General features: G+C 31.2%; 2 protein-coding genes and 2 long non-coding RNA genes across 4 annotated transcripts; 1 reads left to right on the top strand and 3 right to left on the bottom strand.

Moving 5' to 3' along the window:
- The first annotated feature begins 5,268 nt into the window (after window positions 1-5,268).
- Window positions 5,269-11,931, top strand: LOC124924231 (F-box/kelch-repeat protein At3g23880-like). Its single transcript, XM_047464294.1, has 3 exons — window positions 5,269-5,770; window positions 5,876-6,212; window positions 11,814-11,931. Exons 1-3 carry the CDS (start codon window positions 5,269-5,271, stop codon window positions 11,929-11,931), a joined length of 957 nt encoding a protein of 318 aa, XP_047320250.1.
- A 24,584-nt stretch (window positions 11,932-36,515) lies between these two features.
- LOC124924230 (serine/threonine-protein phosphatase 2A activator 2-like) lies at window positions 36,516-45,094 on the bottom strand. Its single transcript, XM_047464293.1, is given in 4 exon segments — window positions 36,516-36,807; window positions 41,382-41,647; window positions 44,765-44,908; window positions 44,910-45,094. Coding segments are annotated over 4 exon segments (762 nt in total). The 3' UTR covers window positions 36,516-36,640.
- Window positions 42,249-43,185, bottom strand: LOC124927769. The gene is made up of 3 exons (XR_007098432.1): window positions 42,700-43,185; window positions 42,580-42,632; window positions 42,249-42,300 (listed from the first exon to the last, which is right to left on the bottom strand). It is a non-coding gene; the product is annotated as an uncharacterized LOC124927769 (long non-coding RNA).
- LOC124927770 lies at window positions 43,204-44,218 on the bottom strand. Its single transcript, XR_007098433.1, has 3 exons — window positions 43,867-44,218; window positions 43,648-43,703; window positions 43,204-43,233 (listed from the first exon to the last, which is right to left on the bottom strand). It is a non-coding gene; the product is annotated as an uncharacterized LOC124927770 (long non-coding RNA).
- Window positions 45,095-65,896: the final 20,802 nt, after the last annotated feature.

Raw genomic sequence — 65,896 nt, 5'->3', positions numbered from 1 at the left:
AATATTTTGGTTTCGTTTATCGAAAATCTTTTTGTTTCATACATTTGACATGGTTTCAAGTAACTATAATTTTCTCTTAATTTAACATTGTTTCAATTTTTGGATGCTCAAATTTAACATTTAAGTCTCTTATCACAACTTATTTGTCAAAAATTGAATTTAAAAAAAAAATACAGAGGACGACGATTATATTGTTTAGTTTAATTATTTATTTTTGAGAAAAATCTTATTTAGACGTGTATATACTTATACAAATAACTCAGTTAGACATATAAACTAATAAAACTTTATTTAATTAAATGTGCGTACTATTAAAAATGGTCATCTAGCCTCTTTTAGTAACATTGTTAAATATTTTTAAATGTTTAATATTTATTAATTAAATATTTATTTTTTTTCCTCTTTATTAATTAATTAATTAATTAATTTAGCTCCTTTTATTTATTTTTTCTTTCTCTATTCTAATATTTTATTTTAAAATTTTAAATTTTAAATTAAATATTAAATATAAAAACTATTAATTTCAGTGTTGTTTAAATTAAAGAAAACAAAAATAAAACCCTCTACAAAAATATGTAGAACAAAATTCACAAACAAATATAAACAAAATTTCTATTACAATTTATTTGTGAATTTTGTTCTATTATAATGTTTTTGTAGAGTGTATTTATTTTTTATTATTTTAATATAAACAAAAATAAATATATAGTCTTTCAGTTTAATCTTTAATTTAGAATTTAATTTTTTTAATATAAGTAAATATTACATTAAAAATTGAATTATTTCATATATTTTAATATTTAGAAGAGAAACAATTTTAAAATAATCTATTTTGATAATAAGAAGCCAACTTTTATTAAAAAAAAATAATCAAATATTAATATAAGACATAAGACATAAGAATAGAGAAAGAAAAAAATAGATAAAAGGAGATAAATTCATTAATTATTTGATAAAAAAAAGAAAAAATGAATAATAATAATAAATAAATTTTAAATTAAAAAAAATATATTTAATACTGTTTTAGTAACTAGTTGTACAATAAATACTTCTTATACTCTACTAAACTGAAGTTGCGGAAAAAGTTTGAATATGAAGAAGAAATGTTAATGAAATTGCCTAGGAATCTTCTCTATCTTTGATGGGGAAGTATGTTATCATGTTAATTCTAATTTGACCCAAATTTAATAGTAAAAAAAACTACCTTATCAAATTTAATTAATATAAAATATAAATTTAGTTTTTATTATCTAATTAGAATTAGAGAAAATCAAAATATTTAGACAGATCATTGTTTTGATAATGGAATAAACAGCCTTTAGTTAAATATTTTGAAATTGAACTTAGCTGTGATAATAGTAAAAAAAATATCTTCAAATAGAAGAAAGACCCGGACTAATTAGTAAATTAAAGTTAGAGTAGGCTAAAAAACAATTAAGAAAAAAGATAGAATATGTTTAGAGAAAATGAATAAAAAAATAATTAAAGAGAATAACTACTGAGTAACAAAAAAGAGAATGGAGAAGCAATAATGATGTGGATCACATTATTTGTCTAACAAAAATAAAGGGAGGATAGAGAAGAAAAATAATTGTTAAATTTTCAACCAAATTCTATATGAACAAATAACTATGATGCCTTTTGTTTATTTTCATTTGAAATTATGTTTTTTTCATTTGTCATATCGCCTCAATTATAAGATTTCGTTAATGAGTTGGTTTGTATATTTATTAATAATAAAGTTTTAGTTTTAGTTTTTATTTTTTTAGAATGTTGGGTTCCGTTTCACATTTAGAGTGCGACTATTCTCCGCGGGTTAAGCAAATAGTCCACAAACACACCTAACAATTTCGTCTGACGGGCTCGATCCCAGCCAAGATTTTAAGGAGGCTAGGGATATCTACCTCTTGTTGCTGCTAGGCTAAAAGAAGGTATAAGTTTTAATTTTATGGACCTCGTCTATCTATATATATATATATATATATTTATATATTATATATAATTTATGGGTTAAAGAGTGATTTATGGAAAATGATTGGGCAAATTAATTGGATAATAGGAGATGAAACATACTTAACGCAAAAAAAATAACCACATCGAACAATTGCGGAAACGAAATAAAGCAACTAAAGAACGCAGTCACTATATTTATAGTAGTTTGACCAAAAGAGACCCACATTCACTTTCGAAGTACAAGAGACTCTCAACTTTATTATCAAAAAATTTATACGAGTATTACAATGATTCTCTCTTAATGAAAACTTACACACAACTCATAAGGAAGCGATGTTATCAAAACAAAAACTTGGTTTTCTAAAGTGTCGGACTGTAAATTTAAATAAGTCACAACTAGGTGAATATTGGTATCTTTTTTTGGGAAAAACAGTTTAGCGTTATTTCATTAAAAATCCCAAAAGTGAGAGAGGGTCAAAATCAAATTTAGACAATCTCTATCTTTGATTAAAGGATGACAAACAACGATCCTAGAGTATCTGATTGGAAACAACAAACAAACAAAGATTACAGTAAAAAACAACAAAAACATATAAGACCTACTGTTTTAAAATTCTGATTCTGTTGTGAACTTCCCTTTGGACTACTCTTACTCTGCTTTAGAATCCCAATTTGAATTCCTCAAAACCCAATTTGCAATCCTCGAATTCCAGCGATTATATTTACGTCGCATCCTCACCTGTTTGGCTCTAAAATATTCTTGTCTAGAACTCTCCAAGAGTCTCCAAAATATTCTGACAATATTGTCCTAATTTTATTTCCATAACAAAAGTTCTAATTTCATTTTGTGTTAATCTTATTTCCTAATATCAAAATTATACATCAAAAGATATAGTTTTCTTTTGTTGAATATATACTATTTTTTTGTACCGAGATTGTGTATCATAAATATACCATAATTGTAATATTGTAAATATATTCTCACGCTCCACTTTAATTTACAAGTTATCTCACTCTTGTCTTCCATTATTTACTTTGTCAACAAGCAAAGTCTTCATGTTCCAAAATCCAGGAACTACCATTATATCAATAACATTGCCATATTCTTAATTATAACTTCTCTTTGCTCGATTATGTTCAACTCGATGTACAACCCCACATCGAACTTTAGCATGGAAAATCCCTTCGACAAGAGTAAAAACCACGAAACCCTTAGACTACTTAAATCATCAAATATATCACATATAATGAGTTATACAATATTTTTGCAATTAAGATTTATAATCTAACATATTACATAAACTTGCAAAATCATCATCATCAAAGTTGATACATACATATAAAATATATCTTTACCAGTGGTGGAAATACCTAAACCTAGGTAACTAAGGAGAGAAGCGAAAGTAGTTGAAGAAAAATGAGTTTTTTCCTCCTAACACCAGTCTTCGTCTTGATGCATCTCCCTCTTTTTGTCTTGTTCTTGTCTCTGAAATTTATAATCTGATAAATTACTTAAATCCTCAAAAACAACATCATAATGAAAGATAACATATACATTTATAATCTATCTTTACCAATTATAGAAATACCTAAATCTGGGTATATAGGGAGTGAACAGAAAGTAGTTGAAGAAAACAAGATTTTCTTCCTACACATGCCTTCGTCTTTATTTGTCTCTCTCTGTCTTCTTCCTTTTCAAAATTAGATATTCATTGAAAACCGAAGAAACCCAAAACGAACTTCCATCACATATTTTCTCACAATATGACACTAATCGAAAGTCGAGAAGACCCAATACGAACTTTCCTCGTCTACTTCTTCAAATTCAGATATCTATAAAAAACCGAAGACATCCAAGATGAACATCCATCGTTTACTTCCTCAAAAAATAAGATACCAATCGAAAACCGAGAAGTCCCAAGACGAACTTTCATCGTCTACTTTTTCAAAATCAAATATCTGTCGAAAATCGAGGACACCCAAGACAAACATCCATCGTATACTTCTTAAAAATAAGATATTAATCGAAAGCAAAAAATATTGAGTTAACTCTTAAATTGTTTTACGATTTTTGATTTAAGTAAACTGTTAAATAAATAAACACTTACAGATTTTAAATTTAAGATAATAATATTTTACGAGAGTTTACGAGTTTATAAATAATTTCAAATTTACAATTTAATTTGATTTTACTTTAAATTTTTTTTATTTATAAGTTAAAACAAAATTTTGTTTATTTAAATAAATAAATTAATATAATTAATTTTGTGAATATAATTTTCTTATAGTCTTATTTATTTTTTATTATTATTTAATTAATTTTATATTTAATTATATAAAATTTTAAAATTAAAATACTTAATTATATAATTAAATAATAATAATAATATATAATTAATATTTTTTCAAATTAAACTTTCACGATTTTAAATAATTATAAATATTACTAGTTTACAAATACCAACTATTTTTAAGGTAAATTCTTGAACGAAGAAATTTGATCTTCATTTAATTAAGGAACAATAAAGGAGATCGAGGAGCCGTGGCGTGGCGTGGCTTGGCTGTATGAGCAATTTGGTCTTCATTTGCTTGCCTCCTTTCAGTCTGCTTCATAATTTGCTAAGTTTGGTTTAATTCCAGTTTTTGGCCTAGTTGACCGGGTCATTCACCAAAGTCCCTTTTCTTTTTTCTTTTTCTCACTTTGTTATAGGATTTAATTTAATTTAATAAATTTAAGCCTATTTTAATTAATTTTAGGTTTTAATTAATTTAACTAATTTGAACCATTTATTTTATTTAAGACTTCTTCATAAATAAATCAAACCCCTTCATTCATGTATTTCTTTTTTTATTATTTAAAATGTCAATAATGAATAAGAAATTATCTTTTAAATTTCTTTTTTCTTAATGATTATTTAATTTTAAAAAATACTTAAATAAAAATTCAGATAAAGTACTATAATTTTTAATAAATTTCATTATTAATTAATATTTTTTTTATATAATTATATATTACTTTTAAACATTTAAGTAATATATATGATAAAAAAAAAACTATTATACTATAGGAATATGAGAATAGAAATAAGAATAAGAATAGTAATATATATGATAAAAAAAAACTAATTATACTATAAGAATAAGAATAGAATAAAAATAGGATTAAGAATAACAATTATTTAATTATTATATTTGTACTCCAATATTCTCATAAATATATAATATCTTCTCATATTCTTTTTGGTTAGCCAAGTTCATTCTTTTTTCATATTCTTTTCAGCTACAAAAGTTAAATTCTTTTTCTTAATCATTCTAATGGATTGTGATGATATGGATTGTGATGATATGAATTGTGATGATATGGATTGTGATGCTGTCGACCCTCCCTATTTGCCAATACATATTATTGAAGAGATTATAGTGAGACTTCCCGTCAAATCCCTCCTCCAAATTAGGTGTGTCTGCAAATCATGGCAAGCTTTGATATCTGATCCTATATTCGTCAAAAGACATCTAAGAAGAGCTTCCACTAAAGAAAAAGAAGATGATGATTATGAACAAAAGAGTCTCCTTGTGATGCCCGACTTTGCTCATTTTAATTTGAAGTCGTGCTCTCTGTCGTCGGTATTGTACGAAGAAACTCTTAGTACACGTGTCCTCGATTATCCATTGAAGAATCCACGTCGCTCGATTAGAATAGTTGGTTCTGTTAATGGATTGGTTTGTATCGTTATTGATAATAAAGTTTTAGTTTTATGGAATCCATCAACTGGAAAATCAAGGAGATTACCAAATTGTGGTTTTAAAAAGAGTCCAGGTAAATATATATATGAGTTTGGCTATGATGAAGGTAGTTCCGATTATAGAATTGTTGTTATTAAGTCTGAAATAGTAAGTTTCAAAACTACTTTTAATAATGAAGTGAGAGTTTACGGGTTAAAGAGTGATTCATGGAAGAAAATTGGAGATTTTCCAGGCAGACCAATGCAGAATGTATCGAGCATGTTTGTGAGTGGATCACTACACTGGATTAGTGTAACAGGACTCTTTATGAGAAGTGTTATTTCTCTTGATCTATCAAAAGAAACTTATTCTACAATCGTAGAGCCTTCATATGGAGAAGGATATGGGGAAGGAGATGGAGATGTTATGGTTTCAATTTTAGGGGTTTTAAGTGGAAACTTATGTATGCTATCTTACATGGATGCGGAATACGCTGATTTATGGGTGATGAAGGAGTATGGAAAAGTAGAATCGTGGTATAAATTGTGTTCAATGCCGTATCTACAAAATTCATTAAGTTTTCTAGTTTCTTCACCCTTATATATTTCGAAGAAAAACGAAGTGGTTTTGCTGTTAGGATCGCGTTTAATATCGTTTAATATTGATAGCAAAATCATTAGTTATCCGGATATTCATGATTGTTTTCAAGCAACAACTTATTTAGAGAGTCTAGTCTCACCTTGTCTAGAAGATTGATTCTAAATAATAGATCATCTGTGTATTTATTTATTTTTAGATGTTTGTTTTCTCAATTTTAAAGTTTGTTTAATTTATTTATTGTGGTTACTTTTATTTATTTTAATTAATTTTATTTTTTCTATAAACTTTTCTTAAATTTAAATTTGCAATTGTTGTTATTTAATTTTTTTTGTTTATTGAAAAAAACTTTTATATATATTAATATTAAACTAATTCAAGCAAAAAAGAGATCTAAAGTGCTGAAAATTAAACCAAAAACATGTCGGTTGTTTTGGGTATAGATAAGAATGAATCATTAATTATTTTGATTTTTTGTTTTATAAAAAAAAAACAATATTTGACCGGCTGGTCCAAATTCAATTACGTAAAAAGCTCAAGAGCTTCTTCATTAAACAATGAAGATCAATCCTTAAAGATTATTTCTCCATTAATCATTATTAATTTTAAATGATTAAATCTGTTGATTTTATTTCTTAAAGTGATGTTAAATATATTTTCCTATTTTAATTGACAAAATTGATTCTTAAAATAAAAGGAGGCTTGTTAGGGTGATGCAATTAATTAATTATCAGTTAGTTTTACATGGACTTGATTATATATATAAAAAATATTATATAACTTCTTTTGTTTGCAAAACTAATATTTGGGAAAATCTTTTTGTTAACCATAATTTTCTCTTAATTTAACAATTTCTAGATGCTCAGATTTTAAAATATATTAAGTCATTTTTCTTAATTTATTTGTCAAAATTGATTTTTAAATAAAGAATATAAGGAATAATTGTTATATTCTTTAATCTTAATAATAAATCGAGATAAATTAAAATTACGAAAATATTTGAATCTGAAGGGAAGAACAATTCATGAAAATGAAGACCTTTTCATTTTCTACATGACAAAATAAGGATTATTTTTTGATATAATTATTCACATTCTCTTCTTTTTATAAATAATACAAATCATTTAATTTAAAATTAAATAATATATATTTTATCTATAATAATTATAAGATTTATACCGGATATTTAGTAGCTCTAAATTTATTCCGGCTAAAAATGTTTCTAATTATATTTTAATTTCAAAATATAAATTTATTTGTTACTGAAAAAATGTTTGTGCTTAACTGTTACAAAAAAAAGGCGGATAAAAATCTATTTTGAATTATAATCAAATATAAAATTAGAATAATTGGAGAATATATTTTTTGTTTAGACAAATTATCTACGGAAATAGTTAATCTAAATTAGTATTCCAAATTTAAATTAGTTTGAATTCCGATTAATAGGTTAATGCTTAGCCCTAATCATTTCACACCATCTTTAACTTTGTTCAAGTTAGTACCCTTGTGTATAAAAGCACAATAAATCAATTTAGTATGAATTTTACTATATAATTTAACTTATTTAAGCATTATTTACTCAAACTACTTTATTAATTAATTTATTTACTATTGATATTGATATTTACTCGTTAGAAATAAACTCAATCAAACTAACTTAAAAAAAACATTGATAATCATTGATAAATGCTTAGAAAAGTTTTGACAAATGCTATACACATCCATTCCCTCCAGCTTATATCTTTCTATCACCCTAATAACATAACCATAAATTGTGTAAGAAAAACTCATATAGTATTCATATGTCAAAACTCAAACCTACGTTTTCAAAAAATCAATTTGTTTTTCTTCAAACTCGGTTCGAATGGAGCATTTCAGTGAACACTAAATTCTTCAACTCCAATTTATAAAATTTAAAATTATTTTTGAATAAATGTTCTAATCATACATTCAAAATAAAAGTAAAAATAAAAATATTAGAGATAATGATTGAGTTAATTAATTATAAAATCCCAAATTAAAATCTGAATAAAAATAAAATAAATAATTATTTTGGAGATAACGCCCCCTTGTTAAATTTCAAAATAATTGAAATTTGAGATAAGTTAAATAATAATAATAAAAATAATTAATTATATAACCGATTGGTCCAATCACCAATGTGTTGTTTGATATATAAAATGATCAATGAAAGGAAGAGCCTGCTGTTTGGCTGACAGACAGACGGATATGAACCAAGAGAGAAGAAGATTTCTCCAAATTTTCGACGTGGGTCTTGAACGTCTACTTTAAAAATTTTAAAACATCAATTCATATATAGATAATTTATTTTAATGTTATAAACTTAAAATGTCAAACTTTGAAGAATAATTGTATAATTAAAATTTGAAATTCATTTTTCTAAAAATAGCCAAAATTTTATGAAGTAGAGACCCTTATTTAACTGGCACCAAAGATACACAGTATTATTAAACATTGAACTTTAAAAAATTCCCTTCTTATGTACACTAAGCAAATGTTTTTGTTGATTTTAAATTAAAAATTAAAGGACAACTCTTTAATCAAATAAATAAATTTTTTTTATCAAATTTTAATTTAATTATTTTAAAATTTAAAATTATTTTTATTTAATCTAAGTTAATTATTGTTATAATTAATTTTAAACAACAAAATACATTTTTTTTTTTTGTATAAACCTCTTAAAAAATGTTTTATTAAAAAATAATTAACAAACCAATTGATGTTAAAATTTATGGAATCTTGAGCTTTTACTAAAAAGACAATATAATATATTATATTATATTTATTTAATATATGAATAATATTTTTTTAATAAAATAATATTAGTTTTTTAAACATATATTTATTAAAAAGTATAATTATATTTTTATTATATATAAATATAATCTTCTTAAATTTTTTAAGTATGCAATTATATATATATATATATATAAAAAAAACTATTATATTATATATATTTATTTTTTCATCTTATTTAAGAATATTGTATAAAATTTTCATATACATTTTGTAACTCTCAAGCCCTCATAACTTAACACGTGTTTGGACGACAAATGATAATACGGGGAGATTCGAGGTGACTCGAGATTCGATACGTTTTAACCTTGATTTGCGTGTCAAACATCTTTTTTAAAAGAAAATATTATTTTAAAAGATTTTGAAAATACATTAGAGTTTTAAAAATTAATCATATAAAAATAATTAATTTTATTCAAATTTTAATATTCTTGGGACCAAATAACAATTTAATTAAAACCTGGTTTATATTAATCAAACATAATTAATTTAAAAGATTATTTATTTGAAAAGAGAGTCGCCAAATGATTTTAGAAAAATCAGTAAAAGGTACGTGTATAAATGTACTTTATACTGGAGTTTCTATAAGGGGTTTGTGTTTTGGTTATGCTCGAAAAAGGGCTTTCACGCTTAATGCCCGCCAAATTACGGTTTTATTTCTTAAGTAAAAGTCTGATTGTTGAAAGATTTATTTTTGACATTTATTTCCATTAATTAGTAGTCTAGAGGTCCTAAACAAAAATATGTTTAGATTACGTAAATAATTATACAAAATTATTTAGAAGGGCGTACATGCGATTGCGTTAATATAAGATTAAGTATAATACCTGAATATTAGAAAAGTGTAAGAATTTAAAAATAAATTTCAAATAGGGCCTTAGCCAAAATATTTTTTTAGGAAATATTCCGATAATATTTAAATATCATTTTCTGACATTTTGGGATTATTTGAAAATGGATTGGGGTTCCAAAATTACAAAAATAATTTTAGATTTTTAAAAGTGGAACCAAATAGTCTTTAAGACCGAAGTCATAGGGCTTGGATCCGTTTTGACCGATCTGGGCTCGGTCTAGACCAGGGTGGTCTAGATCAGTGCTCGGGAAGCTCGGTCGAGAGACTAGAAGGCTCGGTCCTGAACTTAGGTTGTTCGTCCTAGGTCTAGGAGACTTGCTCCAAAGTCTAGCTTCTTCGGTCGTGGACCTAGAATCCTTAGTCGGATTCCTCGACCCTTGCTCAAGAACACCGGTCCTAGGTCTCGGTCCTAACTCAAGAACACTGGTTCTTGGTCTTGGTACTAGCTTAATAACACCGGTCATTGGTCTCGGTCCTAGGTCGATTTTCTCGCTCCTTGGTCTCAGCCAAGACCGAGAGTTCTCGGTCCCAGTCTTACAAAACTCGGTCGTCGGGGACCAAGTGTTCTTCATTTGGTATGAAGAATTGTAGGTTTGTATCTTTTGATACAGACCATGAAATCATATCTGTAAGTTTCAATCTACTTAAATGATTGTAATGATCATAATTCATAACCCTAATCACAATCAATCGATCTCTACAAAGATAAATTTCTCAAAACCATTTTAGGGCAAAATTTGGGATCTTTTGAATTAGGTCATCTCATGGCCTAATTCTTGTTACAACAACTTTAAAATGATGATTATAGTCGAGCACAACCAAAACAAGAACATCATTCAAACTTTGTAATAACTTTTAAAACCGAAATTCAAACTTTGCTTTTTAAAATTTCAGTTTGATCAAACATGATCATGATGTTGTTATAATGATATGGAAATCATCCTAACATGTTTGCAAACATGTTTAGCAACTATTTGAATAAAAAAATTCAAGCTTAAAGCTCAAAAACATCAAATTCAAAAAATGAAGATTTTGAAACAAAAATCAACTTTAAATCACAAATTGAATTACAATGGATCTGGAATTTTACCAACAATTGAAAAATACTCAATGATTTGTAGGAAGCTTTCCAAAAGTTTGGATCGAAGCTTTGATTTTCGGAGAAGATTTTACAAAAATCCAGTTTCTTCGGAATTTTTTATTCTTCGAATTAGACTATAATATGTGATTATTGTTTGATGGATTGGAAGAACACTACCTAGAGACTATTTATACCAAGCTAAGTCGATTTTATTAGACGAATTCGACTTCAATTTTGCTAGTGAAGTTTTATCCTTTGAATTTAATTTCGTCTTCAGTAGTCTAGGTAGGATGTAGGATTTTGTAAGCATGAAAATTTGACCTACCCTATTTTCAACATAATATTATGTTTAATAATATTAAAATAGTATTTTAGATTTTTTTATTCAAAATAACTTAAAAAAGGAATTAAAACTTAAAGATTAATTATTGTGATAATTAAACTTTAATTAAGGAAACTTTTTAAAATGCCAAAAATAATTTGAGGATAAAATATTTGTATATATTTTACCCAAATTAGATCAAAGAAGGGGTTAAAAATATTTGATTGTGATTTAATCATGAATCATGTTTAATTTATGACTTAAGACAATTAAATAAAATACCCAAAAATTCCAAAAATAAAATGAAATATGATCATAATTGTTATTATAATTCTAAAAATATTTTTTGTGAAATTTTTGATAAAAAATAGATTTAAAAGGGATTAAAAACCGATTTTTAATAACCTTTTAAATAAAAATATAATTGTATAATTATGTGTAGCTGAAATTATGTTTAATTGCTACAGTAAGATTCTGGACCATCATATTAGCGCACAGATCTCATCCAACAGCTTGGACGCTCCCACACAGCTGGATGTAACGGAGCCACGCGCCAGCATTGGATCAACTAACGGGATGGACTAACCCTGTTAGTCAATACCGCTGACCGCAGACGGAACAACGTCAGGCAAAACAATGTTGTTTCAGCCGTCTTCTTTGATGGAACGTTGCGCTCGCCATAGCTGCGCTCGCCATAATCACGACCTCGCCAACGTCTAATATTCTAGAAGCTCTAGCTTCGGTCACAGGTGATCAAATCTGCTGATTTCATCGCCTACACGTTCCTCTCGTCAACGCCTATGATAACCCTATATCTAGAAGCCTTATCCCGTTGTAGATAAGGCTGCCAGCTGCTAGATATGATTTTAGGGATAAACTCGCTGGAGGTTAATTTCGTCTCAAATTAACCCTCCTCAACCGACCTTCCCCTACTATAAATACTCCTCTACCCTTCCACTACAAAAATCATCAAACAATAGGCATCAATTACACCCTAATTCACTTCGGACGAAGACCTGCAAATTTCGGCCAAGAATAATTTTTTGTCAAAACTTTCTCCGTTGAGGCAAGCTTTGATCTAAGCTTCTGGATCACTTCCAACACCTCCCAAGAGTGTTCTCCAGCTATTGTATGAATTCAGAAGCCTTAAATTTCAATTTGTAATTAAAATTTTTGAATGTTTTGAATTTTTCTTGTTTGATCGGTTTGATCTTGTTATTAACGTTGATTATGAAATTTATTTGTTGAGAATCGTTCTATATATCACATATATGCTTTCTGTTGAAAGAAGTTAGATAAAATCTATATGAATCAAAAATTTCAGAAAATCAAACTTGAAAATTGGATTTTTGAAATCTTATTTCTTGAGTAAAATTCGAATTTTTGGATTTAAGTAGTTGCTATACATGTTTGTATACATGTTTGAATGATTACAAACTACTGTAATCAAGTTTTGATCTGATCAAACTAAAATTTGAGAAAAAAAGTTTGAAAATCTAGAATTTTAAAATTCTGTGTTCTTGCTTTTAATCTGGATTTGTTGATTCAATTAATTGTAATACATGTTTATAAACATGTTTGGATGATTTCTAAGTAACTATAATCACGTTTTGGTCATGTTTGATCAAACTGAAGTTTGAAAATAAAGTTCAAAAATCTGGATTTTAAAATTTCGTGTTCTTGCTTCTAATCTGAATTTGTTGATTCAATTAGTTGTAATATATGTTTGTTAACATGTATGGATGAATCTCAAGTGATTGTTTTGTCAATTTGATCATGTTTTATCAAATTGAGTTTTTGAAAAAAATTGGATTTTGATTCAATCATCAAAAACTGTTTTAATGTTCTTGTTTTGGTTTAGATCAACTATATTCATCATTTCAAAGTTAATGAAATAAAAACTAGACCTTTAAATTGCCTAATTTAAAAGATTCCAAAATATGACCTAGAAATGGTGTTTTGAAATTGATCCTCTTAAGATTTTCAAATTAGTGATTTATGTTAGGGTTTTTGTTCTTCATGATCATATGAACCTACTGTAGCTTACGGATTGTGATTTCGACATCCCAATAAAAAGTTATAGGTGTTAGAATCAGGTACAACAATATTAGGGGATTGAATATTGTTGAACTAATAATCACTTTCAATTCGATTTTAATCCTGTTAGAGATGAAAATTATGTTTCTATTCTTCACAAATCTTTGCAAGCTCTTGAATGGATTCAAGTGCGGAAATGCTTGGTCGATTTGAAGTGGCAGATAAACGATTGGAAGATGCAGAAAATAAATAACACAAGGAATTTTATGGATGTTCGGAGGTAAAATTCTTACGTCACCCCTTCTTCTGTTTCTAGAAAGTTTTTCACTAGAAGACTTTGATTCATATAGCGACTACACAAACCTAGTCAGATACACATGACTTAACAACTGTCTGTTTCTGAACTTTTAGTTATCACTCTATTGAACAGACAATCACTGTTCAACTTATAATATTGAAATTTCACACAGAAAGAATAGTAGGTGAATTATAGAATAGACTTAGAGTAAGAGTAATCACAACACTTAGCAGTTCGTAATTCGTGTGATTGTTCAAGGAAGCGTGAGTCAAGAGAAAACACACAGAGGATTCGCCGTTGTACTTGGATCACCTTTTATATTGAAGATTTGTAATGATCGAATCTTCCTCTTAGATACGTGTCACCTTTCCATTGGACGTACGCCAGGTGTATGGGAACGTACATGAGATATGTTCATTGGATCGTGGCATACCGGATTGTACTATAATATATTCGCTGGAACGTGATGTACTAGAAGGTACAAGACGGATTGAAGGAATATTCGAGTACGTGGTAGTTAAGCGTATGAAGCTGACTAAGCAGACGATTGATAATGAACACTACTGTTCGCTATGCTGATGAGATGAGTAGATAAGCGGACGCTTCTTCAAACGGATGCTGAAGCAAGGCATCTGCTCACACTTCTTCAGACCAGAACGTGTGTTGAAGTGAGACGTCTGCTCGCGCACTTCTTTAGACTACATGTCTGATGAAGTTAGACGTCTTCTTGCGCAATTTTTTAGACTACACGTTTGATGAAGTTAGACGTCTTCTTGCACACTTCTTCAGACTAACACGTCTGTAGAAGTTAGACGTCTGCTCGCGCACTTCTTCAGACTAATACTGTTAGATAAATTCATACCGGTTCGAATAAACCTAACTTAAACAAACTTCCCATGCAGGGACAAGGAACCGGACCGGATAAACAGAAGAGAACCAACTGAAGAAACCGAACTGGTCAAGCTACCAAACCGATCAAGAGTATTCGGTACGTGACCGCACAGAGGAAGGATCGGCCAAAGCTCAAAACCGGAATCATCATACAGCCGATCAATCCACAAGGCAATCATAACCGGAAGAAGTCCGGTTACTTTACTATCAAAAGACATTCGGCCAAGTCAAGTGGCCAACCTAGGCCAAGTCAAGAGGCCGATTAGTACAAGAAGACACTTTGGGTATCTGTTGAAAATGATACCAAAGGAACAGACTGAATACTTCCATATCCATGCAAGTCTGAGGAAAGACTGTAGGCTGCAGAAAACAGTACTACCGGATCCTTCTACTTCGGGATAAGCCAGAAAGGAAATCTTCAAAGTACAGACAACTGTCCAAGCAGACAGTGCCTACATTGAGTAAAAGACAAACCCAGCAGGTTTGCCGTACAGACCGGCAGGTCTGAAACAGGATGCCAGGTCTGAGATTGACCGTCAGGTCTGAGGAGAAGACCGCAGGTCTGAGACACTGAATCACTGCATCTCTGATCAGCCAATCAGATTCAAGGCTTCGAAATATGACCGTTGGCATATTTCACCTATAAAAGGAGGCAGTTGCAGAAGAGTAAATGCAGTTACTAAGTGGGACATTAAGCGAGACAAGTGAAGCGTTGAGAGCATTTACTACAAGTGATAACAGTGTGGTATTCTAAGAAAGCCTAAGTGCTAAATTCTAAGTGTGTGTTACAATTTCGGTGTGAATTGTAAGAGTGTTATCGAGCAGGAAATAAGTCTCGATCGGATTGTATTTGTATTCCTTAGTGAATATCCTTCTCGCGGTTTCGAGAGGAAGGGGTGACGTAGGAGTTTTATCTCCGAACATCCATAAAATCTGTTGTGTTATTTACTTCCTGTTGGCTTCATTACATAACCGACTAACTTAACCATACCGCTCCAAACCAACTCCCTACTGACCATACCGAATATCCAGATAACCGAAACCGACCCACCATTCTTCAAATCTCCATCATCCGAAACCGACTCCGCCTATCATACACGTGTACCGCTTCAACTTGAAAGCAAACCTCTTCCGCGCTTGAACCTAGTTCAAGGGTTTGTGACAGGTTGTGTAGTATTGAAACCCCGGTGTTAATCTCTAACCGGATTAACCACCACCCTACGAGTAAGAACCGCTAACCGGTCCAACCCCCGGTCCACCAGCGGCGACCTAGATCCTAACAATTGGTATCAGAGCAGTTAGTTTCAATACTCAAGCAAACATGTATCAAGATAGGCCTCCAATGCTAGAAGGTGAAGACTTCGCCAACTGGAAGGCACGGATGTATCTACATCTAATCACCTTGGACGATGAGATGGAGTCCATTCTGACCGAAGGACCGATAGTTATCAACAAGGAAAGAAAGGAATGGACGGCTGACGATAGAAGGAGAAACAATCTGGACAACCATGCAAGAAACCGGATCTCTAACAGCGTGGACAGAAACACATATTGCAAGATTAGAGACTGCAAAACCAGAAAGGAGACATGGGACACCGTTATCCAGATCTTTGAAGGAAATGAAAGAACAAAAGAAAACAAGATAATGGTGGCCACCCAGAAGTTTGAAAGTCTGAAAATGAAACCAGGAGAGACAATGAAGGAATACAGTGACCGGTTCACTGGTGTGTTAGATGAGCTTGCAACACTTGGAAAGAAGTACGACAACAAAGAGGTTATCATGAAAGCACTGAGATCTCTTCCAAGTGCGTGGGATATAAAGACAATGGTAATGAGGGAATCAAACTGCCTAAATAAGATGAAGCTGCACGATGTCTTCGAAGATCTAAAGGCATATGAGTTTGAAATGAGGTCCAGAACTGAAGAAGAAGTCTCGGCCTCAACCTCAACCAGAGCATTGATCACACCTATGGAACCGGTTGCTCCTGCTCCTGCACCCATCAGAACAGCCGAACAGTTTGCTGAGGATGCCATGGCCATGCTCGCACAAAAGTTTGGAAGGTTCATGAAAAGGAACCAACCAACGAACTACAACTACGGCGACAAATCCAATGTAAGATGCTATAACTGTAACTGTATGGGACATTTTAAATGGGAATGCAGGAAACCAAAGAGGGACACTCGGAGACCGGATAACCAAGACAGCCGGAACAACTACCAACAAACCAGTGAAGGAAGTGAGGTACCGAAAGCATTAATAGCCGACGATGGAGGAAGTTTGTGGGCTCGCAGTGACAGCGACGATGAGCTCATGTGCCTCATGGCCAATGAGGAACAGGTATTCGACTCTCCCTATGATGAGTTTACTAAAGATGAGCTATATGAAGCGTTAAATGATATGGTCGAAGAATATAAGAATCTACTAACCATGTTACCTAAACACCTCAACATCAAGACCGATCCTATAGTACCGATCCCAATAGAACCAGAGGTATCTGTCATAACCGAACCAGAAGTCATACAACCTGATGATACTCACACCCTAGAAACCAAGTTAGATCCCAAGATCGAACAACCTAGTGAACCGACTAGAGAGCTAACCGAGGAAGAGAATGCCCGATTCCAATATACGATGGCCGCCTATAAGAGATCCAGTGATATAGTAAAGGATATGAATAAACACTATAGGCATCCTCGTTGTAAGCGTGGTCTAGGATACACAGGGAATAGCTCTAAAGACCGAAAATCTATAGAGAAATCAAGACTTACAAAAAGAAACCTCCCATTTATTAAATTCCTTAAGAGCACCTGGACAGCCGAAGAAGAGGAGACCGCATATTATAGGGAAGAAAAGACAAAGTATGATTATGTTGGCCCAACCGACTCATGGCTTGACCTTGAGAAAAGAAAAGCCAAAATCCTTAAATATAAGAAAGACTTCCCTGAACCACGTAGGTCAAACTACAGATCACCGAACCAAAAACGACCACCATTTAGGACATCTGATGGAAAACCGAAATACACCAGACCGAGTGCCAAAAGGACAGTTAAGACCCTAGCAAAGAAAACTGTCCGGTTCATCAAGATTTGGGTACCTAAGGGACTAATCGCATGTGGACCCAAGTAAATGTGGGTACCAAACACTTGTAAATATGTACATTTTGCAGGATCCAAAGAAACGGCTAGGAAACTCCGAATGGTTCTTGGACAGCGGTTGCTCCAGGCACATGACCGGAAATAACAATTTGCTAACCGACATCAGACTTGTAACCGGTGCTCTAATTACCTTCGGTGACAACTCGAAAGGTAAAACCGTGGGCAAGGGTAAGATTGTTCATGGTAACCTAACCATTGATAATGTACTTTTAGTTGAAAACCTAAAGTTCAATCTGCTTAGCATTAGTCAGATGTGTGATGCTGGATATACTGTAGAATTCCTTAAACATGCATGCTTAGTCAAGAACTCTCAAGGCATCACACTACTAACCGGAAATAGGATAGGTAACATATATAAGGTAGACTGGAAAACCAAAGTAGAACATCCTATATGCATGATAGCTAAGACCGATCAAACCTGGTTGTGGCACAAGAGATTAAACCATCTAAACATGAAAACCTTAAACTACATTCGCGGTAAAAAGCTAGTTGAAGGTATTCCTGATATGGTATTTAACCAGGATAAGGTTTGCTCGGCATGTCAAATGGGTAAACAGACTAGATCATCTTTTAAGAGTAAAGGAAATATTCAATTTAGTCGGTGTTTAGATCTTCTTCATATGGACCTATTTGGACCGATTCAGGTCGTCAGCCTAGGAGGCATGTTATATACCATGGTAGTTATAGATGATTATTCCAGATTTACATGGGTAATATTTCTACCATCTAAACGTGAAACCGCATCTAATTTGATCACACTTCTCAAACGTTTGCAAAATGAAAAATCTGTTCGCATTAATAGTATTCGTAGTGATAGAGGTACCGAATTTACTAATAGTACCTTAACTGCTTATCTTGATGAATCCGGCATTAGACACGAGTTGTCTAGTGCTAGGACTCCTCAACAGAATGGCCTGGCCGAGAGAAGAAACCGGACTCTCAAGGAAGCCGCACGGTCCATGATAGCCGACTCCGGCATTGCTCAGAAATTCTGGGCTGAGGCTATCAACACTGCATGCTATACACAAAACCGCTCTTTGATAAACAAATTTCACAACAAAACACCATATGAGGTTTATTTCAACAGAGTCCCTAAACTTAAATACCTCAGGATTTTCGGTTGTAAATGCTACATTCATATAAATGGTAAAACTCAACTCACCGCTTTTGATGCAAAGACCGATACCGGCATCATGCTAGGTTACTCGGCAGTGAGTAAAGCGTATAGAGTGTATAATGACAGAACTGCAACCATGGAGGAAACACTTCACGTTGTTTTCGATGAATCGGTTGAAAGCAATTCTGCCTCGTGCTTTGATCTACACAACAGATTGGAAAATAATAATATCCATTCTGACAGTGAAGATGAGACTCCGGTCTTCAGGCGGTTTGTCCATGACCTAATGGGTAACATTGATACCCAGCCGGATCAAGCTGTTCCACAACAGGAAGCTGACACTTCGGTTCAATCCGAAGAAGTCGGTCGGTCTGACAATCTCGCTCAGCCTACCGACAAGTCTAGCCTTGATCAATCAAACGGCAACCTGGTAGACATCCCTGAGCTGAATCTCAGAAGAAACAGTAAACATCCTCCTGAGCAAATTATAGGTGACCCTTCAGAACCTGTTCGAACTAGGCGTCAACATCTGGAGGAATACTTTAATTCCGCCTTCATATCCCAGATTGAGGCGAAAAGAATAGATGAAGCATTGTCAGATCCGGACTGGATCTTGGGAATGCAAGAAGAGCTAAACCAGTTCGAGAGTAGTAAAGTCTGGTACCTAGTTCCCAGACCGAAAGATAAATCGGTCATAGGAACAAGATGGGTATTTAGAAATAAACTCAATGAGGACGGTCTGGTCACGAGGAACAAAGCCAGATTAGTAGCTCAAGGCTACAAACAGGAAGAAGGCATTGACTTTGAAGAGTCATTTGCTCCTGTAGCCAGAATAGAAGCTATTAGGATCTTTCTAGCTTTTGCGGCTTTCAAAAATTTCAAAGTTTTTCAAATGGATGTTAAAAGTGCATTTCTGAACGGTGATCTACGTGAAGAAGTGTACGTTGAACAACCACCCGGTTTCAAAAATGCTGCATTTCCAAATCATGTATACCGGCTAAACAAAGCTTTATACGGTCTGAAGCAAGCACCTAGAGCCTGGTATGATACATTAACCGCATTCTTATTAGAGCATGACTTTACCATTGGCTCGGTGGACAAAACTTTGTTTAAATTTGAGAAGAAGGAACATATCCTGCTTGTTCAAATTTATGTAGATGATATTATTTTCGGTTCCACCGACCCCAATCTTTGTGACAAATTTTCGAAAATGATGACTGACAAATTTGCAATGAGTATGATGGGAGAATTGAGTTTCTTCCTAGGTCTTCAGGTTAAACAATTCAAGGAAGGAACCTTCATCAGCCAACCGAAATATACCAAGGAGCTGCTAAAGAAATTCGGTATGGACACATGCTCCTCGGCGGCTACTCCAATGAGTTCATCCATTAAACTGGACAGGGACGATGAAGGTCAATCTGTAGATCAGATTGCGTACCGAGGCATGATCGGTTCCCTACTATACCTGACAGCGAGTAGACCGGATATCCTATTTGCAGTTGGTGTGTGTGGGAGATTCCAGGCAAATCCAAAGCAATCCCACTACACGGCCGCAAAGAGGATACTGAAGTATCTGAAGGGCACTCCTGATGTCGGTCTGTGGTACCCAAAGGACTCGTCCTTTAATCTAACTAGTTATTCAGACGCAGATTATGCAGGGTGCAAGATTGATAGGAAAAGCACAAGCGGAACATGTCAGTTCCTAGGTGACCGACTGGTGTCATGGCACAGCAAGAAACAGACATCGGTGGCTACATCAACCGCGGAAGCTGAATACTTGGCGGCCGGAAGCTGCTGCTCTCAACTCCTCTGGATCCAACAGCAGCTGAAGGACTTCGGTATTATAGCCGAAGAATCCCCGATATTCTGTGACAACACAAGTGCCATTGCAATCACCTACAACCCGGTTCTCCACTCCAGAACCAAGCACATCGACATCAGACATCACTTCATTCGAGAGCATGTCACACTGAAGCATATCCGGCTGGAATACGTATCGACCGATCAGCAAGTAGCCGATATCTTTACGAAGCCGCTGTAGGAAACTAAGTTTTCTCAATTTAGACTTACTCTCGGATTAACCGATATTAGCCAAATCCTTCCAAAGGATACTTAAAGGAAAGTCGGTTCAGACAGACAAACCGGTAACTCTTCCTAAGATGTTGAACTTTGAATCTTCGGGGTGTCTGTGGAAGAACCGCCCAGTTTATCAGATAGAGTAAACCGACCGGTTACTTGGTGCATGCACCACGTAACCGCATCGGGATGAACAACTGATAGCCGACCGGTTCGGAAGAAGGCTATCCCAGATTATTTGAAATTCAAACAAAAGAGGAATAATTATCAGAGGTTAAAGGTCTCTGTTCTGCATCATTACCTTTTAGAATAAACCCGGTCGTGCCTAAAAAGACGTGAAGATCTTTTGATATCTTTCACAGTCCAGGCCTATGACCGACACCTAGACCTGCAAAGTTACCTATTTTATGCAAAGACTCTTATCCTGCAGTTAATATACATCACCTCACTTAATGCCCGGACAATAGGCTAGCCCCAAACCAGTATTTAAAGAGAGCACTCTCTCACTCAAACACTCACAAAACAAAAACACCCTCTCTATCACTAAGGCAAAACACCCTTCTTCCTCTAAGGCAAAATGTCTATCTTCACAAACATCCTACAAGTGAACTTCGAATCATGCTCCAGTACAGATCACTATGATCTATACCGAATGATCAAGCAACTGGAGGATACCGGCCTCCAGTACTTCCTGGATGATAATCAACTCATCTATCCTCAGTCCGTCATTGAGTTCTTCAACAATGCCAGGGTGTACCGGGGGACACCCTACTTCAACACCCACATTCAATCAAAAGTTGGGGGTGCCATCTTTGACTTCACCGAGCAAGACTTTGCTCGGTGCTTCAATCTGCCCAAACAAGGGCTCACGGACCTCCATCCTCCAGCCGACACCAAGGCTGAGGTCTCTCTCTCCCTCTCTCGGTCAGATGAGCCCGTCGATGATCATGGCTCCAAATACCCCTTAAGGGCTGAATACCAGCTCCTCAATGACATAATCGGGAGGAGCATCCTCGGAAAAGATGGAACCCACACATATTGCACGGTAACGTTCAATATGATGGCGGCAATCATAACGAGGACGCCAGTCAACTGGTCCAGGGTGCTGTTCGATGCCCTGATCTGGATAATCGGCACCAGGTCGGTGGCGTTCATCCCCCAGATCAGCCGGCTGTTTGAGGAGCTCGGGGTCCCAACCTGTCCAGGCGAAGGTTTGGACCGCAGCCAAGTGTTCACCAAGGAAATCATCGACTCGTTCTACGATCGGGTTGAAGAGAGGAGGAACCGTTAAGTCACTCCTTCTTGCATCCGGTCATTTTGCTTCACGCACCGGATGCATTATTGCTCAACTCAAATTCGATCATATCGGCTTTATCTATTTCGGTTCTATCTGTGTTTTTTTTTTCATGTTTCGGTCTTATCTCCACAACTTTCAGTCTCTATCACTTATGTATAACATGTTTCGGCTTTATCTAATCAATATCAATATCGTTATGTGTTAAACGCAATTAATGAGGATCATTCCAAATTAAATAAGAAAACTCCCAACCACCTGAATATTTAATATCCAACCAAATCAGTTACTTTACAACCAACACTTACCTTGGGTTCTGCGATTTGCTCCTTCCCCATGTATCATTAAAAGGGAAAAGATTCTCTTTCTTAATAAGACAAAACTGAACATCAATGCACAGATTTTCCCTCCAAAACCAATTCTATATAAAGAGCTAATCTCTCCTCATCTTATCACATCCAAAAGTGAAAAACACTTGTATTTATCTTGAACATCTCTTGAATCCCTCTCTCTCTATAACACAATCATGCCGAGTCGCACTCTGGGAAATTTTCTAAGCGTGGATTTCGGTTCATGTCTGGCCGAATGAGACTATGACCATCCAAAGAAACACATGTTTGAAAGTCTCATTGTTACCGGTCTTCAAGCCTTCCTTGACGAATCCGGTCCCATACTGACTGAGGATGTCAAGGAATTTTTCAGAAATGCCATCAACTGGGGAGATCGCATTGTAACCACCGTAAGGAATCATACATTCCGGCTTGATGAAGCCGAATTTGCCACCCTCTTCAGTCTGCCCAAAGAAGGGTTCTCTGATATTCCAGCCATGGAGGGCGCTGATGAATACTACTATGGGCTCCGCTGCTTAGGAACCTTAGATACGGTGGAAACCCATGGGTTGAAAACCCGTCTCGGTCGTAGCACTCAGCTACTTCTTGAGATTGTCACTCGGTCCATTCTGTGCCAATCTCTAAATCAGCGGTATTCAAAGAATACCTACCACATGATGACCCACATCTACAACCACACGCCCATCAATTGGGCGGCGGTTCTCTTTCAAATCTTGAGGAAAATGGTGCGGACCAAGAAGGGTCTCGGCTTTGCACCCCACATCAGCAGGTTGATTCTCAAGTACCGGCCAGATTTTGGACCGGGTACACCGGCATCCCCCTCAAACATCCTCGATAAAGATGCCGTGGTGGAAAAGTATTCCAAAATGGTGCTTACTGTTTAAACATCTTTACTTAAATGTCTGTCTTTCGTACTATCGGTTTCCATTCTAATAAAATATCGTTTCAGCCTTGATGATCGTTTCTCTTTGTTTCTCTCTAACATAACCGGCTTAATATCGTTCGTATCCGGTATCATAAAATCTGCTTAAAACCGTTAAACACCGATCAATCAAAATATCTGAAACACTATTAGAAACCGATCTGTCATTCGGTCTCAAAGAAATGAAAGCGTCATCCATGACATAGGCTAAGTGTTTTGGAGGGAAAATTCCCGCCCAAAACAGCCGCCCACAGTTTTCGGTTTCCCGCCCACAGTCTGGCGTCTTTTCGTTTTGGAGGGAAAATTCCCGCCCATTCATGATGGGACGGTTGGATCCCCAAACCGTGACTATAAAAGGGGGTCTTCGGTCATTTATTTCATTCTCACGCGAATTCACTTTATCTCTCTAACTTCTCTAAATTCTTCGAAGCCGATTTCTATCATTTTCAAATTCCTCAAACATGGGTCGTGATTCGGTATTATTCAAACTATACTCTCAAGTGGACTTTGAAGAAATTCGGCAGAATGGAACAACCGGAGCAAAGGAAGTCATTGATATGCTGTTAAAAACCGGTCTGGAATATTTCCTAGATGGTCCTCACGTAATTTACAAAGACGCGGTCGAAGAGTTCTTCAAAACCGCAACCATCTCCTACGATAGGATCCTCGCAACAGTTTGTGGTTCCCAAGTAGAGATCACCGAAGCAGTGGTGGCCGAAAGTTTGCGTCTCCCAACTACCGGCATGGACGCAATGGCAGAGATGGACGATGATACTTTCAAAACCGCTTGCCGCATCTTATCAGCAACCAAAAAGCCGGTTACCACATCCGGAAAGAAACAGATGCTGAAACCGGAGCTTATCCCGGCGTGTGACGTTTTTGCCAAGGCGATCCTGGCAAGAGGAGGAAACTTCAGCAATCTGACCAGAGACAAAATCAAAATGATCTTTCGTCTAATGGAAGGAACAGAGGTCAACTGGGCAAGAGCAGTCTTCGGCAACCTCATGGATATGGTAAGACCGGATTCAGCCCGGTCATGGGGATATGCCGTGCAACTCGGCAAGATCTTCTTACACTTGAACATCAACGTCGGTCCCGGTGTTGGGATAATCAAACGTAGCATCATCCGATCAAGGCAATTTCTTCCAAGAAAGCAGTCGGCCTCCAGTTCCTCAGGTGGCCAAAAGAAGAAAGCCGCAAAGAAAGATGCCTCTGCAAAAGCAAAGACCGGAGGAAAGAGGAAAGAAAAGGTAATTTTCGAAGACCCACCTCAACAAACAGAGGATGAGGAGTGGGCCGATGAGGAAGCCGACACAGAAGGAACCGAGTATAGAACGGACCATGAAGACGATCTTTCGGCTCGGAGTCCGACCGATGCCGAACAAAGCTTCAATCCTGAGACCACCGAGGGTGAGGACGGGGTTGATGAAGGAGACAATGATGAAAGAGCCGATGATGGAAACTTCAACAGAGAGGAGGCCGACGAAGCGGAGGCCGAAAGACTAGCCCAGAATATCTTTCAGGGCATTATCAGAAGAGACGAGGATGTCATAGACTTATATCTGGAGTGGCATGAGTACCGGTTTAATACAAAGTATAAAGACATCCTATCGGACTACTCGCAAGAACACTGCATCGCCAGATTGGAGGAAGTGGAGGACAATATCCTACGTCTCACCAAATCCAATACCATTCAGGAAATACAATGCCGAACTTGCCTACTGATACCGAGAAGCCATCTTCGACAGATAAGAAGGCGTATCAGAAAGATTAAGGAAGAATATGCCGAAGGGGGATCGGTGTCTACAGTAGCACCGCTAGTATTAGAAAAGCTTGAAAAGGGCAAATTGGAAATACGCCAAGAGATAGCGCGGTTAGAAGCTATATGCAATCAGAAACAAGTTCCGGTGTATACCGCTCCGGTCATCGAAGATTTTCAAACAGACTGGACAACAGAGGACACTGTGACACCAAGGGACATTGAGACACCACTGCCAGAAAATGATGAGGTACCGACTTCAAAGACTGTTGAGGTACAAAGTTTAGAAAATGTCGAGGTACCGATCTCGGAAGTTCCGGTTACGAACTTGGAGGAGGCAGTCACATTAGAAACACCTACTGAGGTTGTTGAAATAACAGACTCCGATGAGAGAGCCGATCCTGATCCAACCAAGCAGTCCCATCCTACTCCACCACCGGCAGCCACCATTTCAGTTCCCCCTAAGGAATGGATTGAAGACCGGCTCCAAGAGTTTGAAGCATCCGTTTCGGGGCGGATTGATGAACAACTCAAGAAATTTGAAGTGTCCACGTCAGGGCAAATGGAAGACCGGCTTCAGAAATTTGAGGCATCAATATCAGAGATGATTGATGACCGGATAGTTGACCACAACGTCTCTAAGCTTCAACCATTCAAGGATAGCGCCGATAAAATATTTGACTCGGCCATAAAGTTCGCCAATGCGACGAAGCTGGTTGTGGATCACACTCAAACACGCCTGGAGCAACTCAGCACCGGACTATGGGAAGAGGCCGGTGAGCGAGAAAACTGTGCTCAGCATATTGTAGCTCTGGAGGGTCTCACTTCAGAATTAAAGAAGGATTTCGAACGGGTCGACCCAACAATTGAACGAGTCTCGGTACTGGAAAAGAAGAACGAAGATCTCGTGGCCGAAGTAAAGGCACTTACTGCACAGATGGCCGAAATCCTGAAAGCTAAGGAAAACGCGGATGCCGCGGCTATAGAGGCCGATGCTCTGGTTGCCAAGAGAATCCAGGAAAGGCTGGACGCCGAAGTCAACAAAGACAAAGAGGCGCCGCGATCGTCTCAGCTGACCGAAGCCGAAGTAGAGGCCGAAAGAATAAGAAGGGCTGAGATCATGTATCCGGGATATGCTGAGAAATTGGCAAGACAGGTTGCAGCGGATGCCGAACGATTAGAAACGGAGCAACGAAGGCTGACGGGTTATGCAACCGAAAATGAGAAAAAGAAGAAGGCGGTCGCCTCCGCCTCAGCACCAAAGAAAAGAAAGAAGCCGGCTCCTAAGAAAGTTCGGATTGCGGAGATGCTCAATATAATTTCTGACCCGGTCGAGACGGGTACTTCGCAGCAAGACGACCAAGTCGAGGATGAACTCGAAGAACAGCTGCGGTACCGATCTAAAAGACCACGACACTCCACGCAACCGCAACCGCAACCGCCACCGCAATCAAAGAGAAAGAAGAGTGCCTACGAATTCACGGACTCAGAATAGGGACTATCCTTCTTTTTCTTAGTATTTTTGCTTAGTCTTTTTCCGGTTATCTATGAATATATAAAGTTATTTTTGAATACCGGCCTTATTTTGCATTTCTACATGATTTTGATAATTTTAAATAAAATAATCAAAAAGGGAGAAATTGTTAGATAAAAGATGGAGATTCTTCCAAAACCCCTCCCCCAAAATTTTTCGAAAAATTCTCTAAGTCTTTTTCAAAATCGGCCAAACAAAACAACCGGGCTACGGTTGCAAACTTACATAATTTTGATAATTTTAAATAAAATAATCAAAAAGGGAGAAATTGTTAGATAAATTCATACCGGTTCGAATAAACCTAACTTAAACAAACTTCCCATGCAGGGACAAGGAACCGGACCGGATAAACAGAAGAGAACCAACTGAAGAAACCGAACTGGTCAAGCTACCAAACCGATCAAGAGTATTCGGTACGTGACCGCACAGAGGAAGGATCGGCCAAAGCTCAAAACCGGAATCATCATACAGCCGATCAATCCACAAGGCAATCATAACCGGAAGAAGTCCGGTTACTTTACTATCAAAAGACATTCGGCCAAGTCAAGTGGCCAACCTAGGCCAAGTCAAGAGGCCGATTAGTACAAGAAGACACTTTGGGTATCTGTTGAAATGATACCAAAGGAACAGACTGAATACTTCCATATCCATGCAAGTCTGAGGAAAGACTGTAGGCTGCAGAAAACAGTACTACCGGATCCTTCTACTTCGGGATAAGCCAGAAAGGAAATCTTCAAAGTACAGACAACTGTCCAAGCAGACAGTGCCTACATTGAGTAAAAGACAAACCCAACAGGTTTGCCGTACAGACCGGCAGGTCTGAAACAGGATGCCAGGTCTGAGATTGACCGTCAGGTCTGAGGAGAAGACCGCAGGTCTGAGACACTGAATCACTGCATCTCTGATCAGCCAATCAGATTCAAGGCTTCGAAATATGACCGTTGGCATATTTCACCTATAAAAGGAGGCAGTTGCAGAAGAGTAAATGCAGTTACTAAGTGGGACATTAAGCGAGACAAGTGAAGCGTTGAGAGCATTTACTACAAGTGATAACAGTGTGGTATTTTAAGAAAGCCTAAGTGCTAAATTCTAAGTGTGTGTTACAATTTCGGTGTGAATTGTAAGAGTGTTATCGAGCAGAAAATAAGTCTCGATCGGATTGTATTTGTATTCCTTAGTGAATATCCTTCTCGCGGTTTCGAGAGGAAGGGGTGACGTAGGAGTTTTATCTCCGAACATCCATAAAATCTGTTGTGTTATTTACTTCCTGTTGGCTTCATTACATAACCGACTAACTTAACCATACCTCTCCAAACCAACTCCCTACTGACCATACCGAATATCCAGATAACCGAAACCGACCCACCATTCTTCAAATCTCCATCATCCGAAACCGACTCCGCCTATCATACACGTGTACCGCTTCAACTTGAAAGCAAACCTCTTCCGCGCTTGAACCTAGTTCAAGGGTTTGTGACAGGTTGTGTAGTATTGAAACCCCGGTGTTAATCTCTAACCGGATTAACCACCACCCTACGAGTAAGAACCGCTAACCGGTCCAACCCCCGGTCCACCAGCGGCGACCTAGATCCTAACAAATACATATGTAGAAGTTAGACGTCTGCTCGCGCACTTCTTCATACTAACACATTTGTAAAAGTTAGACGTCTGCTCGCGCACTTCTTCAAACTAACACGTTTGTAAAAGTTAGACGTCTGCTCGTGCACTTCTTCAAACTAACACGTCTTTTGAAGGGAGACGTCTTTAGGCGTAACTATGCAAAGACAATTTACACAACTTAATTTTGTTCAGACCACATCATTAAAACTATGTTGTATTGATTTAAACGTATTCACCTAAGTTTATTAAAACATTTTTCCTTAATTAATTATTTCTCTTTTAATTAATTTTCCTTTTTCTTTATTTAACTTAATTTAACAATAGGCTTCTGAAATTTCGGACCAAAGTAAGAACATTCGGTCCTAAAATTTTTCCTTAGGACCGAGGAAATTGACATAGGACCGTGAAGCCTGACCGAAGAAATTTACCTAGGACTGACAAAATTCACTCATGACCGAAAGAATTCACCTAGGACCGGTGGAATTTGCCAGGACCGTAAAACTAGGATTGGTAGAATTGACTTAGGACCGGTAAAACTAAACCTAGACCAAATTAACCTAGGATCGACCTTGCCACTTGACATAGGACCAATAAAACTAACCTTGACACTTAACTTAGCATCGACAAACCTAACACCTAGCCTAGGACCAACGATTAAGCCTAGCCTCATCTTAACCTAAGTCCGACAAAACCAAACCATAGCCCTAAGACCGATGTTTCCAATCTTAAGGCATAACCTCATCTTAGCCTAGGACCGAAAAAACCAAACCCTAACCTTAACACTAGGAACGATGTTTCCCATCTTAGGACCTAACCTCATCTTAGCCTATGACCAAAAAAACCAAACCCTAGCACTAAGATTGATGTTTCTAATCTTAGGGCCTAACCTCATCTTAGCCTAAGACCGTTACCCCTAACCCATGCCCTAGGCCTAAGTCCGAACCCTCACTCAAGAATGAACCTCTCAAACCCTACTAAACCTAGATTGACAAAATCGGACCTGAACCTAGGATTTAATTCTTAGGCCAGTTTGGTTCCAACTTTCAAAAATCCAAAACTATTTTGGAACCAAACCCCATTTTCTAAAAATGGTATTCCCGAGGTTAGAAAATAACTCTAAATTTTTTTTAGTATGTTTCTCAAAGAAATTTTTTTTGCCAAGGCCTTGTTTGGTTATACTCTCTAACACATTTCTCTGATATTTTCAAGTTTTGGTAAATCTGAACATCAACGCAATAGGTACACATCTCCTTTAAATAATTTTGTACAATTATTTAAACTATATCCTCATTTAGGACCCCTGGACTACTAATTAAAGATAAGGAATATTATTATTAGATTTATAGAAGCCATACTTTATTTATTTTAGAAGTATTTTGAAAACCGTCCTTAAGCGGGCGTAGAGGACATACTGCGAAAACCCTTTTCTGAGCGTAAACAGACAACGAACCACCTTTTTCAAAAACTTTGGTATAGATACGTTTGTACACGTATCATTTTATTGATTTTCATAAAATCTCTTGGCGACTCTGATTTTCAAACAAATGATCTTTAAATTGATTATGTTTAATTATTTTAAATCGGGTTCAGGTTAAATTGTAATTTAGCCTCCCAGATTATTAATGTTTGAACAAAAGGATTAATTATTTTTACATAATTAATATCTTTCTCCATGTATTTTCAAAATCTTTAAAAAAATTAAATGTTTCATTTTAAAAGATGTTGGGCATGCAAACAAAGGTTGAAACACATCGAACCTCGAGCTTCCTTATGGTAGTCCTTCCATATTGCCACGTGTCTCACAAACACGTGCTAAGCAATGGAATGAGACAAAGACCGGGGGTACCCCTATAGATTTGAATTCAAAGCTTAGGGGTAATGATGGCGAGGTAGAGACGTGCACGAGGGTGAAAAACGGAAGGATAAGATCGAGTATCACCCGAAGATGAACAAAACGTTGTTGTTGGCGGTCCGTTGGCGTTTGGCGTTTGGGCTAACGGGGTTAGTTGTCCCATTTGTCAATCTAGTGTGGCCCCGGGTGCGCGTGTTCTGTTACATCCGAATGCGTGGCGTATTTCTGGGCGCTAGATAAAAATCGATCTGATGACCTAGAATCCTGCTGCAATAATTGAACATATTTTCGACCACACAATATTATTGGTTTATATTTTTTTTAATAAAATAGTTATTTAAAATCGAATTTTTACCCCTTTCTTGCGTTTTTCTTCACAAAAAATTCCATAAAAATATTTTTGAAAACATAATAACAATTATGTTTATTATTTCTATTTTGGGGTATTTATTTAATTGTGTTAAACCATAAATTATACATAATTTATATTTTAAATCATAATTAAATAATTTCAACATTTTTTTGGTTTTAATTTGTGTAAAATAAATATAATATTTTAAATTTAAATTATTTTTGGATTTTTATTTAATTTTCTTAATTAAGGTTTTTAATTTTTAATCTCTTTATAAATTATTTTAAATTTAAAAATTCAAAATATTATTATAATATTATTTATAAATTATGATATTTCAAATTTTCATGTTTCCTTAAAATAATATATTTTAAGGCATAAATTATACATAATTTATGTTTTAAATCATAATTAAATAATTTCAACACTTTTTTGGTTTAGTTTGTGTAAAATAAATATAATATTTTAAACTCAAATTATTTTTGGATTTTTATTTAATTTTCCTAATTAGGGTTAAATTAATTCAATAATTAAATGTAATTTATTTTTTAATCTCCTTTTGAATTATTTTAAATTTTAAAATATTATTTTAATATTATTATAAATTAATAATATTATTTATAAATTAGGATATGTCAAATTTTCATGTTTTCACAATTATAATATATATATATATATATATATTAATAATTTTAAAAGATTGAAGGCAACTTCATCTGCATCAGTTGTGACCGGTTGGACAACCAGAAGAAGTGGAAGCCCTTTCAACCAATATCTATAGACTCCCTTTATTTTTCCTTATGTGCTTTTAGGTCGGTTGAGGAGGTTAGTCGAGCGGAGACTCATCGTGTCCCAGCCTGCGCAGTAGACAGCTAAATACCTTAACAACCAACAACAATTCAGACATGCAGTAGAAATCAACAACAGTAATATGCAGCAGCATATGACAACAAAAGAGCCATCAAAAGCCTGTTTAATTTTAATTATTGACCCTCTCACTTTTGGAATTTTAGTGAAATGATTTTAATCGTTTTTAAAAAAAATAAACTCTTATTTATAAAATTTTAATACTATAATTTTTTTTAATTTTATTATAATATATATATATATATTCTTGAGTTAAAATTTATATAAAGTTTTTTAAAATAATTAATATAATTATTTTAATAATATATTTTAATTATTTTTATAACCAATAAAATATATAAAATAATAATTTCATATTTTATTGAAAAATCAGAATTTCTAATTTTTATATAAAATTAATAATTTTATTTTATCAGTTTTTAAAATCTAAATAAATATTTTTATTTATTTAATAAATATATTAGTTAAAAATAAAAAAATAAACTATTATATTTATTTATATTTAAAATATATATTTTTTTAAACTAAATTTAAAATTATTTTATTTAAACAAATTATTTAGTTAATAATATTATGTAATTAATTAATTAAATTGATTATAAATATATAATATTATTAATCTATTATATATATTTATATATAATAAATATTTATATATAATAAATATTTATTTATATTTTAAAAAATTGTTACTTAAATCATTTTATTTTATTTTTGCATTTAATTGTTTTTTTTTATCAATTTAATTAACAATTATTAAAAAGATTTCATAAATTTAGTTATAAAATAAATATTTAAACCATAATTGTTTAAAATTCTATTATAAATAATATACAAATTTTATTTATTAGTTTTAATATAATTTAAATATTTGATATTGTTTGAAAATAAAATAATTTAAAATTTAGTTTAAAAAAAATAATATTTAAAAATTAAAAATAATATATATATATATATTTAGTTAGACTCTTAAATATCTATCTTTTTCAATTCATAATCGTTTTTTTTATGCAATATTGATGACAAACAACATGATTTCAAATTAAAATGACCTTGGGCATTAATCATTTTGTATTTTTTTTAAATAACTTATATTTAATTTGTTGTTAAAAATTATATTTATTAAAAATATAAAAAAATAAAGACTTTTATTATTATTATTTCAAAATACAATAAATTTTATTAACTTTTTTTAAATTAAATTAATTTTTAAAACTTTTAAATTTAAATAATGTTTTCAAATATATATATATATATATATATATATATATATATATATTTATATATATATATATATATATATATAATTTAAAATATTTTCAATTTTTGTATTTAAAATAAAACAAAATTATAATATTAAATATAAATAAAAAAAATTAAAATATATTTCAAAACTTAAATAATAAAATATTTTTATTATATTATTTAATTAAATTTTAATTAATATTATTTAATATTATTTAAATTATTTTATAATCTAAATTTTTAACTAAAATTTATTAATATTTTTTAATTATAATATATTTAATTATATATTTAAAATCTTATTATATTAATAAATTGTTTTAAACCCTTTTATTAAATTAAATAATATTTTATAAATATTAATTTAAAGATTTTTAATAAAAAACAAAATATTTAATATAAAAATATTTAAATAATTAAACTTTTATATTTATATTAAAATTTATAAATATTATAATAAACTTAATGTTTTAACAAATAAAAATATAATTATTATACATTTACAAATAAAAATATAATTATTATAATATTTAATTGTAACGAGGAAAATAAGTGCGTGTAAATACCTTTAAAAATAATTATAATAATAATTATTGGATTTTAAGTAATGTCTGTCCTTTTATGTCTTTTCCTCTTTAATCTTTCTTTCTATAATTTTTGTTTGTATAACTTCAATATAATTTAAAAAATTCTTATATAATATAATTAATATACGTACTAAATTCATAATATGTCTTAAATTGGATAGTCGTTATTGTCGTCTTTTATTTTTAAATGGGCCATGCAATAATATTATGAAATAGATAGTTGTTTAACAAAGACAACAAAAAAATAATAATTTTAGAGAGAAATCAATCCAAAAGGGAAATTGAGATCTTGGAATTATATGTCGATTTCATAGATCAAATCTCGTATATGCTAAAGATGATAGTTGGAGATTATTGAAGGTTCTACTATCCCTCTTCAACTAACTCCACCACAAAATAATTGAAATATAAAATCATAATTTTTTTCCCGCAAATTTAGTAGGCTGAATCCATATTTCTCAACGCGTACCAACAGGACCGGTCCAAGCTTTGGGCTGTCCCAGCCTAGACAAATGTAAATTTTGACCTCTTAAAAAATAGATAAAAAAATGGATTTTTGTGAAATTAAAACTAATGACCAAATAAAAATAAAAAAATTTCATTCTAAACCACTAAGCAAGATAATTTTATGTTTTAAAATCCTAATAATATTTTCTTTATTTTATTAAATGAGTTGCTTTGAAAAATGGGTTGTTTTCAGAAGTAATTTTCCTAGTTTGTGAGCTTACCCCAATATCGGCCATGCGTACCATGGTTTTCTGGATATTAGTAATGCTCCAGAAAAAAAAAAAAAAAAAAACTCATAGTTATAACACCTTTATAATGTAAGAGAATATGATGATTGACTACACTTCCTTGAGGCACAGGTCATCGACCTACCAATATTTGTCACATGTGCATACATCTATCATAAGTTAGACTTTCATAGTAGATTACAACCTACCTGAAAAAAGGGATTTTAGTAGAAACCTTAGACTCACAAAATGTTAATTAGAAACATCAACTTCTTGCCACTAAAGATAACAATGATAACTTATTTTCTAAAAAAAAATTGAGAATTGAGTTAACCAAGTCATCAAGATACATGTGAGGATTTTTCATAATATGATATTTTTTAATAGAAAATGAATATGTTAAGAGTAACTGAGTCTATTTTTAATACAAATTAATTATGTTATAATATTTTAAATGATATTAAATATTTAGGGAATAAATTCAAATAAATATAAATAAATAATTTTTGAAAACTGAAATATATATAAAGATATTTCAAATTCAATAAAAATAAATTAAATGTACATTCTACATTGATCTTATAGATATAAACTCTAAATAAAATTATACAAGTTAATTACTAGTTCAAAAGTATAATAAAAAAGATAGTATTAAATATATTAGTATTTTATTTTAGAGATATAAATAACGGAATTTTGGAGTCATGAATGCTAGGAATCATGTGTGTTAACAAGTGATTGACTTGAATTTAATAGAATAGAGAAATTATATTTTTCAAGTTTAATCACATGTTGTCACATCCTGACATTATTCATTAAATGACACCAAATTCCCGATATTTATTATTACTATTTATTTTAATAATTTAGATAAAATATATATCAATTATTTAAAATATATTAATTATTTTTGTTTTTGAGATTGAGGATATTCAAATAACCCAAAAAAAATACATCAATTCACTTTCCCCTCTCTCGTCTATCAAATTAATAAGTTATTAATCAAAATACTAAAATACTCTTTATTTTAAATTAATATTTTTTATTTTATTTATATATATCAATCTTCTTGAATTTCTTTTTACAAAACAAAACATCATCTACTCAATTATCATATTTTTCTCTCCCCAAGTGGTTTAAATATTGGACCCCAACAAGACCTTATGTTTAAATATATATAACGAATATATATATATATATATATATATATATATATATATATATATATTAATAAAAAAAGACAAAAAATATATATAATTCGTTAAATATTTATCAAACAATTAGTTAAAATAAATTGAATTTTTATCATAAAATATATTATAAAAATTAAAAATTAATAATATAGAGTAAAATGTAAATATATTATTTTAAAAAATATATATTATTCTATAAAAAAAAGTTAGAATAAAAAAAACATTAATAATTTTTTTATAAAACTGAAAAAATAAAATAGTAAAAAATATATATAAATACATATATTTAACTAGCTTAAATAAATAGCTAATAATACAGTTAAGAAATTTTATTTTATTTTTAATAATACGAACAAAACTCTTACTATTGACCCTAGCTAAATATATATATATATATATATATATATATATATATATTAGACATTTTATGTTTTAAATTAAAAAATATATATTATTTATTCATACATTTTATTATAATTAAAATATTACAATATTTAAATGAGCATATATCAATATTTTTTTAAAAATTATAATCAAAATATATATTGTACAGTTAAATCTAAAAATCTAAAATATCAAAAATATAAAATCGATTTCACAAAATAAAATTTGCAATTTCTCATATTTTGAAAGAAATATAAATGAAGGAGTGGATTAACATTAAGTATAACAGTAATTACACAACTTTAATGACATAAAAATAACATCCAAGTATATTTAACCCTCAAATAACAATTTGATTATTTAAAAACCATAAATTTAAACAAGCAACATCCACGAATAGTAACTCAAATCAGAACAAAAGTACACAAATTATTATCAACAAAATTGTTCCCAAAACAATTGATTAGGAGTAATCTTCTGATTATAAGATTTCTCTGATTATAAGAGAAATATCAATTCAATCAGAATCAGACTTTTATAATCAGGAGTAATCTTTTGATTACAATTAATAATAACTAATCCAACCCATTTCGGTTATCAATTTATTTTTGGGCTTCAACAATTTTATTTTCAAGAAAAGGATTAACATAGTTCCAAACTTATAAATGATGAAGTAGTTTGTAAAGAGATTCAAAAATGTGCAATTACTCAAAGTTGTTAAACTTAAAAAGAAGAAAAAAGCTAAAGCCTAAAAAGTATCTAGCAAGTCCTATTGTACTAAGGTGTATGTAACCTATATTCTTACAAATATCGAAAGTCCAAGATGATATAATTGGGAGTAGAATGACCTAAACTAGTAGCATACACAATGTTACAATACAAGAATGTGCAGACAAAAAAAAATATTTTCTAAGAATTTCTAGTTGAGTATTAATTAAGCCCTGCTCTAACCTAGAAGTTATTTTTTTGTCCCATAAGTAACTTGATGTCACTCAAACATGAAAGGCAAAATCTCTAAGAAACTAATTAGTAAACGTAGAGATGGTTAAGAAACAAGAACACAAGGATTTGAGATATGAGATAACCATTTGATGAGCAAACTCCCAATTGCAATTTAAAAGGCAAAACAAAATAGGAGTGAAGAAATTCAAACCATTTGATGAGCGAGCCAAAGAGGAAATGCTGCAGTATAGGTGTAACGATCTGCCTTTAGTATAAGAATTAATATCACATTTAATTCTACAGTTATGCAAAATTAAGTTAGTATTTACGTTTCTTGTTTTCAGCATTTTTATAGGCGTAATTTATTTCTTTTGCTGTAATCTGTTTTATCTTTATCTTTTGACAATTAGAAATCTCTCTTTATCTGTTTATTTCCACACTTCATTGTTCATCATTTTCTTGCATTCTGCACAACAATTGGTATCAGAGCGGGTTAGATCCGATCAAATTATCACTATTTGTTTTATGGCGAGAGAATGTCTTCAATGAATCTGAAAATCGAAAAATTCACAGGGCGAAACAGTTTGGTCTATGGCATATCAAAATGCGAGCCTTGCTTAAACAACAAGGCGTCTGGGCACCATTGTCGAAGGAAAATGCGAAGATAGTTGCAGGTCCTGCAAAGGAGTATTCCTCTGGTAAAATCACTGCTGAGCTTGAGGTCTTGGAAGAGAAGGCACACTCAACGATTTTACTCTGTCTGGCTGATGAAGTGATTACTGAAGTATCAGATGAAGATACCGCAATCGGTCTGTGGTCGAAATTAGAGGCTTTGTACATGACAAAGTCACTAACTAACAAGTTGTTATTGAAGCAACGTCTGTTCAGTCTTCGTATGCTTGAAGGTAAGTCTCTTCGTGAACATCTTGATAAGTTAAACACTATATTACTTGAATTGAGAAATAGATGTTAAGATCGAAGATGAAGATGCTGCATTAATTCTGTTGGTATCTTTACCCAACTCGTTTGAAAATTTTGTTCAATCGTTCGTTGTGGGTAAAGACTCTGTATCTCTAGAGGAAGTTCGGTCAGCACTTCATACTAGAGAACTGCGTCATAAGGCGAGCGGTGAAATTGTAGACAATCAAGCATCTGGGTTGATTTCCAGCACAGTCAAGTACAAAGGGTCTGGAAAGAAGAAGGATCAGAAATACAAAGCTAAGGGCCCTAATGCTAAAGACATATGCAATTATTGTAAAGAACCTGGTCACTGGAAGAATAATTGTCCTAAGAAAAGGGGTAAATATTCTACGGCTGCGATAGCACATAAAGACAGAGACACCGACTCGGAGGAGGACATTGCCTTTGTAGCTAACGCTTCTCTACACCCTATTGATATGTGGGTATTGGATTCAGGGTGTTCATATCATATGAGTCCGAACAAAGAATGGTTCGATACCTATGAATATTATGATGGTGGAAACGTTGTCATGGGAAATGATGCCATATGTAAAACGGTGGGTATTGGGACTATCAAAATTCTGACTAATGATGGTAAGATACGGACCCTAACTGGCGTTCGGCATGTTCCTCAACTGAAGAAGAACTTAATATCTTTAGGCATTTTAGATGCTAAAGGTTTCAAGTTTAGCGGTGAAGAAGGAACATTGTGCATCAGTAAAGGTTCAAAAATAATTCTGAAAGGTATTAAACAGAATACCTTGTATATACTACAAGGTAAGACGTTGACAGGTTCCGCTGCGGTCGCATTCAAATCTGTGAATCGGCACCCTGATGTAACCAAGTTGTGGCATATGCGACTTGGACATATGGGGGAGAGGTGGATGCAAATTCTGTCCAAACGAGATCTTCTATCTGGCCACAAGGTTACCAACCTTGAGTTGTGTGAACACTGCATTTTCGGAAAAAAAAACATCGCCGCAAGTTCAGTAAGGGAGTTCACAAAACTAAGGGCACACTGGATTATATCCACTCTGATTGTTGGGGTCCTGCTCAAGTTGAAGGTATAGGAGGTTATAGCTATTTTGTAACATTCATAGATGATTACTCAAGGATGACCTGGTTGTATCTTCTGAGACATAAGAGCGAGGTATTTAAGACCTTCAAACATTGGAAGGCACTGGTGGAGAATCAAACTGGAAAGAAGGTTAAAAGGCTGCGAACAGATAATGGGCTTGAATTCTGTTCATCTGAGTTTAATGAGTTCTGCAGGGATATGGGAATTGCAAGACATCACACTGTCCGAGGTACACCACAGCAGAATGGTGTAGCAGAAAGGGTGAATCAAACATTGTTAGAGAGAGTTAGAAGCATGCTCTCTAATGCGGGATTTACTAGAAAGTACTGGAGCGAGGCTGTCTTAACAGCTTGCTATCTGATAAATCGTGCACCACACACTAGGATTGATAGCAGAATCCCTTACGAGGTATGGTTTGGTAATGTCGTTGATTATTCTCATTTGAAAGTCTTTGGGTGCACATCTTACTATCATGTTAATGAAGGAAAGTTGGAACCAAGGGAAAAACAGGGTATTTTCATGGGCTATGGAGATGGAGTCAAGGGATATAGAATCTGGTCATCTTCTGAAAGTAGAGTAATCCTCAGCAGGGATGTCACCTTTAATGAGAAGTTTATACTTAACTCCTCTATCAAACCATCACTTTCTGGAGAAAATAATAATACCGAGAAACAGGTGGAGCTTGAGGTGGCTCCAGTTCAAGGGACAACTGACATGACACACGATACTGATAAGCCATCTGAGGAAGTTTATCAATTTGGAGCACCTGAAAGTCAATCTGACATTGCAACACGACCTAGAAGGCAAATTAAAGCTCCTGACAGGTTAATTCATTCAATCGAGGGAAGAAAGATCTCAACTGGTCCTGGAAGTAGGACAATCAGTTCCTCTATAAATGATACTAAAGAAATGGTAAGTTATGCACTTCAGGTAGTTGAAGATGTCATACATAACGAGCCATCTTCTTACAATGAAGCTGTTAATGGTGCTGATTCTGCGCAATGGATTGCTGCCATGTGTGAGGAGATGGAATCACTTCACAAGAATAATACATGGGAGCTGGTTACTTTACCTAAGGGAAGAAGAGTCATTGGGTGTAAATGGATTTTCAAAAGGAAAGATGGAACCTCTAGTGCTGAAGGGACCAGATATAAAGCACGATTAGTTGCAAAGGGATTCAGTCAAAAGGAAGGCGTAGACTACAATGAGATATTCTCACCTGTAGTCCGACACACTTCTATCAGGGTACTACTAGCTATAGTAGCACATCAGGATCTGGAACTCGAGCAATTAGACGTGAAGACGGCTTTCTTACATGGTGAGATTGAAGAGGATATACTGGTGAGTCAGTCTGAAGGATTTCTTGTTCCTAGTAAGGAAACACATGTTTGTAGTCTGAAAAAGTCTTTGTATGGACTTAAACAATCTCCTCGACAGTGGTATAAGCGGTTTGACAATTTCATGATTGAACATGGTTACAATAGGAGTGCATATGATTGTTGTGTCTATCACAACAAAGTCAGTGATGGTTCTTTGATTTATTTACTCTTGTATGTAGACGACATGTTAATCGCAGCCAAGAAGATGTCGGAGATTCAAAAGCTGAAAGACCTTCTTAGTTCTGAGTTTGATATGAAAGATCTAGGTGGAGCACGAAAAATTCTGGGCATGGAAATAGTAAGAGATTGAGTTCAAAAGAAGCTATTTCTTTCACAAAAGAGTTATATTTTGAAAATGTTGTCTCGTTTTGGGATGAGTACAGCAAAGGCTCTCAATACTCCTGCAGCTGTTACTGATCATTTGTCTGCATTCGCACCCCAGTCTGAAGCTGAGATGTTATACATGTCTAATGTACCGTATGCTAGTGCGGTGGGTAGTTTAATGTATGCCATGGTATGCACTAGACCTGATATTGCGTATTCAGTTAGTGTTGTTAGCAGGTTTATGTCTCGACCTGGTAAGGAACATTGGCAAGCGGTAAAGAGAATATTTTGCTATCTGAGAGGCACATCCGATGTTGGTCTCATTTATGGGAGTAATAACCAGTGTCTCGTAACTGGTTATTCTGACTCAGATTATGCTGCAGATATCGATGGTAGAAGATCAATGACTGGTTATGTTTACACCCTTGGTGACTCTTTGGTTAGTTGGAAGGCAACATTACAGTCGACGGTGACGTTGTCCACTACCGAGGCTGAGTATATGGCGCTAACTGAAGCAGCCAAGGAAAGTATATGGTTGAAAGGATTAATCAGTGACCTTAGTATCCATCATGATCAGGCAATTGTTTTTTGTGATAGCTTAAGTGCTATTTGTTTGGCCAAAGATCAAGTGCATCATGATAGAACCAAACATATTGATGTTCGTTATCATTTTCTTCGTACTGAGAAGAGAATCAAAGTGAAGAAGATCAGCACACATCATAATCCTGCTGACATGTTCACGAAGCCGGTTTCACTTAACAAATTCACCCATTGTTTGGACCTGCTAAATGTTGACAGTTGGAAGTAGTTTGATCAGGCTCTTCTTGTTGGGTGATACTAAGGCAAGGTGGAGATTTGTAACGATCTGCCTTTAGTATAGGAATTAATATCACATTTAATTCTACAGTTATGCAAAATTAAGTTAGTATTTACGTTTCTTGTTTTCAGCATTTTTATAGGCGTAATTTATTTCTTTTGCTGTAATCTGTTTTATCTTTATCTTTTGACAATTAGAAATCTCTCTTCATCTGTTTATTTCCACACTTCATTGTTCATCATTTTCTTGCATTCCGCACAACAATATGAACCTTCTCCAAGACTTCCGCTTTGTACATCTTAAGCATTCCACTGTTAACTTTATTCCAATTGGGAACACAAGTAATATCGTTCAACAATGGGGAATGCTCTGCAAACAATCCTTTCTTCATTTTCTTTGTGATTGCTATGCACGAAACATAAAAGTACTCATTGAAGAAACTCTCAAGTATATCATCGTTTAGGATGGACTTAGGTTTCATGTACTTGTGATTAATCAACTGTGACGACCCAAATATAAATGGGATAAAATGGCACTACAACAAAAAAGACTTACGACGACGCTTAAAAAGATTTCTGCCAACCCTTAAAAGCGTCGCCAAAAATATTACCGACACTTATTCTTGCGTCGCCGAAAGCAGGGTGGGCGCAAGTTTTAACAACGCTTATTTAAGCGTCGGTACTACTAATTTAAGCGTTGCCAAAAGACAGGGACTTTTAACCACGCTTATTTAAGCGTTGGTAATAGTAACTCAAACGTCGCCATTAGTCTAGTTTATTTTTAAACTATTTTTTTTAACAATTCTCTTAAAATTTTATTAATTATTTTTATTTCTACATTTTTTTAGATGTTTTAATATTTTTTTATATAAATTAAATAAAAACACCAACATTTCATAGATAATAAAAAAGCTTAAATAATTAAATTAAAAAAAACATTAATTAGTTAACTTCCTGATATATTAATGTAAATAAAATGCATTAATTTTCAAATAGTTAGTTCCCATGAGATAGAACTTTACTATTTTCTGTTACACTTTCACACAGAATCCTTAAACGACTATCCATCATTTACGGCATAACAGCTTGGACAATCTTTTATTTCCCAGTGCCTTTTAGCTTGAAGTCATCTATTTCTAGTGCTCCACCCATTTTGAGTATTGTCTTCAGCCCACAACCGTATTTTACTGAAAACATAACAAAATCAGTGACAGTTTCTCTACTGCAAACAAATCAGTCCAGATGTTCAGCCTCTTTAATCAATTTTCCAAGAGCATGTCATTAACTATATAAAACTGCTGTATATAGTCAAATTAAACTGCTGGATAACCTAAGTGCATGTCATTTGTCACAAATTCTTATACAAAGAAAGAAAAGGAAGAATCCTAAAAAAGGAGAGGAGCATATCATATCACACAAATCCTAGACTAGCTTGTGGTATATTGGTGAATGGAAAGTTCATATACCTATCACTACTACTCATGCAAGTCAGTGTCAATTGCCATGTACTCACACCCATCTGCATTTTTAGAACAAACATTTTCAATCATTAATTAATTATTAATCCCAAATCACTATATTAATACCTCACACTTCATTTGATCTCCATTACAGCTCCACCATTTGGAAGGAACATAATCCAAATATTTACACCACCAACAATACTCCCTTATATTAACACCACAACAAACAGCCACAACAGTCCCCATCATTCTACACACAACAAACAAACCTAAATCAGATAAGAAAAACAAAAGAAAAAGTAAACAAAGGATCCAAGACTCACAATTCCACGAATATGAACTTGGCAGAACATTTTACTTCATACTCAAAGAAAGCACATTTTCCTTGAGTCATTTTCCAAGTTGATGTTTAAACAGCAGCACAAATCCCAAAAGAAAACAGCAGCAAGACCCATTACAATATTAATTATCGAAACAGATACTAAAACTGCAATAGCTGTCAACTTATTGTTGTAAGTTGTCCAGTTTTGGACAAGAGCTGAAAGCATAGTGCTAATCAATCCAAATAGTGCAGCAGAAGATGCAACAGAAGGTTTGTCGTTTAGAAACAAGGCAGAAACTAAACTACCGCTGCAGAGAACATAAGCCAGCCCAATCCTAACCGTAAATTAACCCCATTAGAGAGAAATCAACATATTTTTACAAGAAAACTAACCAGTTAACTAGCTTCACAATAAAATAAAAGATTGTAAATCAATTTCAGAATCTCATTACTAAACAGAATAAAAGACTCCAAAACTCATTTGAGAAACTTGACTTCATGTTTTTGATATGAAATCATCACAATGGAGGGACAAGATAACACTACTGAAAGTGATAGACCAAACAAAATACAACTTGAAAATATAATCATTGTTTTTGCGCCTGCAAAATATAGGGGTAAAAACAATCAAATTTAAATATCTGTAGTATAACATGTACTCCCTTTATCCCATTTTATATAAAAACTACATTATCCCTTTCTTTTTCTCACATATTCAAGTCTAATAAAATCAAAATTCATTACCTTACCATAGATTTAGGGAGAATGTTGGATTGAAAACAGCTCTGTTTGCCATATGTTTTCCCTGCATTATCATAACAAATACAATTGATTAAGACTAGATAAGATTGATAGAAGAAGGTGCGAAATAGATGAGGAGAATGATATAGACTTGGTCTGCTCTCATTGAAACTGTAAGCCGACAGCTGTAGTTACGCTGGAAGAGATAGAGCGAGTGAAAGAGAGACCTAGAAGTTACGCTGGAAACTATAACGGAGTTCGGGATCTAAGCAAATCATCGGAATCATGTGATGAGATTTTCCAAACTTGCTAGCTGGTGACCTCTTCTTCCCCTCTCCATGAAGCGGAAGAAAGTTCTTCGTCTTCGTCATCACCCCTGAATTCCATAAATGACATCTTCTCTCTCTAATCTTCACTAGCTAAATTAGAATACCAAATCAAGGTAAGGAAGCTACGGGAACAATGCTGGTGATGGCGCGATTGAGGAGAACAACCACCGAGAGATTGAGGAGAACGAACACCGAGAGATTGGGAGAACGAACACCAGAGAGATTGAGAAAACTTCCCAATTCCATTTAACCTAACTTCATTAATTATTAATAAATAAAGACGGGTTTAAGAACTCAAATAGAAAATATTCAAATTAAATTATAAAGTTATTTTTTTTTAATTTAATTTATTAAATTATAAATACATTTATTTTGAACTTGATTATTTAATAGTTAATTTATTATATTATTTATTTAAAGAAATTATTTATTATATTTCATCTAATATTAATTTTATTTAATTAATTTAATATTAATAATAAAATTATATTTAATTAATTCAAAATATAAATAAATGTGAACTTTGAGATAAAAAGAAATATACAATTTAATTTTAATTTTATTTATAAAATTAAAATTAAAATTAACAAAAATAAGTAAAATAGAGAAAAAAAAACAAAATATTAAAATAAAATACTATCTAATTATTGTTTGAAGGTGTTTTAAATATAAATAATAATAAAGGTTGTCATAAACACTTAAAGGTTGGCAAAACCTTTTTTCTTCTGACTTTTGCCAACGCTTATTAAGCGTCGGCAATTATGGGTTACCGAAAGTATATTTTGTTGTAGTGTGGTAATCATCCAATCCCCAAACACCATGCGAACCAGCAGGCTCTAGACAATATACCAACTGTAACTTCCTCATCAGCTCGAGGTACTTTGAGAAAACTCTTGAAATCACAGCTTGATAGTCCTCTTCCTTGATCAATCCCAATTTCGAGGCAATACAACCAAGCAGTGAAGTTCGTTTCATGTTCAGTTCCATAATCAATCCGTGTCGAATTTCCAAATCTGTTAGCAAAATAGGGTACTAACTCATCAACTGTGGCGGAGGCCACATCATCCGGAAGAAAGCTTAGCATGAACTTATCTGCCTCGTCGACCAATCTATAACGCCATGTCATTTTTTTTAAATGTCTAGAGTATAAACTAGACTAAGAGTGTAAGTAAACCATCAATCCATTCAAACCAAATTAAAACCGTTTAAACTAACTAAACCGGCCAAACCGAATTCATTATCGTTTTTATTTTAATCAAACCGATAACTATTCGGTTTGTTTGTTCAACCTACTTAAATCGTTAAAACCGACCAAATATTTAATATTTAAATAAGACAGATCAAAAATTAAACTTTATACCGACAATAACGAGTAAATAAGTGTCCGGATTGTCGGGTCGTGAGTTGTGGTTAATTTGGATATACATGTGAGAGTAAATTGATACTTAGGTCGGATTGTAGGTTGAGCTACCCATAAACTTAAAACGGTTAAAAATAAAATTTAAAATGTTATATGTATGTTTTGAACTTGCAACCTAACAAAAACAAATACAACCCTTCAACCAACTAAGCTAATAACATTTTATCTTTTCAACTCAACATCAAATTTGATGAACGCAGGACATTTTAACAAGTTCAACTTTTTAACTAACTAATCTATATATATAATGATGCTTAATATTTAAAGTGTCCGGATTGCTAGGTTGAGAGTTGTGGTTAATTTGGATATATATGTGAGAGTAAAGGGATACTTGGGTCGAATTGTGGGTTGACCCGCTCATAAACTTAAAACGGTTAAAAATAAAATTAAAAATGCTATATGTATGTTTCGAAATTACAACCTAACAAAACAAGTACAACCCTTTAACAAATGTGACTGGGATGTGGTTTATCGTGGGATAATAGACCGATATTAATTAAAAATGGTTAAAAAAAATATGAATCAAATATTTGATTGACCAAAGTGTGAGGTCACGATGTTAAATATTAAAAAATATGAATCAAATATTTGATTGACCAAATTGAAAGTGTAAGGTCACGAAATGTGAGGTTTATTCGGAAAAAATATGTGAGAAGATAAGTTGTTTTACCGAAGTGAATAAAATGTAAAATGAGAGCATTCTTTTTTTTATTTTAATATATTATTCGTGATTTATTAAGAATTTTAAACATTGAATACATATCATTATTTTTTTATTAATTTTTTTTATATTGTTATACGTGTGCATCGTACGAGAATTTTTCTAGTGTATTATAACTATTAGATTATATCTGGGGCCGACCCTAGAGTAAGCCCAATAAGCACTCGGGCTAGGAAAACCCACTTCCTAGGGCAATTCTTATATATAGTGGTTCAAGATAATAACTAAGAAATTTTATTTGATTATTAGTTCAAAATCTCACTAAAAATATTTTTTTATCAATTTTTTAAACTAAACCTAAAACAACAAAAAAAGAAATCCACTTATTTTTTAAGTGGGCTGGGGCAGTCCAAAATTCAGGACCGACTCTAATTATTTAACACATTTAATCGAATAATAATGATAAAATATCATTAATTTAAAGACTTGTTAGTAGATTATCAAAAATATTAATTATTATTAGTAGACAAATTTAATTTTAAAATTATTCACTCATTTTTATTATGATATTTAGTAAACAAAAAATCTTAATAGCATAATGCATTTGTGTTTTGAGATTAGGTTAGTGATTAATGAATTGTGTTACCGAATTTTATTCATAATATTTGTATTTATTCATATAAATGAAATATACATCGGTTGTTATTATATATATATATATATATATATATAAAATCTATTTTAATAAATTTGTCAATGGATCAAACCGATTAAACGACCAAGCTAAACTGATCAAACCGACAATAAACTATCCAAACTGAACTGCTTACACCCTTAAACTATACTCTTATTTTATTAGAAAATCTATTAGCATGAGAATTATGGATTTATTACCTTAATTTATTTTGGTGATTTTAGTTTTTTTTTTCATTCATCATTTTTTTTGAAGTGTCATTAGTGTAAAACTAAAGTTTGATTGTTGTTGATGTTGTTATCATTTTTTTATATTTTTTGATGTCATATTTTCAATGAAATTGATGTTGATTCATGCATATATAAATGCAATTCTAGAAAGGGTCAATCATTTCCAAATTCTTCATTTATGGCACTTTTAGACTTTCAAGTGCACCATTACTCAAATATGAGAAGAATCTTATGCTCGAGGGTTTTCGGGAGGCCTTTCATTGTATTTCGTACTTTATTTTAGATGTTTAACACACTAGCTCAAGTAGATGTTGTGATTTTTCTTCCATGAGTATCATATTGGAGTTTGACCTTTAGTCGCGACCTTGGGACCGAGAGTCAATATTTATGATCAAGAGATCATGTCCTAATTTTGTGCTCAAGTTTTCCGAGAGATGCTTCATTATCTACCGCGATTTACCTTAGGTATCTTGACTCACTAGTTTGAGTAAACAATGAGATTCTTCTTCCCCAAGAATCTTCTTGAAGTCTAAGCTTTAGTCGCGGTCTTATGACTTGGAGTCTATGTTTATGATCAAGAGATGATGTCCTAATTTGAAGACTAATGAATAAGCACAAGTATTGTTAGATTAAATTAAATAAAGAAAAGAGAAAATTAATTAAGAAATAAATAATTAATTAATTAACTTAAAAGAATATGTACAACATAATTTTGATGATTTGGTTTTCAAAAACCGTTACAGATACTACAATCTTTCAGTAACGGTTTTTAGCCGGCTAAAACCGTTACTGTTGTTCCATTACTATCTGTAACGGTTTTCGAAAACCGTTACAGATGCTCGTGTTGTTTCTGTGACGGTTTTTAGACGGCTAGAACCGTTACTGTTATTCCATGACTATCAGTAACGGTTTTCGAACGCCGCTACAGATACCAGTGAAGTTTCTGTAACGTAATTTTTAGTAACGATTGGTAACGGTTTTATTTGCCGTTACAAATAAGTTTCAGTAACGGCGTTCGATGATTTCAGTAACGGTTTTAGCCCTTACTAATACCCCTTTTTCTACTAGTGGAATAAAACTAAGTTGGGTAATCTACCTTTGTGCAGGTATAGATCCAAAGAAGTTTGTTTATTCGGACGTCGTCTAACTCCTTTAAACGTGGTCTAAGGAGTGCGCGAGTAGACGTCGTCTAACTTTTTTAGACGTGGTCTAAGGAGTGCGCGAGTAGATGTCGTCTAACACCTTTAGACGTGGTCTAAGGAGTGCGCGTAGTTAGACGTCTTCTAATATTCTTAGATGCGGTCTGAAGAAGAAGCGTAGTTAGACGTCGTCTAACCTTCTTAGACATGGTCTGAATAAGAAGCATAGTTAGACGTCGTCTAACCTTTTTAGACGCGGTCTGAAGAAGAAGCGTAATTAGACGTCATTTAACCTTCTTAGACGCGGTCTGAAGAAGAAGCGTAGTTAGACGACGTCCTATTTCATCAGACGTCTAAGGAAGAATCTAATGTTTCTATCCAGCTCATCAACAGAGTTCGTTATCAGTAGTCTAACAAACCAGTTGATCTCAACAAATGAAAGACTTCCACGTACGCGTTTATTATTCAAATTTCCCTCGTTGTACCTTTCCAGTACAACACGGTCTCTAAGAATATTCAGCGCACTATCAGTCCAGTATAGCCACAATCCCAACGTTACTATCTCTGTTGTACAACCCTATACTATTGGTGGCCGTCCAACGAAGAGAGCCAGAGAGGACACATGTTCACAAAGAAGATTTGACCGTTGGTGTACTTCAAGTATAAATAGCTATCCAAGGACAACGGACGAAGCACCTTTTGAAAAGTCGCTTGTTGAACTTACTTACTTGATTAAATAAATTCTTACTTACTAAAAGCTCTATACAAAATAAGACTCACGAAGTGCTGTATTCACTCTCCCTTAAATCATTCTGTAATCCACCTACTGTTCTTTCTATGTGAAATTTCAGTATTGTAAGTTGAACAGATGTTGTTCTGTTCAACAAAGAGTTAGCTAGAAGTTCAGAAGCATGCGGTTATTAAGTCATGTGTTTTCTGATTGAGTTTGTGCAGTCGTTGTACTAAATCAAAGTCTTTAGTGAATATCCTTCATGTTGAGGAAGAAGGGGTGACATAGGAGTTTTATCTCCGAACATCCATAAAACTCCATGTGTTCCTTACTTTATGTCCATTGCATTAATATATTTGACGCTTCAAATCTAACAAATTGTTTCGCACTTGAATCCGTTCAAGAGTTTGTGAAGATTTGTAAAGAATAGAAACAGGTTTTTAACTTCTAATAGAGTTAAAATCGAATTGAAAGTCATAAGTTGTTAACTATAGTTAGACCTCGTCTCTATTGTTAACACCGATCCTAACAAGTATTTTCAAATTTATATCCATGTCTAACATCGTCACATGCTCGAGTTGCTCTGAAATGTTGTATGAATAGCTCGTTAGGGCCACGTCAAAACTATAATAGGTCTCACATTGATGTAGTGCATCATCTCTCGATTTTTATACTGAGTTAGTATTTCTTGCATGTTTGCTTATCCGCAATAAATTTATCAATTTATATGGTTGGTTGTTCTAACTACCCTTTTTATTTGAATGATATTAAAGATTCTTCAAAAGGATATAACGAAGCCGATTCGAGTTTTTTAAGTGTATTAGTGTAAAGAATTGAGGAGTGTCGTTCATTCTCGACCTTGTATTTGATCTTCAATTGATCTCAAGAGATATGAAGTTGTGGGTTATGATTAAAAGACCGTTTCTTGATTTGACGATTGATGAATGTGCATGACTATCCTGAATCACATATTAGTCTTTCCATTTTCGCACATTTGAGTTGCTTTGAGAAGTCATTGTTTATTCAAATGGTAGTTTGTTATAGCTTCACCAAACAATAATAGGTCTCCCATCAATAGAGTGCATCATATCTCGATTTTTATATTTAGTTAGTATTTTTCGCATTCTTGTACATCTACATGCATTGCTCCATTGCCATGTGGTTAGATTTTCTAGTTAATCTTTTTGTTTAAATTAATTCAAAGATTTTTTAGAATGATAAAATGAGCTTACATCCATCATTTAGAATATACCAATGTATGAGACTTTGAGGAAACAATTTCCATTCTCATCCTTAAATTCCTCATTTATCCTTGTCTCAAAGCGAGGGAAAGACAAATGTCATGATTATGTCATTTGGATTGATGACCCTTCAATTCTTATATACAATGCAAATATTGTGTGTATAAAGCATAAACAACTACGTGGATTTTATGATTCTTCCAATTTTTGGATCTCGTTTTTGGTTCATCATGAAGAACCTGTAGATCTAGAAACATGGTTAATAAAAGAAATCACATCAATTATATGACGATACATGTCATCATTTATGCACATACATATTTCTAAGGGGAAATAGGCGCACACTTTTTAACTAGTCATTTTAATTTAAAATAAAATTATTTAAATGTGCGGGTTAGTCATAATTATAAGAATCGTTACAAACTTTCATTCATCGTTCTCGCCTTACAAATGTACACAATGTTTAGCAAAGTACATTACGAAGAAAATAAAGGATATGAAAATGGAACCAAGTTTTCTTTGAGTTCATTCTTTCTTCGTCATTTAATCCCATTGCCTTTTCATTTGACTTGACTTGTCTCTTATAGATATTTAGCCATAAAGGTCAAATATTTATTTTCGAGGGCGTCATCGTCTTTGTTTCGCTCCACTTGAGAGAAATATAAGGCATGTGACTTATGGTTGATAATGAACCTCATGGCTAAGACATCATCCTCAAAAGATGGAATCTCGTCTAGTTTGAATGTCTCATGGTTTAGACCACTATTTAGATAATGGGTTATGAAAATGGTTAAGGTTATGGCGTAGACCTACTTGTAAAACAAACACCGAAGACAAGAAAACGGTTTTTTTTAAGCCAAAATGAACTTATGGACACTTATTTATCTATAATGCATACACATATCTACATAAATATAGTAGGCACATAATCAAACCTCCAGCGTGGAAATTAATGAATAATAGTGATCTAGGTTTTTCGTCTAATTAAATCATAAGAGAAAGTTACACCCTAACACATCAAGCGAAGCCATCAATGTAAGAGATCATACCCTTAATTGGTAATTTCTCCCCCGTCTTAGCACTACATCTAAAAGGCAAACAAATTAAATATGGAAGTAGGGATCGATCCTGAGACCTAGGTTAAAGCTCATAGAACATCACTCAAGCATTTGACACATATCTACATTCCTCATTGGATAATCTTTGCACATAATATTATAGGTGTACATATGACGTCACACAACACACATCGTGTACTAACACAAAGACAATGGAGTGATGTGATAAAGATTATAACTAATACACGTAGAAAGGCAAAGTTGGGTGATGTACATTTTTTGCCTTTATTTATAATTTTGTCTTTAAGATTTTTTTTCTTTTTAGATTTTTTTTTGTTGAAGGTGTAAAATATTATTCTTAAAACTGACCCAAAGTTTATTTCAAGCTAAGTATCGATTACTTTCCTAGCAGAGTCGTTAGAACAGTTGTAATTCCATAAATCGACCCATTCTGAAAAAGAATATTAGAACTCGATAGTCACGTCTCATAACTCACATTCCTCTCTAGTCTCGTGTGAGACAATAAATCAAAATGATAGACGAGACTAGATTGTATTTAAAATTGTTGATTTAGACTAGCTTTAACATTTTTAGAGTCGCCACATAATTTATTCTCGAGAAATTAGGAAAAATATATTTCACGTGTTCAAACGCATTTTAGAGATGTTGTTATTTCGGTGATTGGTTGCACGTGAGAAAACACATCGATGCTATGTGTCACGGTCCATCAACTAATGGTCTCTACTTTAAAATTTTAATCATTTTAAAAAATATTATTTACACATCGTTTATTTATTCAATCCTCTTACATGCGTCTAAGGATAAATCCTAAAGAGTAGCTTGTAAAGAGATTCAAAAATATACAATTACTAAAATATAAATATGGAACAAAGTTGTTAATTTCATACAAAATAACTAATTTTAAGTGGAGTAATAACTTTGTTTCATATTGAATAGGTTAATATAAAGATAATATATTTGTAAAATATTATCACAATATGATAAATTGTAATAATATCAATATTATATTATTATATTAGTTTCCTTATATGTATAATATAATGTCTATATATTTTATATAACCTATGTAACTCTAAATATATAACATTCAATACAATATTTTATTTCTCTTTATTCTAATATGGTATTAGAGCCAAAAGTTTGTTCTTGAGCTACAAAATTTAGTCTTTCGTTGCCTTCATCAATGGTTACTTTAGTCATTGATGGAGGGATCTAATAACTCTCTATTAATTATTATTATATTTTAATAAAAAAAATTCTTGCAAATAATTATGTTTATGTTCTTATTTTTTTCGGCAATCATATTTCTGAGTTTTGTTTTCAGTTGTTACTTTATTCCAATAGTCAATTTTCATATTTTTATTGGTCTTAATTCAATCATATGTGTGCTTTTTTACTGGTTATTTAGTCAACACATTGTCATCCTTTCGTTATGATGAATTTCTTTTCAAGTGTTGTTTCACCATAATATTCTATGCCCATGGGATTCTACCTTTTTCCTTGTTTTCTTTTATGTAACACATTATCATCCTGTCGTTGGATGGATCTTGAGACTCATGAGTAATTTTGGAGTTCATTCGGTTGTTATTTACCCCCCCAACATTCAGTTCTTATGGGATTCTACATCTTCGTTGGTTTATAAGTCAACACACTGTCATCCAATAACTGGATGGAGCTCACGAGTTTTTGAAGCTTAAAGAATACATCATAAAATTTTAACATCTCGTCTTCAAACTCAAGTTGTTTAAGCGTTTTTCATCTTGAGTTTGAAGAGAGTTGTTAGAATATAAGATAATATATATGTAAAATATTATCACAATATTATAAATTGTGATAATATTATATTATTCTATTATATTAGTTTTCTTATAGGTTGATTATAATGTCTATATAATATACATAACATATGTAACCAAAAATATATATAATTCAATACAATATCTCTAATTTTTCTTTATTCTAACAGAGTAATTGCACATTCTTAAATCTTCTATCAAATTACTTGCACATTTCTAGGTTTGGAACAAAAGCTCAAGAAATACCCGGCAAGTCCTATTATTTTGGTATTTGACAAAGATATTTCGAATGGGTAAAGCCTAAATGTATTGATGATTTAATATATAAATCCAAAAACAAAAAGTGTTTCCAATATGGCCCTAGTCATCTTACAATGTATTCTTTTGGGGGGAGGAATGATAGAGAGAGCGACATTGGGCAGTGACTCCCCAGCGATCTCCCACCTGACACCTGCTGTGGAAAAAAAACCACGATGGAAGAGAGAGAGAAAAAATATGGCGCACTTTTCTTACATTTTGATCAAATTATTGTCAGACTACGATCAAATTATAGCCTTCTCCTATCGACAAGAGCTCAAAAGTATGAGCTTTAGATTTCTCTCTCAATGAGAAACTGAAATCGAAGTAGATAACGGTCTACAAGACGACTACTGCAAATACGACGAGCGCGAAGAAGACCATCGAAAAGAAAACCACTGTGAAGAAGACAACTACCGCGAGGAAGAAGACCACCGCAAAGAAGACGACCACCGTGAAGAAGATGTTAACATGTATTATTTTTAAACTAAACTGTAATGTATGAACTATAATGTTATTTTTAACTTAAACTGTAATGTCTAAATTTTAACGTTATTTTTAAAACTGAAGTGTAATAGATGATAAACTAAACTGTGTTGTTTAAACTGTAATATTATTTTTAAAACTATAGTTTAATATTATTTTTTAATTTTAATTTTAATTTAAACTGTAATGTATGAACTGTAATGTTCTTTTTAAAGTGAAGTATAATGTCTAAATTTAACGTTATTTTTAAAATTGAAGTATAATGTTTGATAAACTAAACTGTATTGTCTAAATTGTAATGTTTTTTTTAAAACTGAAGTGTAATGTATGATAAATTGAGGTGAAATAAATGGTCCTAAATATGGTCATGTTCGGGAATTTTTTTTCCCGAATATGATCATGTTTGGGACAATTTATTCCCGAACATGGTCATGTTCGGGAAGATTTTAGTCCCGAACATGATCATGTTCGAAAAGATTTTAAGTATCCTATTAAACAATCAACCTATGAATAATCAACATATGAATAACAATCATATTAATAACCAACCTATGAATAACATGGTTGCAGTCTTATCCAAAAAAAATCAACCTATGAATAACAGGTAGAAATTGATTTTGCAAAGAAAGAGAAGATTTGTTATGTTTTTTCTATAATTGTTATTGATAGCTTTCTAAATCCATCCATAACCGTTTCTAGAAACTTATAAACACCTCAATTACTAAGAGTCTAAATTGAAATCACGAAATAAACGAGTATGTCTTCAAAAACCCAAATATCTTATGATTTTAGGGTTTTAGTTGTTCGTTAACATTGTTGTTCGCCATTGATTTTAGAGCTTAACATTTTCGAAGTTCGGAAGAAAAAATAAATTGCCGAAGTCCGAAGTCGCGGAAGAAAGTAGAAGAAATCGTCGAAGTCCGAAGTCGCGTAAGGAAGAAGGAAGAAGAAAGCCGAAGTCGCGGAAGAAGGAAGATGAACGGTTCGGTACCCAAAAATCGAAAATGGAGAGAGTGAGAAAGAGATGGAATGGAGAGAGAGAGATTTAAAAAACTATAAAAAAAAAATTCTCTCTTATCCACTATGAATTTTTTTCCAATGTGGCTACCTGGTGGGGCATCGCTGGCTAAGCATCGCTCTCACTATCATTTTTCTATTTTGGGCTTCAACAATTTTTTTTCAAGAAAATTATTAACATAGTTGATTCCAAACTTATAAAGGATTTTTCTTTTGGGCTTCAACAATTTTTTTCAAGAAAATTATTAACATAGTTGATTCCAAACTTATAAAGGATGAAGTAGTTTGTAAACAAATTCAAGAATGTCCATACTCAAAGTTGTTAACTTCAAATAATTTCACCTAATTACTTTATTTCATCCACTTTGAATAACCTTCTTGAATCTCTTTACAAACTTCTTATTCTTTTTTTATTGCAACAAAAAAGTTTCCGAAAAAAACTAAAGCCTCAAAAGTATTTAGTAAGTCGTATTGTACTAAGGTGTATGTAGTATATATTCTTATATATATCAAATGTCCATCACGTTATAATTGATAGTAGAATGACCAACACATATCAAAGTACAACATGTACCCCTCTTTGAATAATAACTGGATGGTATACGACAAAGTCATTGTGTTAGGATCGGGGACGCCCTTGGAGGACCGGGGTGTTCCGGTTTCTGGAAGGGTGGCCGCTTACAACACGCAACACAATTTGGTGATAGTCCGGTTAAAGACTACAACCGTTCTTAGCACCACGCAAACTGTCGCAGACTCTTGAACCGGGTTCAAGGGCGGAAATGTCTATTTCAGTCTGAAGCAACGCACGCGACTTGGATGAGGTTTATGAAGGATCGGTTTAACAAATATGAATAGACCGGTTTTGATTTAGAAGTAGGATTATATTTTGGTTAAAGTGTTTAGGTTTTAGTATAAATAAGCGAGAAATAAGTAAAAAATACTCGAGACATAATTTTTTATGGATGTTCGGAGCAAACCCTCCTACGTCACCCCTTCTTCTCAGGTTATGAGAAGGATCTCCACTAACTTTCAAAGTTACAACAATTACAATGTCGGTCGAGCCTAACTCGCTACTCGCCGGTTACACCAACTCACTCTTGATGTAATACAACAATACAGCACAATAGATCTTTCGGTAAATGAAACAACAATTTTTGGATCGCGCGTGAGATTTCTTTCTCTCTCTTAATGTATTTCAGAACCGTAATAAATGAGGTTGTTTCGTGTTCCTTTTATAGTGAAGAGCATCCCAACGATCATTTTCTTCTCTCACCGTGGGATTGGTCAGTTCAAGGTCACGCCGGTTCAGAGAGGTTGCTTGCACGTTTCAACTTCCTGACACTTGGCAAGCACGCATATACCTCTCAGGTATGGATGACGTAGCTGGCTTGCAGTTTTGGACACGTGTCAGACATGCACCTTCCGGCTGTCTGAGTCGGATCTTCGGATCAGCAATTCATCATTGTCTTTATCGCATGCTTCTGATCCGGATCTTATCTTCTTTTATTCTCCCAAGACACGTCTATTTCGTCACATTACGTCATCTTTGTAGTTCTTGGTTTCCGGTTGACTCTTTCGTAGTGTGATCCGGCTGGAATGTAAACTTTTCTTTTCTAGCCGGTCTGTTGGGAATGTTGATGCCGGTTCCTCTTGATCATAACTTGATCATCTGGAGCCAGATTACTTTGATCCGGTTTATGCAGTCTTCAGCCGGTTTATACGACTCGGTCTGTTCCTGCACATGAAAGTTGATAGTAGTTTAGTTTTCTGGCCGGTTTCAAAAATTAACTTACTTAATTTTTCTATCACATTGCATACACGATGTTACAATACAAGTGCGAATACAAAAAAAAGGTTTTTTCTAACCATTTCTCTGTGAGTTTCAATAAGCTCCGCTCTAACCTAGAAGTTATTTATATGTAATTGTTTTTAAATGTTAAAGCTCAATATTTTTTTAAAATGTTGAATAATTCTAATTGATTGAAACATCTTAAACTCTAAATGTCCAAATTCAAAAAATATTTTGGGTTTTTCTCAGATGTCGAATTTTTAGTTTTAGGTGCAGGTAATGTGCATGTTATGGTTTAAACTATTGTTTTAGTGTGTTACGATCATGTTAAGAAGAAAATAACATTAATTGGATAGATATTGAAGAAAATCTAAAAAAACTCAAAATACTACCCAAAAATAAATGTTTTGTTTCGATTTAATCTTGTTTTGTGTGTTGAATGTTAGTTGTTTGTAGTGGCATGGTTGAGTTGATGCAGGTTTGAAAGTCATTTTGGTTACTTGAAGTCTCGCTTTGGTTGAGAAATGAGAAAGTTAGCCATTAATCAAATCGGATTTTGGAAAGAATAAAAAAACTGTTTTTGATCCGACCGAGGAATGTGGCCCAACCGAGAAAAACAACAGCTAGCGACCGAACACTTGACTTGGTTTCTGACCAAGAATCTGAGGCATGACTTTGTTTCTAACCGATAATTCAAAGTATGGCCTGGTTTTCAACCGATAACCCCAAATGTGTCTGACCTTGTTTTTGTTTTCGACCGATACGCGCCAAATATAGTTGAATTTAAAATATAAAAGTTAAATATATTAATATTTTGTTTTTAGTTTTTATTTTAAAATTTTAACTATTAAAAGGAAAAGTTTATGTATTAAGTTTTTGACGAATTAATTATGTATATTTTAAAAATTTTAACTATGATAATAGGTTGATCCGGGTTATCTTTTTTTGGTTGGTACACTAAATTTTTGCATACTCCAATTTAACTAAAAATATATAATAATAATAATTCTAAGCTATTTTGAAATAAAAATAAAATGCACCCCACCAAGATAGTCTAGTGGTAAGAGTCGTCTTAAAAGATCAAAAAAGCAAGGGTTCGATTTCATCTGTAAACGCTTTGAGTTTAAGCGGGAGACCATGGCTAGGGGTGGGTTGGTACGGTATACCTTAATGTTTTATCCATACATTAATTTCGGTGTATAAAAAATCCATACATTTACCTTACTTGATTCCGGTATACCTTAATTTCGATACGATATCGGTATTATACATTTGATACCTAAAAACATAAATGTTACACAAAAAACTAAAAAAAATATTTATCATAAATTAAAATATTCGATTAAAATCCAACATTTGTAAAAAATAACAAATGTTAAAAATTAAAATTAGTTAAAAAAAATTGGAGTTAAGAAAAATAAATATAAGTATAGTTTTAAAGTTAGAGTAAAATGAAGGTGAGAAAGTGAAATTAGAACGATTTTTAATCATATTTGTATCCGTAAATTTGTCTTATAAATAGATAATACAATTCAGGTTAGATAATAATATTAATAATAAATATTAGTTAATTTAGACTTATTTAATAAAAAAATCACTCTTTTCATTCTTTTCAATTTTCTTAAACAATTCAAGTTCGTCATCTGTAAGGATATTTTCATAACTTCAATTCTTTTTCCTTTAGTCAATCAATTGTGCAAACCAATGTTTCCATCATTTTAGGACTCAAACTGTTCATAAAAGTATCCACTATCCTATCCCATCTTCTAGCCTAGCGGCAATAAGAGGTGGATACTAACCATAAGTTTCTGGGTTCGAACCCGTTATTGAAAGTTTATTTGATTTTCTTTTTTCAATCTCATCGGTAAGTAGATATTACATATATTGAATAATATTTTAATATAATTATATTTTAATATTATTCAAAAACTATATTTCTATAATTAAATTAATAGTAAATCTATTTAATTATTTCCTTATAAGTATATTTTATATATTTTTAATTTATAAATACTATTTCGGTATTTTGGTATATCTCGATATACTAAAATTTTAAAAATCTCATACCTTTTTCGTACCAATAATTTCGATATCGGTACCATACCTTACCTTTTTTATATACCTTAAAAATCGATATATACGATATATTTAGGTACGGTATTTTCGATATACCTATAATATCGGTAAATTTTCCCACCCCTAACTATGGATGTGGGGTGTCATGTTAGTTCTACTTAGGTCTTAACACTTGTCTGTCTGAACTTCTAGCTCTCGCACTATTTTGCTAAACAGGCGACTGTCTGTTCAACTTACACAAGTAAAATGATTATCGAATGATACAAAAGATTATCGAGTAAACTACCGTGTATGCTAACGTCTCTCAACATATATTGTCTCATGTATGTGTAACGTAGTGACTTTTTCAAAGAGCACATTCACTGTTGTTCTCTAATACCTTTTTAATCGGTTGAACAATCTACATACCATAAACCAATAAGTAGGGTGTTTCACCTATAGAGATTCGGACGGTCGTTCGTTAACCCTATAAAGCATAATCTAGCATTTTGTGTCAATCCTTATATGTTTGAGTTATTTTCTTAAGATTGATGATCATGTTTTTATCCACAATTTTGACCACCTAGTTGGTTAGTGGTTGATAAAACAAAGACTTGTGATGTTCAATTTTGAATTCGGTCAACACTTTGAGCAACTATTCTTGAAAATTTCTTCCATTTTAAGAGATCATTGAATTTGGGACTTCGTATCTATTGATTATGTTGCATCAGATAAATTTGGTTACATTTGACTTGACACCTTATAGGAGGAAGCTTCTACCCACTTTGTAAAGTAATTGATGAAAACCAATATGAACCCGTGATTGTTCGACGCATGCGGATGGATTTTCCAATTTATGTCGATCCCCCAAGTGGAGAAGGACCACAGAGATGTCATGTTATAAAGTAAAGAAGTTGGGTATGTTTCCTAATGTCATAAATTTGACATTGAAATCAACTTTTGAGCTGACGCACTATTGTTCTATGTTTTTTCAGTAATACCCAAGTTTAGCCTGAGTCACCTTAGAAGTAGCTTGTAAAGAGATTAAAAAATGTGCAATTACTAAAATGTAATTATGGAACAAAGTTGTTAATTCCATAAAAAGTAACTAATTTTGAGTGGAGTAATAACTTTGTTTCATATTACAAATTGCACATTCTTGTATCTTCTAACAAATTACTTACACATTTCTAGGTTTGGAATCAAAATTTCAAGAAATACCTAGTAAGTCCTATTATTTTGATATTTTGACAAAGGTGTTTCCAATTGATAAAGCCTAAATGTATTGATGGTTTAGTATACAAATCCAGAAACCCAGGCGCATGTGGATCAGGCACGACAAAGGCTGGACTTAGGCGTAAGGGACGAGTTTTGGCCGAGTTTCCTTCGTCTTCAACCTCCAAATTATTCATTTTTATCTTTATTTTATTTTACGCTTGAGGCTTCTAACCTAGAAACTAACTACAATGGAAGATTAATTTATTCCTTTAGAGTAATTTTAACATATTCTGAGGTTGTCATTCAACTTGTCGAGGCCTCGTCAGAGCTTAGACGGAAAACACATGTTTTGGCGAAAAAACGACTTTTTGTGTTTAAGGGTTCCAATACAAATTACAGGCTTATAGAGAGCTTCCTTAGGTTGATTAGAATCCAAACTAGTTGGTCTATAAGTTCATACCAATTCATGAATTGAAATTGGTATACTTTTTTAAAAAATGGTTTTAGTCAAAACTCAACCAAATCACGCAAGGTTAGTTTTAAAATGCTTCTAATATCATTTACAAATGATTAGGAAAATTTGGGATTGTTGTTTTTGAGTTAGAGCTCAATAACATAAACTCGATTTTATGAAAATTTCAAATCAAAATATGGCATTTTTTATTTAGATTGAGTGACTCGAAATGGTTTCGACAGAAAGCTTATAAATGATCTCATTATCAAATTCAAATTAAGAAATTGGACAGTCACAATTATTAAAGAACACATAACTAAAAGTATAAATTTCTAATTTTGTTCCTAACATGAATTAGTACATTAATGATAACTTCAAATGTGTTTAAAACACTGCAAGACACTTGTTAAAGATTTTGGCTTCGAACTTAAAAGATCTTTACAAAAAAATCTAAAAAATTGTAAATATGGTGAATTTTGGTAGCAGGTGAATGATAGCTTGAGGTTGAGTTTGTCATCTTCGTCTTCACTAATGGTTCAGCCCGAGATTAGAAAATGATGAGTCGATTAAATTTTGAACAAAAGTATTAATGAATATCAACTTGTCCAGATAGATTTTATCCACGTAGTTAATTGAAAATCTAAATTATAGAAGAAATGATCACACAACTATTATAATCATTTTTCATCTCTAATTATTATTTTAGTTGAGAAATGATAAATTTTAAATTTTATCATTTTTTCAACATTTGTTGTTTTATTGTGGGGAAACAAGTGTAATTATCCAAAAATAATTTTAAATAATATAGAATTTAAATTTTTAAATAGTAATTGAGCCATTAAAGTTCAATAAAATGTTATAATTTTATCATAATCTTATTAAAATTTTATTTTTTTTATCATTATTTATAATAATATTATAACAAATGTGATTTCATTAATTATATAATCATTTTATATTAATAAATTTTGAAATATTAATTTTGAATAAAATAATCAGTTAATTATTTTGTAATATTTAAATATATTGTTATAAATTTAGAAATATTTCACAAAAATAAAATTAAAATAGAATTAATATATTATCGATATAAAAATAAATATTTATCTTGTAACTAGTTAAAACATTAAATTTAATTTAGATATTATGAAATTAAAATATTATATTACCAAACAAATAAATAATTCACACATATCTTAAATCAATTTAACTAAATATATTAATATTTTTTAATTTAAATTAATAAACATTCTTTATTATTTATTTAAGATAAAAATAAATTAATTAAAATTGATTAAGTTTATTTTTATTTTATTTTATTCAAAATTATAATATATATATATATATATATATATATATATATATATTTACAAAGGAAATTAAGTTTATTTTTATTTATTTTATTCAAAATTATATATATATATATATATATTTGAAGATAATTAAAAATGTTGAAAAGGGTTTGTGATTCTACCATAAATAAATGAAATATTAAGTTAAGTGATAATATAAGAAATAAATAAAATATTAAATTATTTTTTTTAAAATTATTTTTATTTTTAAAATTAATTCAAATTTAATTGATATTTAATATAATTTATTTATTTTTTAATAAAATAATTTAAAACTTTCTTTTTTTTAAATATTTATTTATAATATAAATAAATTTAAAACTATTTTTATAAAATAATAAATATTTATTTATATTTTAATGTTGTAATTATATTTAAATAATATATTAGTAGTTTTTATTTAAAAAATTATTTAAAAATTATTTAATATTATTTATTAAATAATTAAATATTTATTTATTTAAAAAAACTAATAAAATATAAATTCTTAATTTAATATATAATAAATATATGACCGTTTTTAAATAATTTTTATAAAAATTAATTTGTATATTTATTATCAATTATATTAATTAAAATAATTAATTAAAATTAATAAAAAAAAATTAAATCATAAAATGTAAAAAATATATATATACAAAATTATTGTTAAATTTTATTTCAATTTTATTATTAAAGTTAAATAAAATTAAATAAATATTTATATTAATAAATTATTATTAAAAGTTATAAAATAATATATATTTATAAAATATTTAAAAATTAATATTATCAAATTTAGTATATAAAATTATTATAAATAATTATTAAAATTTATTTCCTTTTAATAATAAAATTGAAATAATATTTAACAATAATTTTGTAAATATATATTAAAAATTTATCAAATTTAGTATATAAATTATTTTTTTAAAACTGCCATTTTTTGTATAAAATTAATAAAAAAATATTTTATTAGTTTTTTAAAAATAAATAATGTATTGTTTTAAAAAATAATTTAATAAAACTAATAAATATATTAAATAAAAAAATATGAATAAAAAAATATTACTTTATATAAAATGTTATAATTTATGAGAAAACAAATAAATTATATATATTATAAATTTGTTAGTTATAAATTAAATAAAATTAATAAATAATAAGATTAAATTTAAAATAATTTATATATTGAAGTATTGAATTTATCTAATTTTTATATTTTAAATTAATTTTTTTATTTAAAATATTATTTTAGGTGTTTTATATGTTTTTGAGAATTTTTATAAATAAAATAAAACATGTAAATACAATAAATAAAGAAATGAAAATACAAAACATAAATTATGATTATTTAAAAAAAATGTAAAATTCTTCATCCAAATATGAATGAAGACTCATTAATATTAATGAGTTGATTAGCTGCTCCCAACATATATTTTAAAACATAAAAATTAGATATCACGAAATTAAAATATTAGATAAAAAAAAAATAATAATTCACAAATATCTTAAATCAATTTAATTCAATATAATAATATTTTTAAAATTTAATTAAAAACTAAAACTCTTAATTATTTAAAATAAAATTAATTTCAAACAAATATAAAAATCCAAATATTAATTAAATTTATTTATTTTAAATTTTAATATTAATAATATATATAAAAACATATTGTTTTTTATTTTTAAAATATATTATATTTATGACTGTTATATATTTTACTTAAATTAAACTATTTTATTTATAAATTATTGTTATTAATTTTAAATAATTAAAAAAATATTTTATATTTTAATTATTTTTTAATAAAATAATTTTTCTTTTAATTACTATTTTATTATCAATTATATTAATTAAAACAATTTATTAATAATTTAAAAAACTCTAGTCAAACATAATATTTTTACATAAATTTAAATTTAAAAAATTTATTAATAATTCAAAATTTTATTATTTATAATTTATGAAATTTATTTTATATATATATAATTTAAACATATATTAATTTTATAAATTATTATTTATTTAGTTATTTGAATATATTTAATATTTATGATAATAATTAGATAAAAAAATATATATTTAGAAAATAAATTTATACTCATTCAAATAACAAATTTATTTAAATTTTTATTATTAAAGAAAAAACAAATTTATTAATTTTTAAATATATATTTTTAAACTAATTTTTTATTTATTATTTATAAACAATAAAAAATATTTAATTTATATTAAAACTAATAAATGCAATATGTATACTATTTTATAATAAATTTTTAAAAATTATTTTTAAAATATTTATGATTATAACTAAATTTATAAACAAATTTCTAATAATTTTTAATTTAATTGATAAAAAGATTAAAAAAAAAGGAAATGAAAAATTAAAATAAAATAAAATAATTTAAGTAACAAAATTTTTAAAATATAAATAAATATTTATTTTATATATATTTAATTTACGAAGAATATTATATATTTAATTAATTAATTACTTTATATTATAAATTAAATAAAATAGTTTAAATATATATATATATATATATAATATAAAAATATATAATAGTTTTTATCTTTAACTAATATATTTATTAGTTATTATTAATTTATTTAAATAAATAAAAAGATTTATTTAGATTTTAAAAAACTGATCAAATAAAATTATTAATTTTATATAAAAATTAATAAATTCTGATTTTACATGAAAAGATGAAATTATTATTTTATATATTTTTATTAATTATAAAAAATAATTAAAATATATTATTTAAATAATTATATTAATTATTTTTAAAAACTTTATATAAATTTTATCAAAAGAATATATATATATATATATATATATATATATATATATATATAAATAATATTTAGAATATTATAATTTTATAAATAAGATTATATTTTTTAAAATAACTAATATATTGATTTGGTGTTAAAACATATATTTATTAAATTTATTTTAAATTAAAGTAATTTTCAAAACCTATAACTAAATAAATTTAAATAATTTAAATAATGTTTTGAAATATATATATATATATATATATAATTTATTTTTAAACTATTTTTTAAATTATTAAATCTTTATATAATTATATTATTTTCAAATTTTTATTTAAAATATAAAATATTATAATATTAAATATAAATCAAAGAAATTTAAAATATATTATTAAATTATTTTGAAATTCAAAACTTAAATAATAATAAATATTTTTATTATATTATTTCATTAATATTATTTAGATTATTTTGTTCTCTAAATTTATACTAAAATTTATTAATTTTTTTTAATTATAATATAATTATTTATATATTTAAAATCGTATTATATTAATTAATTGTTTTAAACTTTTTTATTAAATTAAATATATTTTATAAATATTAATTTAAATATTTTTAATTAAAAAAAATATTCACTGTATAAAAAATATTTAAATAATTTAACTTTTGTATTATTATAAGTTATATTAAAATTTATAAATATTATTGTAAACTTAAATGTTTTAACCAATTTAATCGTTAATATTTATTTATTTTATACTTTAAAATCTAATATTAATTAATATATTTTCTAAATATATGTTTATATTTTTAATATAATAAAAATAATATTAAATTTATTTTAATTAATATATATTATTACAATCTTTAATTATTATATATTTACAAATAAAAATATATTTCTTATAATATTTAATTGAAACGAGCAAAATAGGTGCGTTAAAATACGGTTGATATTTTCTTTTGATCTTTAAAAATAATATAATAATAATTATTGAATTTTAAGTAATGTCTATCACTTTATGTCTTCCTATCAATAATCTATATATAATCTTGGTTTGTATAACTTCGATATAAAGAACCTTTCAAAAAAAGTATAACAATAATTATTGAGTTTTAAGTAATGTCTATTACTTTATGTCTTCCTCTCAATAATCTATATATAATCTTGGATTGTATAACTTCGATATAATTTAAAATTCATTCTCTCGATGATAAAATTAATATACGACTAAATTCGTAATTTGTCTTGAATCGGATAGTCGGTAACACCCTTGTCGTCTTAGTCTTTTCTTTTTAAATGGTCCATACATAATATTATGAAATAGATAGTTTAAGCACATCAACCAAAAACAATAGTTTTATAGATAAATAAAGTAAAAAATAATGCATGCGAATATCCTCCAAAAGGGTATATGTCAAGATTATAGTATTTTGAAGGATCCGCAAGTGATGTTTGAGATTATTGAAGGTTCTACTACTCATCTTCAACTAAAT

Source organism: Impatiens glandulifera, chromosome 2 (genome assembly GCF_907164915.1).
Source record: "Impatiens glandulifera chromosome 2, dImpGla2.1, whole genome shotgun sequence".
Lineage (NCBI taxonomy): Eukaryota > Viridiplantae > Streptophyta > Magnoliopsida > Ericales > Balsaminaceae > Impatiens > Impatiens glandulifera.
The sequence above is the reverse complement of the archived record's forward strand: the minus strand, read 5'-3'. Positions and strand labels throughout refer to the sequence as shown.

What these genes read in the sequence shown, in the direction of transcription:
- LOC124924231 (XM_047464294.1), top strand. Translation starts at nt 5,269, where the DNA reads ATGGATTGTGATGATATGGATTGTGATGATATGAATTGTGATGATATG. An exon ending in TGGTTTTAAAAAGAGTCCAG is followed by an intron (nt 5,771 to 5,875) that starts GTAAATATATAT and finishes TTAATAATGAAG; the next exon opens with TGAGAGTTTACGGGTTAAAG. An exon ending in TATGGAAAAGTAGAATCGTG is followed by an intron (nt 6,213 to 11,813) that starts GTATAAATTGTG and finishes TAATTGCTACAG; the next exon opens with TAAGATTCTGGACCATCATA.